At 34.5% G+C, this 72,089-nt stretch overlaps 4 protein-coding genes and 1 long non-coding RNA gene across 6 annotated transcripts; 4 read left to right on the forward strand and 1 right to left on the reverse strand.

The window, feature by feature from the left end:
• Positions 1-438: 438 nt before the first annotated feature.
• LOC130818407 (uncharacterized) lies at positions 439-5,467 on the forward strand. The gene is made up of 3 exons (XM_057684576.1): positions 439-744; positions 1,694-1,765; positions 3,634-5,467. The coding sequence occupies exon 3, from the start codon at positions 3,638-3,640 to the stop codon at positions 5,465-5,467; it is 1,830 nt and encodes a 609-aa protein (XP_057540559.1). The 5' UTR covers positions 439-744; positions 1,694-1,765; positions 3,634-3,637.
• A 3,521-nt stretch (positions 5,468-8,988) lies between these two features.
• On the forward strand, positions 8,989-11,006 carry LOC130818884 (uncharacterized). The gene is made up of 3 exons (XR_009044033.1): positions 8,989-9,294; positions 10,244-10,315; positions 10,997-11,006. It is a non-coding gene; the product is annotated as an uncharacterized LOC130818884 (long non-coding RNA).
• A 14,810-nt stretch (positions 11,007-25,816) lies between these two features.
• Positions 25,817-34,554, forward strand: LOC130818885 (GCN5-related N-acetyltransferase 8-like). The gene is made up of 2 exons (XM_057685135.1): positions 25,817-26,581; positions 34,120-34,554. Exons 1-2 carry the CDS (start codon positions 25,894-25,896, stop codon positions 34,128-34,130), a joined length of 699 nt encoding a protein of 232 aa, XP_057541118.1. The 5' UTR covers positions 25,817-25,893; the 3' UTR covers positions 34,131-34,554.
• Positions 34,555-49,031: 14,477 nt separating this feature from the next.
• Positions 49,032-54,706, forward strand: LOC130818886 (probable inactive receptor kinase At5g58300). Its single transcript, XM_057685136.1, has 3 exons — positions 49,032-49,470; positions 52,279-53,676; positions 53,790-54,706. Exons 2-3 carry the CDS (start codon positions 52,386-52,388, stop codon positions 54,425-54,427), a joined length of 1,929 nt encoding a protein of 642 aa, XP_057541119.1. The 5' UTR covers positions 49,032-49,470; positions 52,279-52,385; the 3' UTR covers positions 54,428-54,706.
• A 153-nt stretch (positions 54,707-54,859) lies between these two features.
• LOC130818887 (cysteine-rich receptor-like protein kinase 7) lies at positions 54,860-58,216 on the reverse strand. 2 transcript variants are annotated; one of them, XM_057685137.1, is made up of 7 exons: positions 57,268-58,214; positions 57,076-57,177; positions 56,473-56,696; positions 56,263-56,389; positions 56,129-56,188; positions 55,845-56,034; positions 54,860-55,760 (listed from the first exon to the last, which is right to left on the reverse strand). In XM_057685137.1, exons 1-7 carry the CDS (start codon positions 58,034-58,036, stop codon positions 55,352-55,354), a joined length of 1,881 nt encoding a protein of 626 aa, XP_057541120.1. In that variant the 5' UTR covers positions 58,037-58,214; the 3' UTR covers positions 54,860-55,351. The 2 variants fall into 2 exon arrangements, with proteins under 2 accessions (XP_057541120.1, XP_057541121.1); XM_057685138.1 differs by lacking the exon at positions 54,860-55,760 and having other exon boundaries at positions 55,841-56,034; positions 57,268-58,216.
• Positions 58,217-72,089: the final 13,873 nt, after the last annotated feature.

Here is a 72,089-nt window from a genome sequence, read left to right on the forward strand (position 1 = left end):
CATGAACATCAACTCCAATTCCATTTTAAGCAATCAATGGGAATGCAAATGATAAACATCAAAGGTAAACAGTAAGTAATTAGCACAGTTGTTTATGTAACACCCCGAGATTTTAATGAAGTAATTATTTAATATTTTAATAGTTTTTAAAGACTTTACAATTATTTATGAAATTATTTTAATAAATTTCTTTCGTATACGAATTTAAATGTTAACTTATATATATATATATTAAAAATATAATTACGATTCAAAAATAAAGAGGTTCGAATTAAAATGATTATTTTATTAAAACGTCTAAGCCCCCGAAGGTGAGTCTCTTAGTTAGGCCTCGCAAGAAAAAAATGAATCTAAATAAATAAATCAATAAACATGATAATAATAATAACAAGGATAAAAGGCATGAAACCCTTTTTTTTTTTTTTTTTTGCTTGAGCCGTCACTCCTCCCTCCCCTCCTTCTCTTCTCCCTTCCCTCTCTCAATTCCCTCTCCCTCACGGCCCACAGCAGCTGCCGGCACACCAGACCACCAGCAGACCACCGTGAGCAGCCCGCAGCAGCACAGCCGCGTTTTCCCTCCCCCACGCACTACAAGCAGCAGCCTCACCACGAACGACCACAGCAGCGGCTGTTTCGTGAGCCACCAGCAGGTACAGCAGCCGCAAGAGGTGGTTCCTCCACCATTTTCGTGCTCCACACCACTACAAAAACCACTTATACCCTCACCCATTTCTAGTTCCCCTTGTGAGCAATCTCTTACCCAAATTAAGTTTGTATGTGTTGATATTTGATTTCTTATTATTTAGAGTTCATATTTGTTAAATTGGAGTATGAATATCTTGATTTTGTTATGGGTTTGATTATTATGGTGATCTGAAATTAGATAAGTTAGGGTTTATATTATGATGAATTTAAAGGTAGTAATTTGGGTAAATTCATGAATCTTAGCTTGGATTAAGTTATATCTTAATAGGATTTAAAGTGGGTAAGCATTTGAAAGTGTGAATTGAACTTGAATAAGTTAGGGGTGGATGAATTAAAAGTAGTATATACTATTTTTGTGGCTTGGATGATGTTTTGTATTGGAAATCTTGTATAAGCTTGTGTATGTGACACTTTGGATGAATGGTGACTAGTATTGTTAATATCCATTGTTGTAGAGTAAACGATAATAATAATTACTGAGACGGATTAAGGTAGCGATTGTCATTAATGAAAGTATTATCGTGGTTATAGTCGTTGATGAGGTGGTTAGTTTTGAGCTCGGTTGCTATACTGATATGTTCAATTGTGTCGCTAAGTTGGGTGACTTTGACCCAAATTATACGAATCGTTATTGATTCGCCAAGCTACAAATCTAATTTATTCTTAATCGTTTCACTCTAAAAACCTTGGAAAAATAATAAACCACTACTATCATAGGTGATATGATTGTTATTAAGTGTAACGTCATGTATTACGTGTTCTTGAACATATCTTGATATAAACCTGACTAGAATCTAATGTTATGGTTTGATTGGAATTGATGGCGTAGTTCATGTATGAACATGGGTTGAATTTATTGCATGAGTATGCGTAGAATGCGTATTAGCTTGAATCGAAACTTAATTGGCTAATAGCGTAGCTTGTATGGAGTCGGTGCTTCGTAAATGATGTGAAGTAGGCTTATTAGTCTTACTTTAAACGTGTATAGGTGCCCGGTTCATAAGAGGGGCGTAAGAACCCCTTCGAAGCGATTTTTGTGGCTTGTCATCTTGCAGTGCAGGTAAGTACACGCAGTAACTGATTCTTGCATGCATCTTCAATATATTTTCCTTGCGTGATAATATTATACGAGCTAGGTTGAATATGATTTGCTATTTAAATACTGTTAAGTTTGTGTTACAAGTGAAAATCAGTTGTCAAGATGGTAGAGATTGAGTTCTGATATCGCGAGAGTAGAATGTTGGATTATATGAGATGGAATGGGAATGAGTCCCTTATTGATGAGATATTAAGTTGGATGTTACTGTGACTCCACTGGATTGGTACCCCAGTTGGTTTAGTTCCCGGAGGCATGGATCATCTATATATGGTCGCTGTACGGGGGTATGATCATACTTTGCCATTGGGCGCCGGCATGGCCGTCACCGCCCTTGGCTGAGGTGTTGCCATGTGGGTCTTGCAAACCCCAATATGGTGGCCTCTAGTCACAAAAGATGATACGTGGAATTAAGGAAGAAATAGAAAATGGTGAAGGCATTGAGAAGTGCACAGAAGTGAGGAATGGTTGGAGTAGATTTTTATACATTGGAGTGTCTTTCTTCCCTCGTTTTGTTGAATTGATTGTTGGTTGCATGTATAACTTGTTGCTAGATACTGACGTGTACTGCTTGTTTCCTTGTTGACGGCTTGTCTCTGATGGCCCTGCTATGACACGTTTGGTCTATGACTTTACGTTGAGCAGCAGGGGCGTCATAGATAGGTCTTGCAGGTTTTGGAGTTTCCTTGCATTGCATATGGGGGGGGGGGGGATCGAGTGAGAACCTTGACGCGTGCCCTGTTCGAACCATTTTTTTTTGACGCTACATGTGATTTCGAATTGAAAGTGTGTATGTTTTGGTTGAGGCATGAGTCCTCCTTTTGATGTAATTCGTTCCGCTGCAAAGATTTATATCGTTTTATATTTTGTTATAGTATCTTGAATGGCTTGTACAGTGGATTATCTTTTTGCTTGGAAAACCCAAGCGTTTACATGGGAACCACGATCCATGCTTAGCATGTCGACAGAGGTTTTGGCGATGACCTTTCCGCCGTGATTCTGTTACGAGGCCATTGATACCTCTTCATTATGATGATTTATCGTTTGTCTAAATCTTCGGCGCGTCAAATTTCAAGGCAGATGCTGCCGAAATTTCCGTAGGATTTTGTTTGGAAGTTTTCAAACGTCATCTCTTTCTTTTTCCTATTTAAATAATTATTTATTTCTACAAGTGACACCCTTGAAGGGTCTGAAATTCAGGGGTGTTACAGGTGGTATCAAAGCCAGTGGTTCCTATCTTTCCCAAACGCTTCGTGTTTTCTCTAGTACTTATTCCTGTTTTGTTTTCGAAGCTAAACTGCTTTGAGAGTATGGGTAGACATGGGTTAGGTGCATTTATATATGCCTGCATTTTGAGTATTATTGCACATGAATTTGCACGCTTAGGCTTACGATCCTTGCAATGATTGGAATGAATCTTTGTAATGAATTTGTGGTGACTTAACCGATGACGTTTTATTAATTGAAATTTTAAGCATGAATTATGTTTGTAGGAGCAAATGTTGCAAGTTATGGGTTGCGTAAGAGGCTACATTTTTTTTTATGTGCCTGTCCTAGTTAAGCTACGAGTTGCCGTACTTACCTTCAACCTTATATTAGTTGATTATGTGTTTATGTTTCATTGGTTAGTAGTTTATGTCAAAATTATTTAGATAAGCTTACTAGTTCATTTTCTTTAGTGAAGTTGATATATTTCAAAATAAGGATGAATTCCACGCAAAACAAGAATGTATGTCTGGCTGTAATTTGCATACAAAATGTGTTTTTGGCGATGAAGCATGTTATCTTAACGAATGGTGAACATCTCTCGTTTGTGAAACTCTTGTTTGCAGGGAAATGCCTCCGTTGTCTAGTCAACGTTTGAAGAGACGCTCGAACAAGGCCTTACGAGAACTGGTCATGGAGCTAGCCGAGGAAAGGAGATCTAGGTCTGCGCCCGAAGTTGAGACGGCAGCCTCCATGAGCAAGAGCATCTCACAGAACAAACCCCCTGTGTTTACAGGAACTGGAGAACCCGCAATCTTAGAGAATTGGTTACGGGAATTTGACAAGATTTTCAACGTGGTGCAATGCCCTGAGCACCTGAGAGTGGACCAAGCCGCTTTCTACCTACAAGAAGAAGCTGATTACTGGTGGTCCAATGCTAGAGACAACTTGATGAGTGATCCTCAGGAGCCGTTGCAATGGAAAGAGTTCAAAAGGGTGATTCGGGAAAAATACTACCCACCTCATATCAGGAAGCAAAAGTCCAATGAATTTTCGAAGCTCGAGATGGGGGATTTAACGGTTGACGAATACTATAAGAAGTTCATGGAGTATGTGAAATATTGCCCTGATGACGTCCCTACCGAGGAGCAGAAGATGCAGCGTTTTGAATTGGGGCTGAGCAATGAAATTCAAGTGCATGTTGATAGTGACCGGTACACCACTCTGGATGCGATGTACCAAAGAGCTGCTCAAGTGGGAAGTCTACTATACAAAGATAAGGGAAAGAAGCTTGAAACTAGCAGTGCAGGTGTCAACAGTGGGGATAAGAGAAAGGAGAGCTTCCAGCAGCAACACCATTCCCAGCAGAATAAGAAACACATGGGCTTTTCAAGCCTCGAAAGAAATGGGAAGTCGCACCATAGGGGGTTCAGCAATCAAAAGAAGAGTGGAGACAGTAATAGTAAGGAAAGAGTTTATTTCTGCCGCAGGTGTCCAAACAACCACCCAGGGAAGGATTGTAATGGGAATTTAGTAGAATGTAATGTTTGTGGCAAGTTGGGTCATCGTGGCTTCGAATGTTATGCCAAGCATGGGCGTCCGAATCAACAGAATGGGGGACAGCAGCATTTTTATCAGAGGAATTTTGGGAATCAGAGGAATGGGAGTGACTACCGTGGTCAAAACTTACATCAGTCGAAGAACGGGAACGGATATCGGCCTAGTCCAAGCAACTATAAACCCGGAGAGTCGAATGGTCGAAGTAATGGAAGTGCGGGAACCAGTGCGCTAACTACTCAATCAACACCTGGAAAATTAACCGCCATCAGCACAAGGGAAGCAGAGGAAGCAAAGGATGTGGTGACAGGTACGTTTCTTGTGAACTCCGTGCCTGTCAATGCGTTATTTGATACTGGAGCATCAAATTCTTTTGTATCTGCATCAATAATTGAAAGGTTAGGATTAAAGGATCCCGAACCTTCTTCGTACGCCGTAGCAGTTCCTTCAGGAGAGTTGTATCAATGCACTAGAGTTTATAAGAGTGTTCCTTTGACCATTGGGGGAACCCTTTTTCCTAGTGACCTATATGAGTTAAAGATGTGCGACTTAGACATTATTCTTGGGATGGACTGGTTGGGTCGGTTTAAAGCTATTGTTGAATGTGAGAGGCAAGAAGTCAGGCTTGTGGGGCCCAAGGGAAAGAAAGTTAAGTATTGCAAAGCTACTTCAGGTATGCAAACGAAGATAGTATCGTCCCTGAAGATGAAAACATTATTGAGGAAGGGACTGCCAAGCTACCTATGTCATGTACGTAAGATAGAAGACGAGGAGTTGACTCCTGAATCAGTGCCAATCGTAAATGAGTTCCTAGACGTCTTCCCAGAGGAGATACCGGGGATGCCACCTGTTAGGGCTGTTGAGTTCACCATAGACCTGGTACCAGGGGTGGGACCTATATAAAAGCACCATATAGGTTGGCACCAGCTGAAATGGAGGAACTTAAAAAGCAAGTCGAGGAGTTATTAGAGAAGGGATACATTCGACCGAGTGTTTCGCCTTGGGGAGCACCTGTCTTGTTTGTTCGTAAGAAGGATGGGAGTATGAGGTTATGTATTGATTATCGAGAACTGAACAAGATAACTGTGAAGAACAAATACCCTCTTCCGAGAATCGATGATTTGTTTGACCAACTTAAGGGAGCAGGGTTATTTTCCAAAATTGACTTGAGGTCTGGCTATCATCAGCTGAGGATTGCGGAGCGCGATATTCCGAAAACAGCCTTTAGGACTCGATATGGGCACTTCGAGTTCACAGTGATGCCTTTTGGGTTGACTAATGCACCTGCAGCTTTTATGTGCATGATGAACCAGGTGTTTAGTTCGTACCTCGACAATTTCGTGCTGGTCTTTATTGATGACATCTTGGTGTATTCGAGAGATAGGGTGGAACACGAACAACACTTGAGGAAGGTGTTGCAATTACTCCGAGACAATAAGCTGTACGCGAAGTTTTCAAAGTGTGAATTTTGGCTCGAGAAGGTTTCGTTCCTTGGGCATTTTGTGTCCAAAGAAGGAGTTGCCGTTGATCCTGCAAAAATTGAGGCGGTGAGAGATTGGCCTGCACCGAAGAATGTGACTGAAGTAAGGAGCTTTTTGGGTTTAGCTGGTTACTATAGGAGATTCGTGAAGGATTTCTCAAAGATCGCCCGCCCTATGACCAACTTGATGAAGAAAGACAAGAAATTCGAATGGTCTAAAGAGTGCGAGTTGGCCTTCCAAACCTTAAAGGAGAGGTTGACTACCGCACCCGTGCTTACTCTTCCAGATAGCACCCTTGAGTACCTTGTGTATAGTGATGCATCGAAGTATGGGTTGGGATGTGTATTGATGCAAAATAGGAAAGTGGTCGCGTATGCATCCAGACAACTAAAACCACATGAAGTCAATTACCCAACTCACGACCTGGAGCTAGCAGCCATTGTCTTTGCTTTGAAAATTTGGAGACATTACTTGTATGGAGTGAAGTGCAAGATCTACACTGATCATCAGAGTTTGCGATACTTGTATACGCAACAAAATTTGAACATGAGGCAGCGAAGATGGCTAGAGTTGATTAACGACTATGACGTGGAGTTTAATTACCATGAGGGTAGGGCGAACATGGTAGCCGATGCTCTAAGTAGAAAGACCAATCATTCCGTAGCTACCTTGACTATTCCTAGAGAGTTGCAAAGAGACATGGAAAAGTTGAACCTCGAGATTGTGCAGCACGGGGAGCTGAGGTCCAGATTAACAGCCTTATCAATTCGACCCTCAATTTTTGAAGAAATTTTAACACATCAAGTGAGTGACTCCTTATTGGAAAAAACGAGGGAGCAGGTTAAAGAAGGAAAAGCTGAAGGATTCACAATATTCGAGGATGGTAGCATTCGATACAAGGGTAGATGGTGTGTACCCTCTTCTTGTGCAGAGCTCAAGGATAAAATCTTATCAGAGGCTCATAGTTCGATGTATTCCGTCCACCCGGGGGGAGATAAAATGTATCGAGATCTGAAGCAAACATTCTGGTGGTCTGGGATGAAAAGAGATATTGCTGAGTTTGTTTCCAGGTGTCTGACATGTCAAAAGGTCAAAAGTGAACATAAGAGACCTGCAGGTTTACTCCAACCCTTGGATATTCCTGTATGGAAATGGGATGACATATCAATGGACTTTGTTTTGGGTTTACCGAGAACTAGGTCAGGAAATGACACGTTATGGGTGATCGTTGATAGACTCACCAAGAGTGCAAGATTCATTTCGATGAATAATCAATGGAGTATGGATCAGTTGGCTCGAGCTTACCTTAAAAATGTTGTGCGATACCATGGTGTCCCTAGATCTATAGTTTCTGACCGTGATACTAGGTATGTGTCAAAATTTTGGGAGGCTTTTCAAGCAGCTCTGGGAACAGAACTTCTAAGAAGCACATCTTTTCACCCTGCCACTGATGGACAGACCGAGCGCACTAATCGGACTCTTGAAGATATGTTGAGAGCCGTAGCCTTGGATAGGCAAGGATCTTGGGATGAGTGCCTAGATATGGTGGAATTTTCATACAACAATAGTTACCAGGCAAGCATCCAGATGGCACCTTTCGAAGCTTTATATGGTCGTCGTTGCCGAAATCCAGTATGTTGGGACGATTTCAGTGAGTCTGTCACTCTAAGGCCGGTTATGTTGGAGGAAATGACTGATCAAGTAAAAATGATTCGAGAAAGACTTAAAGCGGCCCAGGATCGACAAAAGTCCTATGCAGATCTTAAGAGGAGACCTGATGAGTTCGCCGTAGGGGATTATGTATTATTGAGAGTTTCACCGATGAAGGGAGTCATGAGGTTTGGCAAGAAGGGCAAGTTGAGTCCAAAGTTCATAGGACCTTATGAGGTCACAGAGAAGGTAGGAAACGTCGCTCACAGACTAGCATTACCCAATGAGTTGGGTAAGGTCCATGATGTGTTTCACATTTCGCAGTTGAAGAGATATGTCCCTGATAAATCTCACGTGCTAGATCCTGAGCCCTTAGACCTTGATGAGAATTTATCTTATGAAGAGAAGCCTATCAAGATCTTAGATTCTAAGGTGCGTAGTACGAGGAGAAAAGATATAAACATGGTGAAAGTTCTTTGGGATAACCAGCGCACACAGGAGGCAACGTGCGAAACTGAGCATTCCATGCGTGAGAAATACCCACACCTTTTTTCCGAGGTTAGTGAGTTACGGGGTCGTAACTAAGTTTTTAAGGGGGGTAGAATGCGATAAAATTTCGTACGTTCGCACGTATTTTCTCTTTTATGATACCGACCTATTACAAATTTGCATGCTTTTGATTGATCGTGTTAAGTCAAATGTGTGACAATTACATGTTTTGATTGGGTGTTGAGTTAATTTAGATGATTATGAATGCACGAAACGAAATATTTATGAATATTTGGACAGAGCGAGTATAATAGCATCAATAAGTCGCGATCTTTGAGTTAATTCCTTGGGCTTAAAACCGTTAAGACACCTTCTTGAGTTATTACAAATGTAAATTCTCACAATTAGTACCTTGGTTGCGCTAGTTTCGGGGACGAAACTCCTTTTAAGGGGGGTAGTCTGTAACACCCCGAGATTTTAATGAAGTAATTATTTAATATTTTAATAGTTTTTAAAGACTTTACAATTATTTATGAAATTATTTTAATAAATTTCTTTCGTATACGAATTTAAATGTTAACTTATATATATATATATTAAAAATATAATTACGATTCAAAAATAAAGAGGTTCGAATTAAAATGATTATTTTATTAAAACGTCTAAGCCCCCGAAGGTGAGTCTCTTAGTTAGGCCTCGCAAGAAAAAAATGAATCTAAATAAATAAATCAATAAACATGATAATAATAATAACAAGGATAAAAGGCATGAAACCCTTTTTTTTTTTTTTTTTTTGCTTGAGCCGTCACTCCTCCCTCCCCTCCTTCTCTTCTCCCTTCCCTCTCTCAATTCCCTCTCCCTCACGGCCCACAGCAGCTGCCGGCACACCAGACCACCAGCAGACCACCGTGAGCAGCCCGCAGCAGCACAGCCGCGTTTTCCCTCCCCCACGCACTACAAGCAGCAGCCTCACCACGAACGACCACAGCAGCGGCTGTTTCGTGAGCCACCAGCAGGTACAGCAGCCGCAAGAGGTGGTTCCTCCACCATTTTCGTGCTCCACACCACTACAAAAACCACTTATACCCTCACCCATTTCTAGTTCCCCTTGTGAGCAATCTCTTACCCAAATTAAGTTTGTATGTGTTGATATTTGATTTCTTATTATTTAGAGTTCATATTTGTTAAATTGGAGTATGAATATCTTGATTTTGTTATGGGTTTGATTATTATGGTGATCTGAAATTAGATAAGTTAGGGTTTATATTATGATGAATTTAAAGGTAGTAATTTGGGTAAATTCATGAATCTTAGCTTGGATTAAGTTATATCTTAATAGGATTTAAAGTGGGTAAGCATTTGAAAGTGTGAATTGAACTTGAATAAGTTAGGGGTGGATGAATTAAAAGTAGTATATACTATTTTTGTGGCTTGGATGATGTTTTGTATTGGAAATCTTGTATAAGCTTGTGTATGTGACACTTTGGATGAATGGTGACTAGTATTGTTAATATCCATTGTTGTAGAGTAAACGATAATAATAATTACTGAGACGGATTAAGGTAGCGATTGTCATTAATGAAAGTATTATCGTGGTTATAGTCGTTGATGAGGTGGTTAGTTTTGAGCTCGGTTGCTATACTGATATGTTCAATTGTGTCGCTAAGTTGGGTGACTTTGACCCAAATTATACGAATCGTTATTGATTCGCCAAGCTACAAATCTAATTTATTCTTAATCGTTTCACTCTAAAAACCTTGGAAAAATAATAAACCACTACTATCATAGGTGATATGATTGTTATTAAGTGTAACGTCATGTATTACGTGTTCTTGAACATATCTTGATATAAACCTGACTAGAATCTAATGTTATGGTTTGATTGGAATTGATGGCGTAGTTCATGTATGAACATGGGTTGAATTTATTGCATGAGTATGCGTAGAATGCGTATTAGCTTGAATCGAAACTTAATTGGCTAATAGCGTAGCTTGTATGGAGTCGGTGCTTCGTAAATGATGTGAAGTAGGCTTATTAGTCTTACTTTAAACGTGTATAGGTGCCCGGTTCATAAGAGGGGCGTAAGAACCCCTTCGAAGCGATTTTTGTGGCTTGTCATCTTGCAGTGCAGGTAAGTACACGCAGTAACTGATTCTTGCATGCATCTTCAATATATTTTCCTTGCGTGATAATATTATACGAGCTAGGTTGAATATGATTTGCTATTTAAATACTGTTAAGTTTGTGTTACAAGTGAAAATCAGTTGTCAAGATGGTAGAGATTGAGTTCTGATATCGCGAGAGTAGAATGTTGGATTATATGAGATGGAATGGGAATGAGTCCCTTATTGATGAGATATTAAGTTGGATGTTACTGTGACTCCACTGGATTGGTACCCCAGTTGGTTTAGTTCCCGGAGGCATGGATCATCTATATATGGTCGCTGTACGGGGGTATGATCATACTTTGCCATTGGGCGCCGGCATGGCCGTCACCGCCCTTGGCTGAGGTGTTGCCATGTGGGTCTTGCAAACCCCAATATGGTGGCCTCTAGTCACAAAAGATGATACGTGGAATTAAGGAAGAAATAGAAAATGGTGAAGGCATTGAGAAGTGCACAGAAGTGAGGAATGGTTGGAGTAGATTTTTATACATTGGAGTGTCTTTCTTCCCTCGTTTTGTTGAATTGATTGTTGGTTGCATGTATAACTTGTTGCTAGATACTGACGTGTACTGCTTGTTTCCTTGTTGACGGCTTGTCTCTGATGGCCCTGCTATGACACGTTTGGTCCATGACTTTACGTTGAGCAGCAGGGGCGTCATAGATAGGTCTTGCAGGTTTTGGAGTTTCCTTGCATTGCATATGGGGGGGGGGGGGGATCGAGTGAGAACCTTGACGCGTGCCCTGTTCGAACCATTTTTTTTGACGCTACATGTGATTTCGAATTGAAAGTGTGTATGTTTTGGTTGAGGCATGAGTCCTCCTTTTGATGTAATTCGTTCCGCTGCAAAGATTTATATCGTTTTATATTTTGTTATAGTATCTTGAATGGCTTGTACAGTGGATTATCTTTTTGCTTGGAAAACCCAAGCGTTTACATGGGAACCACGATCCATGCTTAGCATGTCTACAGAGGTTTTGGCGATGACCTTTCCGCCGTGATTCTGTTACGAGGCCATTGATGCCTCTTCATTATGATGATTTATCGTTTGTCTAAATCTTCGGCGCGTCAAATTTCAAGGCAGATGCTGCCGAAATTTCCGTAGGATTTTGTTTGGAAGTTTTCAAACGTCATCTCTTTCTTTTTCCTATTTAAATAATTATTTATTTCTACAAGTGACACCCTTGAAGGGTCTGAAATTCAGGGGTGTTACAGTTTATCTAAGGAAAGTTTAGTTATCCAGAAAGGAAAAAAATGTAAACAATAAACATAATGAATTTCCAAATATTTTGATACCTAGGTACAAAAACGACGTCTTTCTTGTGACACCATTGACAGTTAAAGACTTTATACTTGTCAGTGTCTGTTTTCTTCTTGCATGGTTCGCATCTTAAAAATTTGCGAATATCGTCATATTTGCAACTTGAGATAAATGCTTTGATACTATACCACTCATCTTGGATTTTGTTCTGATCCTACACAGTGTAAAAGCATTGTATCTTCTTAGAGTTTATTTATTTCACAGGTAAAACAATGTGCTTATAATTGCGATGTAAGTACTCTAATCGTGGTAAAAAACATTATTTCTAAAAGTTAAGGTAGCTATGATAAGTAATGAAAATTATGAGGCTATACCTTTTTGTTCTTAATATAATCAATTGTTGTGTAGCGGCGCTGTTGTGGTTGTGTTCGGGTTTGCCGGATTTGTGTCTTTCTTTCATCAAGTAAGTATGTGTTGAGGCCCTATATAAAAAGAAAGTATTGTTAAGATAAAGCATTGTAATTTTAGTAAAGGAATTGTTTGAGCCTAACAGCAATAGTGGTTTAAATAATAGTGTACATTAAGTGAAACCAAAGTAGCATGCAGTATTTTAAAAATGAATAAACAGACTAAATGTAAAACTAACCAATGGGCTGAGGTGTTCTTCGTTTTCCCTAGTTGGTGTCACTATGAAGGTGGAGGACATTGTTGTTGATAAGCCAAAGCCTATTATGATTAAAAGAAAGGTGGTCATGGTAACAAAAAGAGTAAATACACATTGTTGCACAAGATAGACATAGAATATAACCACAGTTGAGTGATGCTTAACCTTTGTGTGAAGTAACCTTTAGAGAAGTAAACCCAATAATAGGATATGATAATGGTTTTTCTTTAAAGAAATCAGCCATATCATTCCATGTAGAGAGTGTTAAGGGTTGATGAGAACTATTTTTTTTTTATTTTGAATAAACATGAAAATACAATGTATGTAATTAGTATTAATCCATGAAATGAAAAACCACTTTTGGTTTATAGAATACCTGTGATTTGTAATAAGAATCTCACAGACATTGTTTTGCTGGCCAAAAGCTCCATTTACTGTGCGCACATTGGTAAAAAAGAAGACAATGCCGAGTACATTTGAAAAATACAAAGTGTCATCTTTTCTATATACATTAACAGAGAAAACAGCATGCGAGCAAACACATTTTAAGAAGGGAGTAAAACTAAATATATAGGTGTTTTAAATCTATTTATATGTAAGGAAAAGCTATGTGTCTAGACCGTAACTGTCATACGGAGTCGTAGCACGAGAAATCGCCAATAATGTATGTTACGCTGGTCTAATGGAACAGGAAGAAGAACTAGTGGGTTGCACGATGGTTCGATTGTTGAATGTCATTTGAAACTCGCCATCCTTTGACTAGTATTTTTTAGCTACATCGCGGATTGTTGGATCGGAGATTTCTTGACTTTGCTAAATTAGATCCATGTCTGCTTCTATATCCTCTTCAAACAAGGTTTCCTTCATTGGATCACCCTAACATCAAACGTCATTCAGAAATGAATATCTGATGCTGTAAAAACTATGCATGCTGCTGAAAGCAATTATGTTAATAAAATTCTACCGGGCGATTAGAATGGCTTACATTTTTCGATGACCTTGCATTTGACCTTGTGATCCGATTGTTTGGTGTTAAGCTCATTAAATTTGACGTACTTTTGCTTCATGCTTGTCTAGCGGTGTCTAGATGTGTAAGCCATTAGCCCTAAGCTTGTATATTAGGTTGAGTGTACACGAAAAGCGTAAAACCAATATTGTTGTACAATTAGAATTTGTTATAGTGTATGGTTGGAAACTAAAATGTGTGCATCCGTGCAGTTAGAGATTGTACCAAAGATGGAATGTCTACAACTATTGAGCAAATAGTACTTCACACCAAACGTTTAAAGTAAATGTAAGTGAGTTACGTTGGAATCTGCATAAGTATGTTTTTGAATATACTTTCTTACCTCAATAAATGCAATCAACAAAGATCAGTGACACAAGCAAAAAAATAACAAAAAGAACAAGAATAAATGAAGCTCCAACAAACGCATATCTAAAAGATCAGTAACACAAGCAAAAAATAAGAAAAAGAACATAGAAGCCATGATAACTTTAAAAGTTTACACATAATTGGGAAAAACATCAAAAATGATTTTTTTAACCCTTACCTTGAAAATGAGTGAAGTTGAAGAACAAATACTTTATAAGACTAAACGATTAATCAAACAAAAGGCTGAAGAGCAACATAATTAAGGGTGCAAGCTTTTTAAATAACTAATGGAATCAGGATTGCTAAAAGAAAGAATATTTAAACAATATTCAATGAGGCATAAAAATCATTGATGTTAAAACATGTTGATCTGATTTAGCTCTTTGCAATGTAGTTGTTTGACTCATGGTATAGATTGCATGTTAATATCTATGCTCTTAATCAGTGTCACAAATGGTATAGATTGCATGTTAGAGATGTAAACTATAAAGGAGAAATAACACTTAGTAATGGAGCAGAGAACTGCTATTGACTAACCTTATATTGTCTTCCTTGTAGCTCGTTCGAAGTGGTATCCTTATCTCTTATAAAATATAAGTGTGTTTTCTATGAGTGATAAATAACTTTTATTTAATGATCTTTCAAAACATAAGGGTTTAGGAATAGGTAGAATTGAGAATTGCAAAGAAACATGGAGTAATCGTTGCATAAAGAAGGGGACAAGGTTTACTGTACTTGTATAAAAATCTATGCATGTCAAGAAGTACCCGTTTTGCATGCAAAAAACTCAGTGAAGTTGTAAAGCTAAAAACATATGTAAGCAAGCAATAGTTATCTAATCACACAAGTTAAGTAGCTGACACAGTAGCACTGTTGACCAATTATTAAGCAATGGGTTTTAACTACACTTATTTCTTTCATTATTATTTATTAAACTATTGCATTATATTATTAACCTTAAAGCTAACTTCCCATAAATTAACTACATATATAATCTAACATATTATTAAAGTCTTCAATTTCACCAATCGATAATAGATATTAAAGTTATCAAATTACATGTGATTAATGTTAGATAAATGACTATAACACATAACTTGACTTATGAAAAATGTCATAAATACACATTAACATCAATATCAAATTGAATAAGGTTTGGAACCTAAAAGAAAGATATGCAATTATAATTAACAAAGAAAATGTGTGATAATGTTGTAGTATTATTTGATTGGTGGCTGAGAATATGGTTTGAGATAGTGTATACCTCAAGACCGGCTAATCGACAAAGAAGATCTTGATAAAAACACAAGTAATTAATCGCGGTTGGATTAAATTTGTAATACTCAATCAATACAAAATGATTTCACATTGCAACTAAATATAAAAGTTGAAGTATTACAATGTGATATAAAACAGATATATTGCAAGCTGATGCTTCTTATGAGCAGACACGTTATGCTGCTGCTGCTTGAGTTCTCAACTGCTGTGTAGATTTTGCTGTAAATCAGCCGGGGTTTTTGTTAGCTGATACTCAAATTGCGTAGATAATATATGGTCGTCTATGTTGCTGCAACTGTGTGTGTCTGCAAAATACGATGCTATTGAAGTGTAAATCCTTGTGTAAATTAGTTCCTGTCATATGGTGTGTGCCACTGTCGCTGAATTTTAGTTCTATGGGTGGCTGTCTCGAAGGGTGGAAAAAGAAGATAGTGTGGTGCAGCAAGGGTGGGCTGACAGTGCGCATCAGATGATGCATGGATGATATTTCTGCAAGTCTGATACTTTTTTCCCTTATATACAACAATTGATATTTAGGATTACTAATTCATTTTACCTGCAAACTCTCATAAGCCAATTTCCTACTTGTTCTCCTTCTATCCCCAAAACAACAAAGAAAGAAAATAAGACGTAAATCGCACTACCTACATGAAAAGTAACTCCATGTCACATGACATCAAAATATTAGTGTTGCTTGAAATTCAAAAGTCTAGCAAAGGCTAAAAAAATCGCACATTATGTTTTTTTCTTAAGGTGCAAAGACCAGAACAACGCCTAGGCTCGTTCAAAGGATGCTAATTGTTTGATATACTTTTTGCTAAAAGAACTAGCAAAGTAGCACTAAATGTTCTTGTCTTTCAAGGAAAGTAATTCATGAAAGAAGTGATATTTGATAAGCATGACAAGAAAAAAGCCTTACCTGTTAAAACTTGCACATTGATGCATGGAAAAAGCTGCATAAAGATCTTTCGTACAAGAAGCAGTGATTTCGAACAATGATAAAATTGCAAAAGCATGGAAAGTGGATAAACTAAAGGATTTGATACAGAGTTCAAAATACCAAATACACCGACTAAACTATAACATTATTTCAAAAAGCTACAATCAAAGTGTTTGTTTAAACTGAACTGTTTGCAATAATTATGTGTCACTAATCTAAACCTTTTTAAGGGCAAATATATTGATCATCAGTTTTAGATTGCCTTAGAATGTGATTGATGTGATGTAGCATCTATTTTATAGGAATGCAGAATCGACCATATAAGAGGAGACTTACAAGTAGTTGTTGATCATGATGCTAACAAACCGCAATCCTTGATTTTGTTTAACATCAGTGCTTCTTATTCATCTTTAAGCATCACATGCATCAGCGCATGAAGATATGGTAATCTATATACATTTTTTTGATTGTTGAACTTTTAAGTAGGTGTTTTGTGTTTTTGAAGTATAGATGCATATCCATACATGTAAATAAATGATAGCTAAAAAGGATGCAGCAAAATCCACAAATGCACATGCATCGCACAAACACATTAGGCATACAACACAGTAAAAGAATTGCCACAGCTAAAGAAAAGATGAGAAACCTTAAAGCAGTAGCATAGAAGATTCAACGACAATAGAACCGAAGCGACAAACTTGCTAAGGCTTGAGGAGGACGGCACAGCATAAGTGCATAGAGCTGCAGCTTAATAGATATTAGTGTAACATTGCACCTATGTGTCATTTCAGTAAGGAAAGAATGCATAACAGTTATGACATATCACTTATAGCATATTGAGTGTTGAAAGTAGGGCAGCTATCATTTTTTTTGCTTTCCACATAATTGCTGCAATGATGAAACCACTCTTCAATAAATAATATGAATATGAAACTATCTTCTCATTAATGTGTTATAAAATTCCAGCTTTTGCTAATAAGTCATAGGAAACAACATTAGTAGTAGAGGGTGGTTTGTTGTAGTCTTGTTGATATCGAGTACCAAAATATTGCTTGATTTCCTTGCTCTTAAAAGTGTAACGTAAAGCAGGCCATGGGAAAAGCACGGTTGGCGAATATACACCCCAACTTGTAGTGTTTGTCCCTATGATTTATTGACTCTCATGGCAAAACACAGTTTAATTGGAAATTGCATTCTTTGGAATTGGAATGGATAGCCTGCTGCATCTGGTGCCCTAAGCGTAATTTGAGGTAATAAAACAAACTCACCCTAGGAAAACCCAGTAGAAATTTCACATTGAATGAGGTTTGGCATGAATTTCCTACAAATCAGTCTTGTTCCATTACATAAGCCACTTGATGGATCAAGGTTTCGCTATAAAATAACAGGACTTCATAGCTTTAACACCAATTCATGTGGGCTCATTCCTCTTGGGCAGAGTGTGTTTAAAAATTCTGTCAGATATATGTTGCAATGGTCATCAATCACTATGTCAAAGATTTTATAACAATAAGTATCACCGTAAAAGCTTTTAATGAGCTTTGAATTAATAGATCAACATCTTTATTCCTTGGTGTCAGTATAGCCCTTTCTGAAAAAAGTTCCGGCTTCATACATGCATTTGATATTTGAGGATAAATTCTTTCAAGCAAATCATCTAGCGTACCATTGACATCTCCATTCTCTAAGCTAATTCATTAGGAATGTTGATCAACTCACTTTCCATTGTTTGTAATGCACCGTTTCCAAGTGCAATCAAAAACCTTGAAAAATATGGATCCTCGCGTGCACGAATGTTTTCAGTCAAATGTAAGCGAGTAAACAGAGGCCATAAGGGTGAGCACACTAAGGAACAACAGGCACAATTTGACGGAAATCGCCACCTAATACAACGATCTTACCACCGAAAGGAACATTCGACAAGCGTAAATCTCATAAAATCATATCAAGCGCTTCAATGTTCTCTCTACGTGCCATAGAAGCCTCGTCCCAAATGATCAATGAAGCTTCTTGTATTAGAGATGTAAGGCTTGACTATTTTCCTACATTGCAAGATAAGCACTGGCCACAATAAGCTGGTATCTTGAACCTAGAATGCACAGTTTGACCAGTAGGCATATTAGACGCCGCAATACCAAAAGTCGCAGTTGGTAAGACAATTTGCTTAAGCACCCGCACTTTCGCATATAACGCATTGTATAAGAAAGTTTTTCCAGTTCCACCTGGCCCATCAATGAAAAAAAAGTCCAGGTTGGTTTAGCTTCACATGAGAAATGATACGCTTATACGCTGCTTTTTGTTCAATGGTCAACATTTTCCTTGCTGCAATGCATGACACAGGTATTGGAGCATCTAAAGTATCCTATAGATCGCGTGTTCTACGTATTAAGACATCTGGATGCCTATGGAGATGCTATAAGCCATAATCTGTAATAGATCTGCCCTTGTTTTCTAAGAACACTTCAGCAGATTGTATGGTACGCCCCAAAATCTTTTGCGGTTCATTGGGATGCTTCCGCGCGGAGTCCTCAGAAAGATGGTTGAAATAACGACTCCATAGCTGTAGTGGATCGACTGCTAGGGATGCAAACGGGGCGGGGCGGGGATTGGAATTCCCATCCCCATCCCCATCTGTTAATGTAATACCCATCCCCGTCCCCATCCCTGCGGCGGGTATAATTTTTTTCCCCGTCCCCTCCCCAATGGGTTTGTACCTAAAACCATCCCCGCCCCACCACCCATCTGGGTATCCATCCCCGTCTAATACCCATTTTTCCCGCCCCACCACCCGTCAAAATATACACTTCCTCCATGAAAAAACAGCAATCATAATAATACAGCTCTTTTGGTCTTAAAACAAGATGTCCTGACCTCTCAAAATATTCACCCTCTCCATCTAACCTCTCATCATATACCTCTCCTCTCCATCAAAAATCACATCATCACTAACTTAAGATACTTCAACATCAAAGAAAACTCAACCGTGAACCAAACATAACAGCAATACATCAAATGCAATCATATTGTGCTCAAACCCAATTCCTATCCAGTAACTTTCTAATTGACCTAATATCATTTCAAATCATTCAAATCAATTTATCATACCAACAATTAAATTCAAATTAAATAACGTCAATCATCAATAAATACACAAAACCGATAAAAATCATCCAAATTTAATACACCCAATCAAACCCTAAACTCAAAAATAAAAAAGAAAGTACCTCCACAGTAAAAGGAAGAAGAAGGCCAACCCCTACCAGACGAGCTTTATTAGAGAGGTTTCTAGAGCGGTAGGAGAGAGAATTTGTAAGAAGTTTGAAAACAGAGGTTGATGATGAGGATGAGGATGAGGAAGAGCAGGAGAGATTGGTTAGGGTTTGAGAGAATAATTGACGAGCCATTGATGAAATAATTTGGGGAAAATGAAGATGATTAGGGTTTTAATTGATTAGGTGAAAATTGGGAATCGAGAATCGAAAAATGAGGAATTAATGAGGATATGATATGAAGGGATATGGATTATGGAGTACAAATTTGTAGTGCAGAAAATGGCATAGCACATAAATTCAGGTTACACAAATTTTGAAAAAATTTTTTTTTTAAATAAATTTAGGGTTTCCTAAAATTTGTACATATTTTGAGGCGGGGCGAGGATGGGGCAAGTATCACCTAAAACCCATCCCCATCCCTGCAGTGGGTATGAATTTTATGCCCGTACCCGCCCCATGACCCATCAAACCAGGACGATGGGGCGGGGATGAGGCTGGGATGGGGCGGGTCTCCTATTAGACCCGCCCCGCTTGCATCCTTATCGACTACCTTAAGAAAAATAAGTACTGTAGCAAACAGTCGTCGCAAAGCATGTGGCATTTGCACTTCGGCAGCTTCGTCAAAACACTTTGTTACTAAATCATTAGGCTCAACCAACCCCCATTTTAGCGCGGCTTCATGAAATGTTGAACAAAGGTGATTATCAACAGTCAGTAAGGCATTAAAAGAGCATGGACCAACAACATGCACCAATAACAATCTTAAGTAGTACCGTTCACCCTCCGAAGGCGCAACAAATGTAAGCCTACCAATAATCCTGCTACGCTTCCTTTTAGTCTAAGTCTTACTTTGTGAATTCTAAACATGATGTTCACTAAACTCAGGAAAACAGTACTTTGGCTCCAATGGATGTGATGCATTGTATGCAAAAAACTCAGTTAAAGATGCTTTTGCCCTCAATTCACTATGTACAACATGCTCAAGCTTTTCATTATCTCTAAAGCAAACACTTTGCTTGTTCGGTAGATACACCTGTAAAGGCATAATAGCGGGTTGCATATCATATAGATCAAAAGCAAGAATTCTCCAAACAGCCTCCGAAGGAGAAACCAGCAACCAGACTGAAAGCATTCAATCTCATCAACAGCATGAACTTCACTATTAGGAACAACATTGACTGTTACCTTATCATGTCCTTTGTAAACATACTTATAAGGGTATTTAACAATCTTGATGGTTGAACATATCTCCACATTCATATGGCAGCCAGAAGACGCAAGGAGATATGGATTATACAGAATTACCCACCAATTATGTAAATCAGTGCCTCGAATGCAAACCGGCTCACCGATATCACGCCTCCTGTACAGCGGATAACCATCTTCTGACTGCTTTGTGAATGAGGTAAATTCCCTAGGATATCGGTTTCTACATACGCGTTTACCACTGTACTTCACCATACAAGGATTCTCTGGGTTAAACGAACCACAAGGGCCATGCATCATATGACGCAGAACAAGGCCACGAAGATATGGCTCGGACGGTGGTGGAATCTCTGCACAAACAAACTTATCAAATTGTTCTGGTTGCCTAATCTTTGACCCATGCTATAAAATAATTAAGAAATTAGCATGCGGTAAACCGCGTTTCTAGAATTCAATCGTGTGTATCATAGCCGCAAGCGCACCAAAGAACTTTCGCTCTCGGATTATTTTTTTCAATGCAAACAATTTAGCCCGGAAGATTCTTGACACTAAATCTAGCCTAGCTATCTTGGGCAAGTTCGCCATCTACTAGTTCTTGTTGTATCTCAACCCAATTAGTGTTGCACGTCATGGTTAGAAAAATATTGGGCTTCCCATATCGTTCAACAAGCGCCATTGCATTCAAGTAACAGTTTTTCATCTCTTGGACCACCAATGAACGAAGGTGGTAGAATAATGCGGCGAACTACATTCGCTACACTACACTCACCACTAATCATCGTGTCCATAATCCCTTGATATAACTCTGCTCGAAGTTGAGACTGGTTGTGCCACACAAAATCTAAACGGGTGTTTTCTATCTTTACGTACGTATCCACAACAAATTGTTGGAATAGATGGCCAGCTCTTAAAAGGTAATTAGTAACGTGTATCTAAAGCCAGTACGCATAGTATTCTCGACTAGAGACTCTGTGCTTCGATCCTTAAATCCATCCTCAACAACTATAGTATTAGGAAAAAACGCTTAATAACATCATATAGTACGAATGTTTATATTTATTGCTCTATTTTAAAACAATAGCCTAGAGACACTTACCACTTGCTTCATCTAACAATAATTGCTCCGCACTTTAAGCTATATATGGAATATGGTTAGATCATTTAGACGAGCGCTTCGATGACCATTGTGAATTTCTTTAAGCCCTGATGCCATCCACAATCCCCAAACGGAAATAACAATGGATACTACAATGGATATCATAGCATCCATAGTAATGATATATACAGTGCGACACAAATGATTGACCCCACACAACGATATAAGGACTCCTTGTCTCATTTGATTTGAGATCATCTATCCAGATTGCAGCCACTTCATCTGATATTGATGAATTGTACACGCGTTGATCTAACGTTGGATTCTTAATGAGCAAAACTTTGGTATTCTCCATAAGCAAACCTACAATAGAAGGATTTATTTCAGGGAAGATGCCACATCGGTTCTCTTTTTCATGTTGAAGATCAAAAAAATAAAGCTGTAGAAACTTGGGTTTAACAAGTCCATCAAGCAATAAGCTTGGAACATAGTGATAAAGTTGGCCATGTAGCTTAAAGACATAAATGCCTTTGTGGGTATGAGCATCAATTGAACCTCCAAGTGAAATGAATGCAAACATATTGTTGATTAGACGACAATACTTCCTAAAATGCATTCAAATCTCAGTTCCGTATGTGAAAAGGGCATTAAGCAGCAAAGAATACTCATTCATAGCAATTTTAATTTTGCCTTCACCACAACAAATGGACTTAGGTTCATACGCAAAGTGCTTAGCACTGCAATATGTACAAAATGTAGTATTAGTAAACTTAATGGAAGAAGGCGGACAACCATTAGCTACAATTCATTAACCGATATTTCTCAATTTTTTCTCTTCCTCAACTTTCACAATGTACATAAATTTAAAGAAATGATGTGCTTATAGATGTGGCTACCACATATTCTAACATAACACCATGTAAATCAAGATTAAATGGAAAAGCGAAACTTAAACATGAATAACAACTCATCGAAAGGATTTCCAACTATAAGTTGGTCTTTGTTAGAAAACCTCCTTATCAACGAAGAAACACAAGTGCTAATTAAAAATGAATACTCGTTAACACTGTTTAAGAAGGAATTCAAAGTCGAGTGAAAGAAACACCTTTTCGCTTGCGTTTCTTCAAGAGTGTTGTAGAAGTAGAAGGCTGTGAAGAAATGCAGTAAGCCCCAACAGTGTCATCTGTAGGCCCAATAAGTGAAGAACTGCAGCCTTCCGCCAATTCTTTAGGTGCAAGAGAAGAAGTGTGCACTATGTGGTTACTCTTGTATTCACGTTTGCTTGAAGAAGCTTTTGGTGTTTGTTGTTTTTTTAGCGGTGATAATCGCATTCTGCAATATGGATTCATCATCACATAGTCTTTTATGAATCTATCTTCAGCTCTCAGCAAAACACTGACTTCAACAGCTAACGCACAATCACTGTACTTTAATTCCAATCGTAGATCAACATAATCAGGAATTGAAATGCAGACGTGCATGACTGTAAAGAACCACGCAACTATGCAAATAAAACAATGTATCAAATAACCAAGAGCACACAGAATAAAAAGCATCCACAATACGCAGAAGTATTTGCTCGGTACTATAGCAATGCAATCACAAGCGTTAGGTAACACATTCTCCCAATGCTACACATATGCCCAATCAAAAGCCACTCATACTCAAAATTAACCATAACAACAGTTGGAAGCAACAAATCAAACATATTCTACGAATTCATAAAATACCAGCAACTATATAATGCAAGTAGCAATCACAGACAATATACTGAGCATATCCTAGCTCTACACAATTAATATGTGCCTCTTAAAGACTTACCCAAATGCTTTCCCCAGATTGTAAGTGAGCACTTTGTTAGCATCAAACTTACCCTTAAATTGTGAACTGGAAAATACAAATAGTAGATTACATAAAACTGGTTAATCCAAGGCCAGTGATAGCTGCAAACCATGAATACAAATTATAAGGTTAGCACTTTAAAAGTGTACAGATACCACCCAACAAGCTTAACAAACTAAGATATCACAATAAAACTAAACGACAAAAAGATACAACTGTCGGACATCATACTACTCACCATGGAATGCTCTACAACAAACTGCCAACAACTAAACAACGGAATTTATTGAAGCTGTACAACATTTAAGCCAATGCATAAGCAAGCCACGCATTGTAATCCCAAAAAAATCAAATTTTATTAAGCCTATAGAAATAAGCATAACAGTACCAGCTATAATAGGTCAACAATAATTACAAAAGAGTGTTGTCCTTATACATTTAACAACACACAGCCTCATACAAAAAGTAATTCCTACAAGATAACAAAATGAGGGCCTGAAGATATCAATCGAGCGCATACAAACTAAAGACAAATGGACTACACACTCATCCCTTGATTCAGCTGAAATGCCTATAATATCCCCTTTGTGTAACCGCATACTTGTGGACCCAAAACTCCTAGTTTCTCTACACCTCCCTTGAGTCCGTGAGTAAAAGAGTGAGCATGTTTCACATAAGTCAATCGTGCCCTTGTTAATATGTGCAACACAGAAGCCAAAATCCGCAACCATCGCATGGAAACAATGCACATCGGCCGATTCATCCGAGATAATTAGGTTCATAGATTCTCTACCAACTTTAAAATATGTAATTCCTCCTTCTTCCGCTACAATAATAACGCAGGTAACAACTGCATTACCATTAAGTGTCCCATAAAGTGAATCAAGTAAACCCAAAAGCCTACGAACATGATTTAGGAGTCTTTTGTAAGAAGTTGAAATTATTTTCTCACAGTCAGCCATGACCTGTCACTCAAAAGCATAAGTTCCCCTTTAAATTATATTCTAACTCACCCAAAAAAACCTTTAGTGCTTAAATAATAGCATGTAACTCACAATTAAAAACAAAGCCTTAATTATTGAAATAATAACATAGGCCTCATAGTCAATGGTAACAAAGTAACCTTTTTTAAACACTATAAACAAAGACAAACACAAAATAACAACAAAAAAGAACTCCGCTTTTCGCTACACATCAAGTCGTTTGTACATCTCTAATCAACGAATGATCATTTACATGATTAGGAAACAATAACAACAAGAATGAAAAGCACAATAGATGCAGACCCAAAAGATCAGTGATACAATCAGAAACAGAAAATAACAAATAGAACAAACAGATACCACTCAGTGCAAAAAAACATGTTTACTCTGATTTAGTTACCATGACACTGTTACATACACATTAAGAACTTCTTACATTTCTGATCAAAGCATGATCGTTCACATGATCTAAAAATAACAACAACAATGCAAATTACAATAAATGCAACCAACAAAGATCAGTCACACAAGCCAAAAATAACAAAAAGAACCCAAAAGTACATTGTTATTAAGATTTAGCTACCATAACACAGCCAACTAAGCCTAACAAAACCAGAACTAGACAAAATCAATTCCCAAAAATCGCATGCAATATTTGTAAGCAAAAGGATCAAAGCATGATCATTGACATAATCAGGGAATAAGACAACACCAATAAAAAGTACATTCAATACAAACCCAAAAGATCAGTAACACAAACAAAAAATAGCAAAAAGAACAAAGAAGACATGATTGCCAAAAGTTAATTACTATAACACTATCAACTCAACCAAACAAAACCAAAATATAACCACATTTTCACTTTAAAAAAACACATGCAATAAATACAAACAAAATCACAATTGAAACATGATCAAACAAAAGCACAATGCAAAACATGATCAAGTTTTAGAGCATACCAGTGAACTGAAGATTACAATTAAACATCTAATCCAAAACAAATGAAAACCAGTGTCTTGTATCCATTATAAATACATATATCTCATTGCATAAACCTTGTGTATTGCTAAAGCAAGCAACCAAGAAAACGTCAGCTATGGTTGCCTTTGAGAAGGGAATGAGTGATTTTATTTAATATAACTAACAACAATTATAATCTTAAAATTCAGATTTTGGCTATAATTGATGATATATAAGCAACCTACATGCATAAACTACATGCAAAAACACATGCAATCCACGACATGCGTAACCCCATATGCATATGACAAAGCCAAACAACTATCCTACATGCAGAATCACAATAAAAAACCCAACATATATACAATCAACCACATGTGTGCAACATCAAAAATGAAGTGGAAGATGACTAAGCAAAAATACTATTCATTTTCAAAATGTGAATAGTGTAGAAGCCTTAGACTCTTTTTATTTATAATGAATTATGGTTTTATGTCAACATACGGTGCGATATAGTCAAAAAAAAAAAAAAAGAAATTCCCTTGTGAAATCATCTCTCACGTTTCTAATTATTCTCTTTATTAACACTCTATATAACCTTCCCAAATCGCCGCACATCAATCACTCGCACTTCCTAGTTCCTTCTCAAACCTTCATTTCTCTTCATCAATGGCTGCAGCAGAACCACCACCACCACCAACGCCAACCCCTGAACCAAACATGACTCTCCAGCAAAGCCAACAAAATTCAAACCTTCTATACACCCGTATTCGTCTCGCAACAAAATCAGATGTCCCATTCATCCACAAACTCATCCATCAAATGGCAGTCTTTGAAAAACTCACCCATCTTTTCGAAGCAACAGAATCATCACTTTCATCAACCCTTTTCAATTCCCCACCTTTCCAATCCTTCACCGTCTTCCTTCTAGAAGTTTCCTCAACTCCTCTCTCTCTCCACCATCTTCCCACTATCTCCCTTTTTCAACCTATTCACAAAACGTTCCAGAACCTTCCTCAAGCCATTGAAGATCCTGAAAGCTCAGTTTTTCGTACTGATGAGGGTGCTACAATTGCTGGGTTTGTGTTGTTTTTCCCGAATTACTCGACTTTTTTGGCGAAACCTGGGTTTTATGTTGAAGACGTTTTTGTGAGAGAATGTTATAGGAGGAAAGGCTTTGGGGGATTGTTGATGAAAGCGGTTGCTAATCAAGCTGTGAGATTAGGGTATGGAAGAGTTGAATGGTGTGTTCTTGATTGGAATATTAATGCTATTAATTTTTATGAGAAGATTGGTGCTGATGTTATGCAAGAATGGCGTATTTGTCGTCTTACTGGTGATGCTCTTCTTTCTTATGGTCAGCCTAATTTCTAATCTCAAAAAGTTGATTACTTTTCTTTTGTAATTGCAAGTTTCAATTGGGATTTTCTTGATGTTTAATCCTAACTTATTCAAGTTGGAATAGTTGTAGTTATGTGAGATTGAATGGTTTTTAGTTATGATCTGAAGTTGTACTGATGTATTGATGAGGGTTGATCTCTTTTGCATTCAATCTCTTATGGGAAGCATACACTTGTTGCCAAATTACTTGATGTCTAAATGGTTGTTTGATGTTTCTCATGACTGCTTTCATGGTTTAATTTATTTTCTTATTCAACATACTCACTTTAGTCTGACTGGATTTCGTTATAGTCTTGTACTCTTGTGTTCTTCCAAGTCTATACTTAGGATTGAGATTAAATATTTAAAACAAGACTAATAGATTATAAAATTAAGAGGATATAATTGTTATGATGGATAAAAAATGATTGTAAAGTGAATTAGAATTTAATTGTTGTAGAGAAGAAATGGAGAAGGATAGATGGAAGAACTAGTCTCAAGTTGGGTAAATATTTACGGTGGTGGGATGGAAGAGTTTAGTTATTTTTCTTAATATATCCTTTCAAATCATAGTGCAAAAACAAAGTCGGACGCATTGTAAATGTTTTAAACTATTGGATCGATGATATCTGTGCTGTCAAGGTGTAAAGACCGTGTTTTAGGATGATTCAGGGATATCTTATAATTTCCGCCTGTGTTTGGTGGTATGACGATGGACAATCACATAAATTGTTGCTAACACAACCGTGACCTTTGTCGCATTGATGCACTATGTTTCAATTCATCTCTCCTTACCTCATTTCAAAGGCTTACTTGTTTTACCCTTAAATATTTATCCACTATACAAGCATGCCTTAAGTGTAATTGCGGTGATGTGATGATATACATAGCATTTGGTGGAGAGTGCTGTGTAGAGAATCTATGCATGCTCGAGGAGAAGTTGGTCCTTAGATATGTTAGCTAGTACATTAAAGTAGGTATATTTCTATTATGAGTTTTTTGAAAGATTGGAAGTTTGAGTGTTGCAAAAACAAAGAACTACATTTTATCGTGGTTGATGTAATTAGTTAAAATGCTTTTCTATGGTTTCTTCAATCGAGTGGGAAAACTTTGTGGAATAATTTTCCCTTAGCTAATAAACCATTCTAGAATTTGTTGTGAAGAGCCATCAAGTAGGTGAACTCTTTCTCCTCCTTTGTCATCATTTGATGTCTGATGAGGCGGAAGGCATGCTCTGTTGGGCTCTGCTTCTTGAAAAGTTGAGCGATTAATAGGCTTGGGGCAGTGAAGCCTTGACTCTTTATGTAAGGGGGGTTTCTAACGAATACAAACAACCAACCTCAGGGGTTTTTTCGGATTGGATAATATCAGGGATAAGTAGTGAACAAAAAATTGTTGAAATGCATTATTGGCTCATTTATCTTTATGATTTTAGCTGGTTAGTGATGTTATGAACAAAAATTGCTTCAATAATGACTGATTTTAAGATGTGCAACTATGTTGAAACAAGATTTAGCTGGTTTCTTTGGAAGTATTAACAGTAGTAAGTCATGGATGAGGGGCACTGTTATTTTATATCCAAATGTGAGACTTGATTGAGTTAAAGAAAATTTGGATTTATGGTCTAAAATGAAGTATTCAGAGATCAGTGTCGTGGTGTTCTTGTTCCTTTATGATTATGACATTCTGTACAAACCATTAAATAATGTTGAATGACATTCTGTACTGGATACGAAATAAGTCAATGGCACGTGATTTGCTAATCTCCACATGAATCGGAATTGAAAAAAGCGAATTGTGGTTAGTTTTGGGCTATTCTTGGGCAAATTTGAGTGAATTACAAATTCAAAAAGCGAATGAACTAGCAAATTATGTTACACTGTGTGAAGTATATGGATGAGTGAAATGTTTATACTTGCAAGTTGCAATTTGAAAGAACTGCAGCTCTTCAGTTAGCTGTAGCGTCAATGTTAGATTTCTTTTTGTTTGTTTACTTCCTCTTGGGTAGAAAAAGAGGGGAACTATCTGGGTTTTGAATTTTGTGTTGTTTGGGTTTTGAAGGGTTGGCTGCAAGCCTGCTTGGCAGGTAATTTTAAGTTGAAGATCAAGCAAGGTTAAAATGAACATTAGTATTATATGTTACTCTCTCTGGGTTAGCACCATTTGATTAAAAAAACTCACATTTTTAGCGATACTATTTCATAGGGACAGATGGAGTATATTAACGCTATCTTCAACCAGATGGCTTGCTTTTGCTTTGTGATTAGTATTCTCAAGATAGTGGTGGAGACATATCTATAAAAGGAGCCTTGGATGAGAGTTGAAGAATGCTCATTCGAGCAAATGCCCTTGCTTGAAATCCTTCCCGTTGTGTCGAAGATTCAGACCCGAGCAAAAGCCACTCAAACTCTCTGCCTCAGCTAGTGTCTTGGTCTACAACAGAAAACTAGTCCAAACAAGCGCAGCTAGCTTGGATGTTCTGTACCCAAAGCAAAAAACAAATCACTCTTTCCCAATTCCCATGGTTCACTTCCATCTTCTATGCATTGAATACTTCCCATATAACTACTCCAATCAAACCATTTAGTTGGCTAATGGCATCAAACTATGCATTGAATACTTCCCATATAACTACTCCAATCAAACCATATAGTTGGCTAATGGCGTCAAATGTCAGCAAGTAGAATTTGCCACTCAGCTTTTATTTGAGAATCTGCAGTAAAGAAAACTAGGCCAGAATAGTTAATCAAGTTGGGCAAAAGGTTTATGAAGGATTCTGTACTAGTTCATAGCTAATCTTCTTATCAAGCATTAGCCTTAGTAGTTAGTAGACAGAATATATTAGGGTTACTTTTTTAGCGGTGATGTCATGATTTTCTTATTGGAAGGTGACTTTGAGATAACTCCGATGAACACCTACAAGTTACAACAACTGCTCTCCCCAATTCCTTCAGCTTGTACCACTCAAACAGTATCGCTAACACACCACTACAATATAGAAAGATAAGTGACACTAGCGTTATGCTCTGCTTCATCCTTCTCTGTCTACTTCCTCACCAATTTCATTGATTTCTCGTATCTTTATCTTCTTCGTACATCACTCTTCTCTAGCAAGGAGCCTAAAAAACTAATGATTCACATCTTTAGTGTCGAGGTGCTCCTGGCAATTTGATGGTAGAAAGTCCTCGTCATCCTCATCATCGCCCGAGTCATTGCTTGATTCAAACTTTCAATCCTCCATTTCACCGTTATCATCCCCAGACTCTAATTCAGTTGGTAGTTCCTCATCAGGAATCTCTTCGGGATCTTATTCGGGATCTTACTCTTTGGATCAACCTCTAGCGAACTCGTTCCTGTACTCATACATGTCGTGAACAAACTCCTCAAACTCATCTTCCTCTTCTTCATCGGAGATTTCTATGGCCTAGGTGGCTCTGGTTTCGCCTCCCACATTTCTATGTCGCTTTCGAATTTTGAAATCCAGTCCCAGACACCCCTCGAGCTATAGTTCATAGGTGCAAGTTCTTCTCTCTACCTTTTCTTCGAAAAATTCTTGTTCAGGGTCAGTTGGGTCTCCTATTGGGGCTTAGGTATCATTTCCTCTAATGGCTCTGGGGCTAGCTCGAGCTCCTCAGGTACAATAAGTTCCTCTTCCCTTAAAGATTCTTCAATGTTATGATCGGTTGGAGGTACTTCATGATTTAGGGTCTCTTCTATTTGACCTGCTCTATTAGGCTCTCCCTTTATTAGTTTATCTGCCCCCTACTCTGTGGAAAACGGTTAAAGTTGTTTAAGTCGGATTTTAGGTCATAACATGCCTTATCTATCTTGTTTTGTATCATTTCATCCTTTCTTTAAACGCTAAGAGGTTCTCATTCTCTCATATTCTCCAAAGATCCAAGCTTGTAATTTCCCTCCATATGGTTATAGGGTCAAAGTTTATTTTCTCATTCACTTCTTCTGATTTTTGGCCTATATCTGTAAATTTTGATACTTTAGTGGATGTAATTCGCAAAAATTAATCATTGAGGCTATAATTCGAAAAGGTGCTAAACTTTAATACTGTAATTCACAAATTATTATAATATTTACAAAGAAAAATAAAGGTCTTTGCTAGATTAGGAAGTTGTTTGTTGTTACTAACAACAGACGATTTCTGGACTGACTTTTTAATTTGGTTTAAGTAATTGTCCGCCGTTACTAACAGCGGGCCACATACGAAACAATCGCCCACTGTTAGTAACAACAGACTATTATACATGCAAAAAATCAACAATAGTAAAAAAAAGTCAAAAAAGTCAACGCAATCACCCCTATTAGTATGAGCAGACGATTGTTTGGCTGACTTTTTTAACTTAATTTTAGTAATTGACCATTATTACTAACAACGAACAAACTACATACCTTAGAATTGGGTTAGAGATACTTATTTTAGGAAATATGTTTTTCCTATAGAATATTTTTGGAAGAAATTTTCTTGCTTAAGCCTAGGAAACACGGACACGCCTTTGGATCTGCGTGTCGCGTGTCGGACACGGACACGCGAAAATCCGTGTCCGACACGCCAAATGAAGTGTCCAATATTTTAATATTTTTTCGGACACGTGGACACGGCAAGGACACGAAAGGGACACGGCAAGGGACACGACAAGGACACGTTTTTTTTAAAAAAAAATAAAAATAAAAATTGAAAACAGAACATGAGAACCAGACGCCTCCACTGTCAAGGACACGGCAAGGACACTCTTCCTCCACCTTTACTGTCGCTGCCGCACTCGCGCATCACGCCACCGCCGGCTGCTGCTCCATCACAGACGCCTTCCACCGCTGCTGCCTGGTGCTTTGAGCCTTTGACATTTTCGGTGCTGCACTACTGCTGTGGGTTGTTCGAAATCAATGGCAAGAACCTTTTTTCCTCCTTCTAGAATCAGAGAAAAAGGATGAGGATTTGGAAGAGTAATTTGAAAGGATAATGAATAGTAAAATAGAGATGACCAAATTCTGATTTTTCATTGTTTTTGTTGTTTTGTCATTTTCCCTTTTTTTTTGCCATATAATGAGATAAATAAAAGATAATAGAAGGTAGTAGTAAATAAAATGAGAAAAGGGAGGAAGAACCAAACAAAAGAGAGATATATTAACCATATACTTGGTTTGTATGATTATTTTTAAATACTCATGTTGTTTATTTGGTACTTATTTGCATTTTATGTGAGTTTTATGTTTTTAAAATGTTTATTTACATATATCAAATGAAAGATTGTAAAATTATCTTTAATTTGATATATTTATTATATTACCATTTTCGTGTCCCCGTGTCTGTCATTTTTAAGTTGGCGTTTTTTCGTACCCGTGTCGTGTCCGTGTCCGTTTTAGTGCAACCTAGACTTAAGCTTGTCAGTCTCTGGAATCGACATGGCTCGTATATCAAAGTCTTTGGGCATACGGCCTTTTAAGTCAAGTTTTGGGTTTCACTATTTATTTTATCTTGAAGGAACGTGGAACTTTGAAATTAATAACCTTTTTATAACATAAAAATAAAATTAAAAAAAAAAATTTTGCAACTATTTTTAAAATAAATGTCTTATTTTAGTCTCTAATCAGGTTTGTTTAATGTTAGTGACAACGAATAAGGAAAAAAAAAATATTGAACAAGTCATCATCTTTATTTTTATTAAAAATATTGATTTGAAAATGTAAAAATTAAAAAATTATTTATGCACTTCTTCATTGTTAATAACAATGAAAAAGTGAATATATGATTTATTATTTCATTTTTTATCAACTAACTAATTTTTCATATCAAAGTTATTGAATAAGTAATTTTTTTGACCTAAGCGAATAAAATAACAATAAAGTTAAATATATAATAAAAGGGAACTGATAATTCCTTTATACTTCTCAGTTGTTGGATTTTTTACATGCAACCCTAGCAATAAAATATAAATCACATTAAAACTAACTAACTAATTCCATATTATATGTCCCAGTTGTTGAATAAATAATTTTAATTAATTTCATTTTATATTCCTTATTTGTTGAATAAATAATTTTTCTTTTATCTTTTGACCTTTCTTAATTGAATAAAGTAATAAAAAATTAACTAACTATTGTCATTAATACGGCTATTTTTGAATAAATGATTTTTATTTTTTATTTTTTGATATTATTTTATTCTCTTTAGGTGTAAAAGAATTATAGTCTTTTCTTAAAGAAAAAATTATTAATTTGTTTGATGTTGCTAACAACGATTGAATGAACGAATAGTTTTTTAACTTTTTAAATTATGAATTGTTTATAAAAAGATTAGGGAAATTATCAATGGTATCCTTGAGTTTTAGCACTTTATCAATAATATTTCTAAGATTTTTTATTATCAATGGTACTCTCGTATTATTGAGCGTCTTATAATCGTAACATTTTCTAGCTTTTTCCATCCAAAACTGTTAACTTTCTTTTATGTTTTAAATTGAAAATAAAAGAAAAAGAAAAAAATTAACGGTTTCAGGTGATTTTGGACGGAAAAAGTTAAAAAGGTTACAGTTGTAAGACACTCAATAATACGAGGGTACCATTGATAATAAAAAAACTTACGAGTACCATTGATAAAGTTCCAAAACTCAGGGGTACGATTGATAATTTTCATGATAATGACTTGCTTGTTGTAAATACGAATAAAATTTTACTTGACTTTTTAATTAATTTTGTTCTTGTTCATTGTTATTAACAATAGACAATACCTAACCATAGTCCCGAAAAAGAAAACGCTTATTTTATAAATACAAATTGTATAAGGAGGTCTAATCGTGAGATGCACTTCATATATGAGTATAATAGTCCGACCAATATAAATTATGAGAATATAAATTTTTTTATTTTGAGATTGTTTCACTGAAAAACGATATCTCACAACCGGTTATATTTTAATAAAACACACTTTTTAAAAATTTATTATAAATAAAAAAGGCTCATTTATTTCATTGTGAGATACTGAGATGAGTTTGATACATGTATTAGATAATTCAATTCAAATTTAAAAATTTGAGTTTCTTATTTTGATATTATTGAGATACGACCTTCCACAAAAGTAATGTAAATTGTTAGAATTACTTTTGTAGGGGACTATCTTTAAAAGAGATAACCTCAAAATATCGAACTATATTTTTATAATTTTTTTTAATTATTAATCAATTTAACTATGGATAAGTTTTGTCTTAGATCTCACATTCATACTCCCTCGTTTGACATTTTTGTGTAATTCGTATTTGATGAAGCAATGATGATCATTGTAGTGAGACCGCAATTTTTTTGAAAAAATCCATCATAATGTCTTCTTTTGTTAATCCCTTTTCATAAAGGTATAATCATAATCCTCCCATGTGCTCAATAGTCAAACTTGTGAGCTTTTCATTAGAGAATTCAAATATGTGATTTGTTAAAGTAAGTGTCAATAATCTTAATGATAACGTTAACTTTAAACATATAATCGAATATGTTTTGTCTTGTATTTTGAAGAGGGTCGATAAAGATGTGTCCTGTGGAAATGGATTAAAGTTTGGAACGATTGATGAGGATTGCTTGATCGAAGCAACAAGGAGTAGAAGTATGAAGCTCACTCAGCCAAATGTGGGTTACTCGACCGGTCGAGCGGGAATGAGTAGGTCGAGCGAATGGTGCAGAATGAGACAGTAGCTTCACTGGAAGCTCGCTCGATCCACCAAGCGAGGCAGTGGCTCGATCGAGCAGCAGTCGAGCAGACTACTTAGGATTCTGTTTTGAGCATATTACTTAGGGAATTCTAAGAGTGATGAATACCTTGCCTATATATAGGATTCATCACTCATAGAAACATTCACCACAAATACACATATTGTTGAGAGAGCTATTGCATTATTAGAAACTTAAAAGTGTTCTTGCTTTGCTTCAGTATTTGTGATCTTGAGATATTGTTCTCAAGAGAAAGAGAAGTTTATTATAATTGTATTGTTGAATCATTTATAATGCAAAGAGGTTTAACAATAAAAAACAAATGAAAAATATAATGCAAAATATGAACACAAGTGTATATGAGGTATCTTGGATACGTCCTCCTCAAATATAGTTTATTATATTAAATTCAACAATTACAAGTATAATAAACCTCCCCTTCTCTTAAAAACAATCCCTCAAGATCACAAATACTAAAGCAAAGTAAGAATACTCTCAAGTTTCTAACAATGCAATAGCCCTCACAATATGTGTGTTTGTGGGGAATGTTACTATGAGTGATAAATTCTATATATAGACAAGGTATTCATCACTCTTAGTATTCCCTCATAAATCACTATAAACTTACATGTAACATCCTAATTAATTCCCTAATTAACTATGACTGTAACACCTCGAGATTTTCAGATGTCATTAATTAATATTTTAATGACTTTTGGGTATTTTATAATTATATTAAATTAATTTTGAAGAAGTTTTAATAGATTCTTTTCATATACGAATTTAAATATTAACATATATTTATATTAAAAATACAATCACGATTTCTAAATAAAGAGGTTCGAATCAAAATAATTATTTTTATTTAAATGTGTGAGCATACGGAGGTGAGTTCTTAATTGGGCCTCGCAAGAAGATGAATCTAGATAAATAAATAAATAAATAATATAAAAGGGTGGGTTAGGGTTGTGAGTTCAAACCCTAAGTCATGAACATGTTTAATTCATCAAACACTCTTACTCACAAAAAGATTCAATGAAAATAATACAAGTTCAACATTTTTCATTCATATTTCAAAAACCTAATTCATAAGTACATTCAAGTCATCAATCCAATTCTCACTCATTACAAGATTCAATAACAATCATACAAAGTTCAACCCTTTTCTCATAAACTTTATAAATTTTAATTGGAAATAAGATGAAATCAAATAAGAGAAAGGAGATGGCTCACAAAATAAAACTCTCAAGAGGGTGAAGCAATGAGAGGAGGTCGCGGAGGTGGTTGTTGTGGTGGTGTGGAGCAGGAAAATGGTGGAGGAAGGTTGCGGCTGTTGACGTCACAACAGCCTGCTGCTGTCGTTGGGGAGCAAAAGCGGCAGTTGGTACTGCTTGGAGGAGACGGTGGTGCTGCCGGTTCTGGGGAGAAAAGAGCAGCCGGCTGTGGTTGTTGTTGTGCACCGTGAGTGTGCAGTGTGTCTTCACAGGGAGAAGAGAAAGAATGGGAAGAAGAGAGGGAAGATGCAGGGAGTGACGGCTTGATTCTTTGTGAGTGAGGGAGGGAGTACTCACAACCCTAACCCACCCTTTTATATTATTTATCTATTTATTTATTTATTTATCTAGATTCATCTTCTTGCGAGGCCCAATTAAGAACTCACCTCCGTATGCTCACACATTTTAATAAAAATAATTATTTTGATTCGAACCTCTTTATTTAGAAATTTTGATTGTATTTTTAATATAAATATATGTTAATATTTAAATTCATATATGAAAAGAATTTATTACAACTACTTCAAAATTAATTTAGTATAATTATAAAATACCCAAAAGTCATTAAAATATTAATTAATGACATCAGAAAATCTCGGGGTGTTACGAACTACCCCCCTTAAAAGAAGTTTCGTCCCCGAAACTAGAGTAATAAGAGTACAATTCATGAAAATTGTATTTCTAATAACTCATGAAGGTGTTTTAACGATTTTAAGCTCCATAATTAACTCAAGGATCATGACTTTATTGACACTATTAACAAAAGGATGCTCAATCTATTAGAATATTCATACATATCTCATTTCGAGTATTTATAATCGACTAAATTGGCTCAAACAACTAATCAAAAGCATGTAAATATCACACCAATTGATTTAAACAATCAATCAAAAGCATGTAGATATCACACAAATAGGTTAAAACAATCAATCAAAAGCATATAAGTTTGTAATAGATTGTTATCATAGAGGCGAATATGCGTGAAAACGCAGGAAAAAATGCGCGTAATCGCGCGAAATTCTATCGCATTCTACCCCCTTAAAACTTAGTTACGACCCCGTAACTCACTAACCTCGAAACATATGCAAGGATAGTATGGTTAGACCATGGAACTCTAATTATTTAATATCTTTGATCTCAGTAATACACACCCTAGTATCTAGGTCTCAATATGTTCTCTTAGTAAGACAACTCTCCTCAATGTTTATGAAAGTAACAGATCTAGCAGATGTGGCTTTTAAAAAGTGTATCACTTGAGCTCGTAACAACACGAAATGTCCTGTTATCTAATGTTATTCTTCAAACAACCTTTCCAATTCTACGTGACCACCTAAGGTCGTACTTTTTGATATTCTTGAAATGTACGGAAGGTTTAACTATTATAATTTGAACCATGAATGGGGGTAAAATATCAAAACAACAATGTCCTAAAAGTAAAGTGCACGAAGTTGCTCAACACTTAACTCGTATTATAATTAGACACCCTAGACCTGAGGATACTTAAATCTTACTAAACTGGTTGGTTATCAACTCCCAAATCAATTCACCGCTAACTTTACTTATCATAACAAATCCTAACCTTTTACTTAACATGAAATGCTCATTTCATTAATCACATATGATCAAATCATTTTATAACATATTAAATCATACATCATGACTTGATTAATAGATTAACAACTCAAATTAATAACTCAAAACATAATACATGTTTCAAGTATATAATCAAATTATATATATAACACATTTTAGCAAGTTACTATAGTTAATAATTATACGTTCATAGCCATGATACTAATACACATGTCGTAATTATTCAATAATAACATCCTTTATCCATCATAATATCAAATTTTAGTTACGACAATATGAGGATGATCTAGAATCTTGAAGGGTAATGTCAAAGGTCACCAACACTTTTCAGCTATTCATTTACCCTACGATTAGATATGTTGAAAGTATATAATTTACATCAATTAAGATCACGAGCTAATATATGACTAAAGTAATGCATCATGTACATATATAATGACGGTACTAATGGTACGAATAGAGTAATAATAACAGTAATGATCAACAAAGATGACATTTTATGTATACATAAAAATATGCACGATGAAAAATAACTGATGAACACACCTACATCACCGCAATTTCCAATATCAATAACAAAGCAGTCATGTATCATACAGTTTGATAAAGTTGTTATACCAACACTAATTTCACAATACCCAACCTACATCATAACATTTCCATCACAATACTGCCTCTAACTATAAGACCGTTATCGCAACCATATGACTGCTACATTAACAATCCTAACACTATACTAAAGTACAACAACACAAAGCTAACAAAATAACGCAACACTTGAGATTATGCATTACAATTATTCCTTCGCAACCAAGTGGGAATCAATCACCGTACGACTTAAAATGCGAAACTTAGAACTAACAACTATAACATAATCGTTTGTATTAAAACACGTCAAAATTTCAAAACTCTTTCATCAAATGCTTATTACGCTCCAATGATTTAGTAACATCAAATTAAAACTCTTCTTAACACAAGTGCTAATATTATTTAACTCTATTTATCGCATAATAATGGTTGTGTATAATAATTGTTTAAGACGTAATCCATTATCTCGATTCATTTCTCAAATTATGATTATTCACATACTCATTGTTGTTTCTTCAATGTTTAGGTTTAAAACACCTCATGACTTTTATTAGGACCACATTATCTTTAGTAACTCTCCAACTTAATTTACCACGTATCACATCAATCATTATTAAAACAATAACTTGCGTAAAGTCAGCTTCATTTAGAATCTCATCTAAGTCTTATCATTTCAATACACTAGCAAGACTATTAAATTGGTGATCAATGAGATACTCTAAAATGCTTAAAACATTTAAGTGTATCTTATGTGCACAAAGACGCTCATTCCACCTCATCATCAGATTATTTTATCCTTATGTCTTGTAACTGTCCAGAAGGCCATGAGAAAACAAATTATAATATCACTGATTCCTTTTTAATTTCAAATATCATTCTATCTAGCTAACGCTTTAAAGCCGTCACGATTCTTCTTCGCATTATCATCCAATTAAAACATTCATCACTCTATATAAGCATTTAATGAGACAAAATGTCTTACCTCAATAGTGCTCCCTCGAATCAATCCTTAGGCCCTTAACATGCAAATTTGTTTACGATGATTATTCTTTAACTATCCACTTTAATACAAAGTTATCGACTTATGTATGAATGATATATCATGTCTCAACAAAATACAAAACTCAAAGGACTTGCGAATGATAATTTTCTCCTCTGATACTCAAACTCAAAATCACCCATATTTTATCCAAAGAGCAACTTCAACTAGTTTTTTTTTTTCGACAAGCAAATAGTGATTTAAAGGTCGTTATCACTCGGCAAACATGAAATACTATATTCATTATGATGAGAGTTGGATGCTTAAAAAAATCAAAATCAATGATAGGGGACCCTTATAGTATATAATTGATCAAATATATATAAAGTGATTACTAAGGCTAATAGGTTGACTATCGTTTCACTCTCAACTGATTCTCAAGGTCTCACTACAAGCATAAGATGTTGGGTTTAGAACTAACAATTATGTATTAAATTAACCAATTTAAAGCATCAGTCTCAGTAACACCGTATGAGATTGAACACGTTTATTGGTAGACACGATTATGCCCCACTAAAACTCAACACCAATGTTACTATAGCTAATTACAAAGGTCAAGAGCCTCAACCTAGTAAGAATTATAACTTCAAACGGAAATATTAAGGCAATTCTAGTTTGAACAACAATACTAATGTGATAATTTAGTTCAACTGATATAGCATTATCTTTAAACACTTAGAGACGTTGAAAACATCTCTTAACTTCAACTCATCACTATATGAAGAATATATCAATAATACTCTTATAGATCATGGTTCGAAGTTGGGGGTTGAATTCTCAAACTATAAACTCTTAACGTGCTCTCGAACTTCTCCTTAATATTTAGGTTTTAACGCATCTATACTTTAACTATGACCGCATTGTTATCATCAACTGGTGATTAAAACTTTATTTACAAGATATCGCATACAAGACCTCTTTATTTCCTTTACAATATATCGAACGCTTATTACACTTTAGCTTTTCTCCGTATTCGGGTTCAAACTACTTACGATCATACTTGCACAATCATTAAACATATTCAAGAGAATTATGATCACCACCTTTTATGTTATGATGAATGAATGCACTTGACAAAGGGAATGCTCAAGCAAATTAATAAACAGTGGGTTCATGTATAGGATTAATATCAAAACTCGTAAGCTTTATGAAAAAAATTAACATGAACAAATATTCAGACACATAAGATTAAATTTCATATAATCATCACAAGCAAGAGAAAGTTCCCGATGCAACCAACTTCTCTAGAATTTCATCATTCATACTTCATATCTCCATAATGACTAGTTATAATACAACTCGAGTTGAACCAAATACTCAAAAATTTCATTATTTCTTGATAATGCATAATTCAATTCTATTGATTTGTTAAATCATGTCATCATTCAAACCACCATCATAATTTTTTATTTATAATAATAACACACATGAGAATGAGTCTCATAACAAGCTAAACAAACTATATATTTATCTATGCACGTGCAATGATGATCATTATGCATGAATATGTAATATCCACCTATCCCATATCTACCTAAACTCTCAAGAATAACTTCTAATTTTAAGCAATTTCTCAACAATTTTGAGGACACAAAGCGTCGAAAATAGGGATCACTGGCTCTGGTAACCACTTGTAACACCCCAGAATTTCTGACCCCTTAACGAAACCAAAACCGTAAAGGATGGAAGGAAATTCGGGTGTTACAATGACAATAAACATTATAATAAACAATAGAGTAATGCACCACATTATTGCATAGTCACTACAAATTCTGACCAAAAACAGGATCCAATGTAGTCTGCTGGACTACCACTCGACCGAGCCACTACCTTGCTCGGTCGAGTGAGCTTCCAGTGAAGCTACTGATTTGTTCTGGACATCCTGCTCGACCGAGCCAACACCGCTCGACCGGTCGAGCTAGGCTCTACTCGATCGAGCGGCTAGTCGAGCCACTCATAGTCTGCTTCTTTCTTTGTTGCTTTGATCAAACAACTATCATCAACCGTTCCAAACCTTAAACCACCCATATCCGATACATCTTTATCGACCCTCTCCAAAGTACAAGACAAAGCATGTTCGATTATATGTTTAAAGTTAACATCATCATTAAGATTATTGGAACTTGCTTTAACAATCTTCCCCTCAAGTCCAATACTCTTATTATCCTCAAAAGTAACTCTCTTTGCCCTAAACACACTACCATCAACACCTTTGTGGCCTAGGCTACACAATCAACTTGTAACTCATACAAGTTTCTCTTACTCCTTTCTGCCTTCATGACCACTATGCTCCCTCTAATGACTTTCAAAACCCCTCCACTTGCTTTGAAAGTGCATCCTTTACTCTCAAGTCTACCCAATGATATAAGGTTCCTCTCAAACCTAGGTACATACCTTACATCACCAAGTCTTCTTTTGACACCTCTATGTGTCTCAATCATAACCTCACCAATACCTTCTACTTTCACCTTTTCATCATTTGGTAAAGTAACAAGGCCATTATCACCATAACTAAGCTTAGTAAATTTTTCTTTTTCACAACAAATATGGAATGAGCAACCGGAGTCTATTACCCATCCCTTACTATGAACCACTCCCCCATCAACTAATAGAGCCCCATTATAGTCATCATCTTCAACAAAGCCTAGAGCGGCACTCCTGCTACTCTCATTCTCATTTCTCCCACTATCCTAAAGTTTTTCATTCTCTTAAAGTCTTCCTTAAATTCCTTGCACATCATTTGTATGTGCCCTTTTTTCTTACAATATTAACACTCTTTGTCACTAAGGTCACCCCTCCCATGAGACTTACCCCTTCCTTTGTATTCCTTTTCCTTGGTTCTCCCCTTATTAGAACCCTCACTGAACAAGCCATCCCCAACGCTCTTTTTTTCTTCCCCCTCTCTTCTTACCATAAACCTATCATTCTCTCTCAACGCCGCCAATGCTTGTTCAAGAGTAATAGAAACCTTGCCTATGAGCAATATTTGGACTATGTTTCTATAGTCCTTGGGAAGTGAAGCCAAAAGTAGTAAAGCTTATTCTTCATCGGTCAACTTTTCATCGCCATTTAAATGTGTTAATGTGGTCTTGCATTGTTGTATCCTCATCCTTTATGAGTTGATACAACTCCCACCTCAAGAAAATTTTATTAGTTAGGGATTTGGAAGCATACACCAGTTGTAATTTTTCCAACAACTCATCGAGATCGGTCTCTTTCATGTAGTGATACTTGATTTCGGGTGCAATGGAAAGTCGGACTGTGCTTACTGCCTTCTTTCTCATTTGTGTCCATTTTTCTTCTTCTATATTATTTGGCCTCTCCTTCAAAAGCCCATCATCGATGCATAGTTGCACCAAATAATCTTCCACCGAGCTCTTCCATATGGCAAAATATATTTTTCCATCAAATAATGGAATAGTGAAACTTTTTCCTTCATTCATTGTGTATTTCTTGCTCTTATAACCTCACTTTCACACCCCATATAGCCTAAGAAGCCTTCCCGCTCTGATACCACTTGAAAAATGAAAGCCTCAAAGAGGTTTAACAATGAAAAACAAATGAAAAATATAATGCAAAATATGAACACAAGTGTATATGAGGTATCTTGGATACCTCCCCCTCAAATGTAGTTTATTATATTAAATTGGGATAATGGTACCCTTGTACTATAGCAAAATAACAATGGTACCCCAGTGTATTTCAATGGTACCCACCAAGTATATGCTAATTACAACCGTGACACTATTAATGATTTTTCTGTTAAATTTTGAATTTAACCTAACCATGGCTAGTTTTTTCTTCTTCCTTTTTCCCTTTCCTCTTCCCGCTCTCCTTCCATGGCTGCTTCATCTCAAGCCCGACAATGATCCTGCATTTAGTTGATTTTCACAATTTGGTGGGTGGGTGAAGTACTACTGGTCCTACTGTATTCCAATTTGTTTGTTTTTTGAAGTGATAGCAAAGATAACAACTCAAATTGTGTTGATTTCCATTCAGGGTATTCCTTTATATGCAAGTAATTCTCTGGTTTGAATGGTGTTATATGTTGGAGTAATTGAACAAATAATAAAGGGATATTTTGCCAGAGTTTTAATACAAAGTATATGGTTGGTGGGTAAAATTTTAAGGTATGTATTTTATTGAAAAAAAATTTCTTTTAAGTGTGTCTCAGAAGAATCTGGGTTTGGTTACATATTCCCCAATTAGCTTCTGACATTGCAGTACTGAGATTGGAGAAATTGGATTTGGATTTTACTGAACTTTGAGCGAAATTGCTTAAATATTACCTTTAAAAAGAGGGAAAAGTATATCTGAGGTTGAGGGTTTTTGTATTCTATTTGGTTGATGGAGACCCAAATTCACGGTTTTGCAAAATTAAAGAACAACAGAAGGCAATAAAATTAGTCAAACTTGATAGAAGAAATTCTTCAAATTAAAAAAACCAAAATAAATTGAACAAGAAATTCTTCAAATTAAAAAAAACCCAAATAAATTGAAGAATAAATTCTTCAAACCTGACAAACGAAATGCATCACGGTTTTTTAAAAGTAAACAACAACAAAAGGTAATAAAATTAGTCAAACTTGATAGAAGAATTTCTTCAAATTAGAAAAACCCAAAGCCATTACACAAGAGTGTATATTACACAAGTTCCTAACACAATTTACAATCTAAATAAGCCATAATCGAGTCGATTTCTACTCACAAGATCTTCGGTTACATCGTGAGTGGGTCAGTGGTTTTTGTGGGTCCTACCTTTGGAACATCATTGTGTTTCTCCTTCTCCTGGTTCAGCCTTTTTTAAGCTTTTATTTCTGTCTAAATTCAATTCATGCCATCAACAATGTTTTCTCCGGCGATGGAAAATCAATTCGCTCTTTTCTGCATATTCGGGTTGATCATTGTCGGACTTGAGATGAAGCAGCCATGGAAAGAGAGCAGGAAGAGGAAAGAGAAAAGGGAAGAAGAAGAAACTAACCATGGTTAGGTTAAATTCAAAATTTAACGGACATTTAACGGAAAAATCATTAATAGTGTCACGGTTGTAATTAGCATATACTTGGGGAGTACCATTGAAATACACTGGGGTACCATTGTTATTTTGCTATAGTTAGGGGTATCATTGATAATATCCCTATTAAATTCAATAATTACAAGTATAATAAACCTACCCTTCTCTTGAGAACAATCTCTCAAGATCATAAATACTAAAGCAAAGTAAGAACACTCTCAAGTTTCTAACAATGAAATAGCCCTCACAATATGTGTGTTTGTGGTGAATGTTACTATGAGTGATGAATCCAATATATAGGCAAGGTATTCATCACTCTTAGTATTCCCTCATAAATCACCATAAACTCACATGTAACATCCTAATTAACTCCCTAATTAACTATCACAATAAACAATAGAGTAATGCACCACATTATTGCGTAGTCACTACAAATTCTGACCAAAAAAGGATCCAATGTAGTATGCTGGACTACCGCTCGACCGAGCCACTACCTTGCTCAGTCGAGCGAGCTTCCAGTGAAGCTACTGACTTGTTATGGACATCCTGCTCGATCGAGCCAACATCGCTCGACCGGTCGAGCTAGGCTCTACTCGATCGAGCAGCTGGTCGAGCCACTCACAGTCTGCTTCTTTCTTTTTTGCTTTGATCAAGCAACTCTCATCAACACCGTTCCAAACCTTAAACCATCCATATCCGACACATCTTTATGGACCCTCTCCAAAGTACAAGACAAAGCATGTTCGATTATATGTTTAAACTTAATGTCATCATTAAGATTATTGGCACTTGCTTTAACAATCTTCGCCTCAAGTCTAATACTCTTATTATCCTCGAAAAAGGTTTTCAAAGAGAGAGAAACATGCAACTTACAAATAGAATAAATAGAATACGTACAAATAACTAAAAATAAAGATAAAAGTAAAGAAGGAAGCAAAGAGCGATAATTAAAGGCAATGAACAATAACAAACGCTGGGTAAAAGGGACGGGTTTAGTAATCTAAGACGTAGATAAGGCGCCGCCAACTACCTCTATCCCTGGTTAGGTCCATGGAGAGGTGAAGTTCATGCATGTCATTTTTAATCAGTTCCTCCCATGTTCTCCTAGGTCTTCCTCGACTTCTCTTGCACTATGATGCATTTGATCCTTCTTACAGAGGCGTCATGTGTCTTCTCTGCATATGCCCAAACCATCTTAACATGTTCACCCGCATCATTGCGGAGAGAGGTGCGACCCCTAGCTTCTCCCTGAACTCTGGGTTTCGTATCCTATTCATCATAGTATTAGCACACATCTACCTCAGCATACGCATTTCTGTTACTTCCATCCTTTGTTCGAAAACCTTCTTTACCGGCCAACATTTTTCCCCATACAATAACGCTGGCCTAATTGCAACGCGGTAAACGTTACCTTTTAATCTCCTCAGAAACTTTTTATCACAAAGCGCCCCGGTTACTACTCGCCACTTAAGTCAACTCGCTTGTCTATGATTAGTAACGTCACCATCAATCTCCCCATTACTCTGAATCACCGATCCCAAATATTTGAACATGGACGTACATGTAACAAATTCTCCTCCTATGGTCACCTCTGGCTCCCTTATCGATTCTGTCCCACTGAAATTGCATCACAAGTATTCTGTCTTCGTACGGCTTATGCGCAACCCCTTACCTTCCAAGGCTTCCCTCCACTTTTCCAATTTACTATTAGCCTCCTCCTTAGTTTTTGCAACCAAAACTATATCATCGGCGAAAAGCATTCACCACAGTACGGTTTCCAAGGCTTACCTATGATCAGGATCGACCCTGAAAGAGTGATAACTTTTAAAAATATTGTACTTCAGGACTTTACAATAAGTGAAGAGCTACTGTCCTTTTAATTTATAGATTGATAATAATTTGTCTCAAATTGATAAATGAAGAGAGGCAAACTCTATCATAGATTTATAAAAGCAAAACACGTTTTGACTTGACTATCCATCAGTTTATAAGTCGTAATGTATATATTCATCTTAAACTTTACTATCATGTCTTAAGATTTATAATTTTATTAAAAAATTCTATGTAGGTCTCTAAATAAAAGTGAAGAACAATTACTTTATTTGAACAATTACTTTTTAAAAAAATCTAAAGACTTATCACACATTGATAAATGTAGAATGATAACCTATTTCATAGATATATATAAATAAACTCTTTTTTCACTTAATTTTCCATCAAGTTTATAGGTCATAATTTATATATTAGGTTTAAATTTTGATGTTATGTCTTATAATTAACAAATTTATCCAAAAATTTCATTGTGGAACTCTAATAGAATAGTGAAGAGCTATTAATATTTTTATTGTTTGATAACTTGTCCTACATTGATAAATGAAGAGTGGTAAAGTCTTTCAAAAGGAAATAAAAGCAAACTCATTTGTCACTTAATTGTGTGTTATGTATATATGTCATAATAATTTACATTAGAGCATAAACTTTATTGGTATGTCTAATATTTAAAAATTTATTTAAAAAAAATTAAAATGTAGCTTTACAAGTAATGAAGAAGTAAAAAATTTCTATTTATACATTCATGGTTAGGTTTGATAAACTGAAATTAGTTAAAAATTTTCTAAAGGTTGAACTTATTCCTTAATTTGTAGTATTTGATTAGTTTGCATGGATCAAAAAGTACACAAACGAGAAAATTTGGATCAAATTATGGCCTATGGGGATGCAATATTACGAGTATAATAAAACTTGAAATGCGTGGATCCCTGAAAAAAATAGTCAAAGCGACAACAATCGATGGCGTATGGCGTTACCTCTACGGCAAATGGTTATTTTTTTAGCTGCCCTTTCTTAAGGTTTTGTACCTCCCAGAGATATAATAAGAAATTTTTTTTGGCTGCCATTTCACTTCTCTTTTTTTTCAATTTCCTTGTGCTCCATTTTTTAATATGGCTGTGAAGTGTATGAATAAGGCGTGTAACAAGACGAGTAGCAAATCTATCATATCTTCTATGATTTGGACTGAGACTCTCTACTAAGTGTGTTTGTGGAATGCCAAGGTGTTTGAGGGGAACACTATGTCTCCTAGTCAAGTCGCTCATACTATCATTTTTCATGTTGCAACTAGGCTAGATAATGCTAGTAGAAACAACCTTACTTTGTAGTTGGCTTTCTTTTGTTGGTTTTGCCTGTTTGTTTTGGCTAGTTTTATTGTTTGTTTGGCTTTGTAGTTTGGTGCTGCTTTCCTTTTGTATTTAGAGAAGTACTCCTTTTTATAGCGTAGGTTGTAAAAGGGTTTTTTTAGAGTTAATATATTCCTTTTGATTGCCAAAAAAAATTCTCTTAAAGTTGTTCCATGTTGCCTTTTTGCAATTTGAATTGAAGAATTGATGATATAGAATATCATATGTTTAAGATCATCAAAATTGATAATTAGGGTTTACTCCAACTTTGTCCCATCTTTCAATGGTGCAAGTATATATTATAATTAGTTATTGGTAGCAAGTTCACGTTTTTCCAATAGAATATAATGATCCATATAATAAGATTATAACTTGATAATAGACCATTGGATATGAAGAATGATGTAAATATACCTATTTATTTTGAATTAGAAAATAAACATTTAGAGGTTATATAAAGTAAAAATACTAATTTCTTAGAAATTCCAAAAATATATTAGAAAACATCAAGTTATGAAGTAAATAAAATTTGTTCAAGATTCAGCTTTCCACTTGTTTATATTTCAACTCCTCAACAAATTTTTGCTAGTGGTATTGTAGAAGAACATCAACTAAATATCAAAATATACTTAATCAGATTTTAAAATATAATTACAGTAAGAAAATGAGAAAAAGGTAAATCATTCTCTACGATGTGTTCTAATTACAATGCAATTAGGATACTATCGATTACTTTTGTCTATTACATGTAGTGGTATTATTGTGTTAGTGAAAAAGAATGAGAAATGTGAATCTTTTAGCATGAGACTTTGATGTTAAAAAAAATCTTATTTTTTGTTTGTAATGTTAGATTTTTAGCTTAAAATTTTGCTAAAACTTCAATCTTAATTACCAACCCCTAAAGACATACTTCTATTTCTTGTTGGAGCTTAAAAAAATCAGATCATTTCGTTATTTTTCTTTTATATAGACAGATAACAACGTAGACTTACTTTATATATTTTCATTTCTTTGCTTTAAGTCCTTCTTAACAAACATTGTTGTAGTAAATTTTTAATACTTAATGTTAACTCTAAAACAAAAATTTTTAAATGTGTTTTCAATTTGTATTAATTTTATCTCATACTAGAGTCACTAATCAATTCCGGAATTTCTCCCAATTTTCTCAGCAAATCCTTTGTCCATCCCAATATTTTGCACTTGGCTTATTTACAACTTTTTATGTGTTTTCAATTTGTATTAATTTTCATTTTAGTTTATAATTCGATTAATTGTACACTATTTTCTTGTGACGATAGTGTCACTTTTCTTTTTTCAATTTCATTTATAAACGTATACTGTTTACATTCTACCCACTTATTTTTATCATCGAATTTTTTTTTATCTTGTTTTCCAATCTGATTCGTCTTTTAATTCATTCTAGCATTCTCCTTGAGAAAAACTCTTAGATTAACAAAGTAATTTAAACTATAGTGCATCTACGATTTGTACCCTGTACTATACATCTATAGCACTAGGGCAATTGCCTATTCCCTCCTAATTTAAAGTTGTTCCTCTCGTAAAAATATTTAGGGGCGAATTAAAAGAAAGAAACTACTATTGAATGGTTTCTTCCTCCAAAGTTCTTATTAGTACATTGGAACGAAAGTTAAGAAACTATAATTGACACTTAAAAAAAGACTAAATGAGATTTAAATTGAGACTATGAAAATAAATATTTCATGTTCTTATTTTAGAAATAATAAAAATAAATTGATTATAATTTTACTAATTTTCATCCCTCTCAAACAAACAAAAAGCTTTTTATAGTCCTACCCAAAATTTAAATCCCCAATCTCAATTCCTTATTCATTATTGCCAAATTACACACCAGTAAGTTAGGAACTAGAAACCACCTCTTTTTTTTTTTTTTTTTTTTAATAAAAAAAAAATAAATAAAATTTGAAAGGCCGAGTGGAAAGCAGCGGAGTGCTAAAATATCCACTTTACGGAATAAATGCAAATCCCAACTTACCCATTTCCTTATTAATCTGTGTTCTTTTTCCCATTCAAAGTTGATACCTTTTTTTCTGGGCCCTGTCTTTCTTCTCTCTCAGACAACTACTTCATTCTCTATGAATTATACTCCTATTATTTCTTTTTTTTTTTTTTTTTGGAAATTGAGTGAAATTGAAGTGTTTTTGTAAGTGGGGGCGCTACACAGACAAAATTCTCATTAATGCTCAAATTCCTCTTCATAATAATAAGAATAATTATAATTAAACTTCTTTATGCAAGGTTTGGTTTGCCGACGCTTTCTTCTCGTTTTACGTCATTGTCGTTCATTCAATGAAATTGCAATATTAATTTTGAGTTTCAGCGCTATTTTCTGAATTACTCAACTGGGTTTTGCTCCTTCTACATTTCTGGATTTCCACTTTCCCAACATACTTCTGCTGACTACTACTTAGCTTGCTTTTCTTCTGTTTCTGTAAGGTTTGTGCTCTCTCTCTCTCTCTCTCTATTTCTCCTTCCCTTTTCTTCCTTTTTTTATAATAATATTAAAATACTAATTATACCATTTTTATGCTTTTTTGATTTTGATTGTTCAATTACTAATTTATACTAATAGAATTCATACTACTATTTTTCTTTTTTTTAAAAAAAAAAAAATAATTATACTCTTTTCATCTTCCTAACAAAAAGTATGAAATGAGTATATTATAAATTCTTTCAAGACTTCGGATTTTTTCTAATCTCTCCTTTTACTAGTTTTATCCCATTTGTTTCTTTATATGATTAATTAATAATCCCTTCAATTTGTGTTTCATTGTTCATGTATATGTTAAAAATAGTAGATTGAAACCTTGTATGATTAGTTTTAATTGAATACTAAATGTATTTTCATTTGTTGTTCTCATTTATATTTTGGGCGGATTCTAAAGTTGATACTTAAAAAATGTATATCGAGAAGAATTTATCAAGATGCCACGTTAATATGTTTTTTCATATAAATTGACGATAAATCATACTTAAAGTTTGATACTAAAATTTATAAATTTTATGTGGAAAGAACATGTGAAAACATAGAGATTACATTTTAGACATTTTACTTAAACACATGATTGTCATGTCGATTAGCAAGGGCAAAGTGGGCTATGGCCCATTATCACAAATTTTTTATGTATTAGGTTGAGCCGAGAGACTCTTTGGCTGTGACCTTCTTTATGGATATGGGATGTCATCTTTATTCGTTCCCAGACCTTGCTCATAGTTTCTATTAGCGAATTCTATTAGCGAATTCTATTGGGTATAATGATAATAATGATTAACTTAAATATATAATTTAGGTATTTTATAACATAGTTAAAAGATATCAAGTAAATCAACAATACAAAACAAAAAAAATATTATATTATTATTACGTCTAAAGTTTTTTTTTACAAAACATTTTAAGTTAACGGCCTATTTATTTTTCACATTTGAGTCCAAAAATAAATAAGACGGTCTTTTAAATAAGAAGTATATCTATGAAGCGTTCAAAAAATTAAATATTAGGAGTAGTTAATACGAGGCACTAATATAAATATTTAGCATCTGAAAACCTTGGGGTATTAATCCCTTTTGTAGTAAATATTTTCTGATTAGTAAAACCCCTCCAAACGGCTATTTTCTAAAGATTAAGATTTCATTTAATGAAGGTGAGTACTTTCCCTACTTTGTGAATTGTTATGGCCTTCTCGATCTTTCGGTTTTCTTGATGGGAATTTGCCTGATTTAGTGTTATGATATTTTTATTTATCATTTTATACGGTTTTATTTGTTGGTCACTTAAAAAGTCTTTTTACTAATAGAATAAATTTTGGATAATACAATTAACATTGTCTATTATAATTATAATATTTAATTAATTTTTCCGTCAACTTGATTTTACCATATATTGTTAAAAGTTTTTACATGTTTTTCACTGATTTTATTTAAATGTTTTTAAAAGAATTATAAATCCTTATAATTTTACACTAACTTTATTTTGAGAGTATGTCTTATATAGACTTAGTTCATATTATTTTAATATGCATCAATCTAAAGGTATTAAAATAATAATATTTTTATTTTATGAAGTACAATCAAGTACAATTGTTCGAAAATACTTGTTATTATTAATTTGTTGCAGACTAAAATAGTGTAGATTAATTCTATAAAAGACTTTTACTTATTATAATTACTTTTTAATGCTTATGATCTCTACTTTTTCTCCGTTAATTTAATTATTCAATAAAATAATATATTTACCATTTAAAAGATTTAATTTTTTTTAGTTTCTATAAACATTCCTCATAGAAACATTAGAAGGAAACGAAAATAGTATTAATTTACGAGGAATTAGACAGAATCATTTGATAAAAAACATAGGAGTAGACAAAGGTCTAATTGAGAATTGAATTTAGAATCTTATTTGAAAAAGTGATATGTGTTCTTCTACCGAGAAGAGGCAATTTTTTAAAAAAATGGAAATACTTTCAAAGTGATTTTGAGGGAAATTAACTCCAAAGTTGTTTGTCAAAGATTTTAGGTGCCTTGGCCTTGGATGATGAAACAAACTGAGAAGTGAGTATGCAATTAGGGGGTAATATGGTTGAATAGGCTTACAATTCGGTTTTCCATGCCATTCTTATGGGAACAGTAGAACTTTTATAACTCAGCCGATGCGATCAAATTTTACCTTGCTTTATATAATTCAAATATTTTCGATAATTGTTAATAAGCTGTGAAAAACAAGTCCTTAGTATTTTGTGTGATTTGTTTGTTCACTATAATAATGTAAAAATGATGTAACATAAATTATATGTACTTCATTAAGTAATACTCCTAGTAAGTTTTTAAAAAAGTGTTTTAAGAAGATATGTCTCTTTGAGTAAAAGCATTTCATGCTTTATTTTTTTGGCATGACAAAGTATTGTTATGCTTTTGCTTTTTCTCTTATAATGAGCATAAGATTCTTTTTGATTATTTGCTCTTCTTTATGGAATTGAATACAAATAAACTTTACAGCATTGAACAAAATTAGTAGCATTCAACAACTATAATAGTATAAGTGTAAATCCTTAAAGCACTCTATTGTTTGACTTAAATTTTTTTAAATACATATTAGCTCCCCCAACATTATCCGAAATCTTTCGCCTTTTTGTTGTAGAGAATATGGTGCAAAGGTTGGATACTGTTAAGTTGAGCTGAACTTATTGTCAATGTCAGCATTCCCAACACATACTCCCTAACAATTGAATTTGCTTTTGATTGGTACAGCGTTCCAGTAGTTTTAAAGAGCAACTTTGATCCAGAGTATTTCATCACTACTTCATGGTTTTCGCCTTTGCATTACCTTTGATTAACGTTTAGCAGAATTTTTGACCATGAAGCTTCAAATCTCCTTACCAAGTTCAATTATCTTTCTGCTCCTAATTTTCTCAGTTCCCTTAAGTTTAGCTGACCTCAAGTCAGACAGACAAGCTCTTCTTGACTTTGTTGCCAATGTTCCACATGGTCGAAAGCTAAACTGGAATGTTACTTCTTCCGTTTGCACCTCTTGGGCTGGTGTCTCTTGCAATAGAGAAGGAACCCATGTTGTTTCTCTCCGTCTCCCAGGAATTGGGCTTGTTGGCCCTATACCACGGGGCACCATTGGAAAGTTAGATGCACTTGAAGTCTTAAGTCTACGATCAAACAGCCTCAATGGAAACATTCCAACTGATATTACTTCTTTACCATCCCTCCGTTCCCTGTTCCTACAATCAAATAACTTTTCAGGAAGTATTCCCGATGTTCTTTCTCCTTCACTTATGGTGTTGGATTTAAGCTTCAACTCCTTTAATGGAAGTATTCCGTCAACTATCACCAATTTGACAAGGCTCATTGTTTTAGATCTCCAAGATAATATGCTTTCCGGGTCTATTCCAAATCTTAAATCCTCTAAACTAAAACTTCTAAACATGAGTTACAATAAGTTAAGTGGTGAAATCCCAAGATCATTTCGAAAGTTCCCTTCTTCATCATTTTTTGGGAATCCTTTATGTGGACCTCCTTTGGAAAATTGCTCTTCGAGTAGCCCATCGCCTGCTCCGGTTGCCTTGATCTATTCACCAACACTGCCTACTATAAGCAAAGGTGTACATAGCAAAAAATTGAGTATAGGAGCCATCGTTGCTATCGTAATAGGTGGCACTGCTGTGATGGTTCTTGCTATGATGATAATTTTATTATGCCGTGTGAAGAGAAGAGAAATCGGAGATAGTGATGCTGATAAAGCGAAAGAATCTAGTTTTAAGAAGGGCAAAAATCCAATGCCTAAGGAAGACTTTGGGAGCAGTGTGCAAACAGCTGAAAAGAACAAATTGGTGTTCTTTGGAGGTTGCTCTTACAACTTTGATCTTGAGGACTTGCTTAGGGCTTCTGCGGAAGTTCTTGGAAAAGGTAGCTATGGTACAGCTTATAAAGCGATTTTAGACGAGGGAACAGTTGTGGTTGTTAAACGGCTGAAGGAGGTGGGGATTGGAAAACGGGAATTTGAGCAGCAAATGGAAATGGTTAGCAAGGTTGGTCAACATCCAAATCTTGTTCCCATTCGGGCATACTACTTCTCAAAGGATGAAAAACTTCTGGTTTACGATTTCATTTCTGGCGGTAGCTTAAGTGCAGTCTTGCATGGTATGCTTACACATTGTTAATGCTATATATGTTCAATAACAAAGGAATTATAAAGACTCTCCTAGATTGTTCTTGTATATTATTTTAAATGCATCTTTCTGCTGAACTTTCAGGCTATGGATATAACGGAAAGACTCCCCTAGATTGGAGCGCTAGAGTTAAAATTGCACTTGGAGCTGCACGTGGAATACTCCACATCCACTCTGAGGGTGGTGGAAAATTCATTCATGGAAACATCAAGTCCTCTAATGTTCTTCTTTCACGTGATCACGAAGGTTGTATCTCTGATTTCGGCTTGCCTTTATTGATGAACTTCCAAGGCATCACTTCTAGGAGTATAGGGTACCATGCACCAGAAGTGATTGAAACAAAAAAAGCCAGCCAAAAGTCCGATGTTTACAGCTTTGGAGTACTTCTTCTAGAGATGTTAACAGGAAAAGCTCCTCTAAAGACTACTCATGGACACAATGATGTGGTTGATCTCCCTAGATGGGTGCAGTCTGTGGTGCGAGAAGAATGGACTTCTGAAGTGTTTGATGCTGAGTTGCTTAGGAAGCCAAATGCAGAAGAGGAAATGGTGCACATGTTGCAGGTAGCACTGGCCTGTGTTGCTAGAATGCCTGATATGAGGCCAAGAATGGATGAAGTTGTTCGAATGATCAAAGAAATAAGGCCGTCTGAGTTAGAAGAGAGGCCATCTTCTGATGAGAACAAGTCTAAAGACTCCAATGCGGGTACGCCTACCCCCTGATTTTTCCCAATGCCTTGCTAACTCCTCAGATAGCCGGAGAGAAGGATACGTGATTGTTTTTCTGATGGTACGATTATATAATTTATGTGAATTCTCTTGGCTTTGTGCAACTGTGTGTTGAGCAGATAAAGCTTCAAGTCTGGAATGGTGTCAAATTACATTATGTATAAAATGTTTGTTCGACAAAAAGCAATGCATGAAGTGTGCTTTTGCTTTGGTACATCCACCTTTGCTGCTACTTCTTTTGTTGCCCTTAAATAGATTTAGTGTGTTGTTTAATGTATAAGTCTTCTTTTGTCAGGGCCGTTCTTGGGGTAGGCAAGGAGTGTCGTCGCCTAGGCCCGATCATACATAGGGGACCTAATTTCAGTGTAATCCGTGAGTATACAATAGACATTTTTTGGAAGAAGCCTTGTTTGAGAGAGGAGGAAGAAGATTAATCTTAAAAAATAATTTTTTTCAATATATATTATTTTTTGAAGGACTTATTAAAGATTAGAATCAATCTTCTATTGTGAGGGTCAAATCTATTATTTTGCCCAGGGCCTATAAAATGTCAAGAACGGCACTGTTGTTAATTATTACTCCCTCTTATTCTAATCAAATGTCCCATTTTTCTTACCGTAATCCATTTTTCTCGCATTAGGCGTAAGTTGGGTAATTTAGAAGTTCCCATATCGTTTTTGCTACTAATTAAGTCCAATTTTCATTAACATGGCTAAGAAATTAGCCTTGGGTGCATTATAATCTCTTGAATGTATTGGCCGGTCTTAAAAAAATTGAAGTGATAAAGCTTCAAATCAAACCATTCAATAACATAGCAACTGCAGGAAATGTAATTTATGCTATATTGATAATCAATGATTAAATAAATTTGATTCAAACACCAAGCAATCCTACTGTGTTGTGATTAAAGTGCATTGATTAGCGTGGTGAAGGTGACATTACCGAACTGCTACTATATACAGCTCCACTCATCCTTTCTGTCGAATTTGTTGCTGAACTAGAAATCTGCGTGTTCATCATATTCCAGCACTCTTTGAGTTCAGTAACAATTTGAGCCATTTTTGGTCTGTCTGCGCCTTCTATCTCAATGCATCTCACGGCCAACTCTACTGTTTTCCACACAGTAGCATAGTCGTCATCTACATCTTGTCTTAGTCTCACGTCCAGTATGCTGACAATATCCCCTCTTTCGAGCATGCTCTTTACCCATACACCTAAATGTGGGCTGCCAAGCGCTATTGCTGGTTTGCCTGTGATTAGCTCCAGTAAGACAACCCCATAGCTGTAAACGTCTCCTTTTTCATTCAATTGTCCGCTTAAATTATACCTGTAACAGTTTTGTCATAAAAGAATGTCAGCATATGTTGAGCAATGGATTAATTAATAGCTTAAAAAGTAGTAAGAAGCTTACTCAGGATCAAGATAACCAGGCGTTCCTACAACCCTTGTTTGTAAATTTGAAACGTATTCAGTTGGGAAGATTTTCGAAAACCCAAAATCAGCTACCTTTGCTCGAAGTTTATTGTTCAGCAATATATTAGCAGGTTTCACATCTCTATGAACTATAGCCGGACAACAACCATTATGCAAGTAATCCAGTCCTAAAATACAGAGTTATACGCGGACAGTTAGTAATTAGTCTAGACTACTGATCACAAAAAGTTGCAAGTGTGACATCTATAATCGCACGCTTACCTTGAGCAACATCAATTGCTATGTCAAGCCTCTTTCTCCAGCTTAAAGCTTCTGATTGTTCTGTTTGAAAAAAACCCAAGAATTTGTTTATGTTGATTGAGAAGAAACTTATGATCGAAATACAAAAATCCTACCGAAAAGAAGAGATTTCAGGTCTCCTCTGGCCATGAACTCGTAAACAAGTGCTAATATAGTTTCCTCTTCACAATATCCAATCAATGAAACTAAATTCTTGTGAGAAATTCCTCCAAGCACATTAATCTGTGCCAAACACACATTTTAATTACTTCAGTTATTAGTCACACACACCGCTATAATGATTATCCAAGGAATAATTTACGAACCTCGGTATTAAACTGCTTTGGAGCCTCCTTCTTAGTAAAAACCTTAACTGCGACTTCCGTGCTACCATCTGACAAAACACCATAGTACACAGTTGCGAAGCCACCTTCTCCTAGTTTCTTGTTGAATCCGCTTGTCATCTCCTCCAACTGATAATAGCTATACTGTACCAATCCAAGCTGCCTTTCGCTCTCAATTAGTTCTACATTGTCTTGAATTAAAGAATCTGTAATCAACATATTCTGTTAACTATTAATGGTTGCAATATTGTTTTAGAATGTCCTATAAATGATGTAACGGCTCATTTGGTAAGTAAGTCGGTAAATTTTAATTGAAATATCTCTTGACAAGTTTAATGGTCATATTTATTCTATTTCAACTATCTCATTTTATTCATCAAATTCATTCCAGTATAATGCATTACCAATAGAAAATATGGTATTAGGTGGTAATGAAAAATTGTGAACAAATTTTTTTATAATCAAACTTTCATTACCATGGGAATGACTTGATACATATCATAGAAATTTACACTACAAATCATTTTAATTCCAAGCATTTGACACCGATCATCAAACAGGCCATTAATGTTTTTCAAGTAATACCTCGTACAGAAGGGTGCTTATGCATCCAGAACCAAAAGCCACAACCAAGGACTAATAAAATTCCAACAGAACATAGCACAGCAATTAGGACCTTGGAACGCACTACAGCAAAATCAAACAAGAGAAGGAAAATTAGAATTTGTACTCGAAATTTTCACTCCAAAAAAAGCAGCTATGTCTTAATATTGTTACCTGATAGAGTAGACGAGGACGATGGAGGAAGCAGAGGAGGACGAGATCCATATAACTCAAATCCAACATAACAAGCTGGTAGAAACATCATGGTGTTGGTCCAATCTTGAATCATTTTCACATACGCCGCATTAAGGCATTCTTTACAAGATTCACCACTAATGATTGGACCGCACTGCACAATCCCTCGTAAGCTTTGAGATGACGACAGATTAACCGTCTTCGTAGCAAAACTGAGGCTAACATTGTTAGCAGCCTGATCAATTAGGTGTGTGATTGTGCTGTTATAGACGTTCCTATACTGTTCGAGATAATCTCCCAAAACAGGGGTGTGATTATATTTTGGGTAATTTACATCCTCGTAACTAACTGTGACGAATACACTGCTATTCTCACCGTAACATAATGAACATTCGTCGAACCAAACTATGCCTTGTTTGTGTAATTTGCATTGCGCAAATACTTTAGTTGCTGCATTCGCCACACAACTGTGACATACTTGTGCACCTAAATCAGGCCTGCAGTAGTAAAAAGCAAAGACATGATCAATGCCTTCGCCTGCTTCAAAGGTCGAGGATGGGGCATGTAAAGACGCATTAGCAACAAGCTGGGTGAAGAGGGTGTAATTCAGATTTCGTTGAAAGGTGCTGTTAGCAGCGTACGATGAGCTTTCCGGTAGACAATTGTATGATTCATAGTGTACATCAATTGTAGAACTTAAAGCTAAGTGTAATACTAAAAGTATTATGGCACTTAGGATCATCATCATGGATCATGTGTTAATGTGATAGAGAAATGAGAAGATGTAATGATGTATGGTATCAAAACTATGCACGTAAGCTCCATAGTTGACAACATTTATTGACGTTTCAATGATATTTTTTTTTGAATTGAATAATAATTGACAGTTGATCATAACGAAAAAATCTTGTTAGATTAATCATATCTTTAATTATATATAGCCATTTGTCAGTCTGTATTATATGAAGTTTCTGCGACTTTGTCAAAACTCAGGTTTGTGGTGCAAATTGTTGCATGATGGACCAGCGGACTCAGTCAACTTTGGTTGGCTCCCCTCATTACTCAATTAAGATCGTGCCGACAAAGTTGACTCGGGCCAAGTTGTAGAACTGCAGAAGGTTCCCAGTTGTACCACCAGAGATGGCTCGTTAGTCTCAGTCTGAGTCTCCTAATCTTTCTTTATAATTTGTCTTACTTTAGCAATGACTATGGTGAATTGCGGTCACGATTTCCGTTACGAAACTGTGATAGAACCAATTTTTCACTTTAAGGGAACGTGTGTAGGAAAATTGAGTCCATAATAAAATAAATATATTCAGAATATTATTTTTTAGAAATTTAAAATCTTTTTTAATATTTAGTATATTAAGGTTATTTTATTTTCTATATTATTTAGATTTAGGGTAATATTTTGTTTTCTTATGATTTTCCGCATTATAATTTTTTACAACGTGTAAATAGCAACGACAAAATTGCGATGGCAAACTGTCCGTTGTGCGTTTTTGATAATTGCGACAAACATTGCGATGACAAATCATTCGCGAATTTAAAAACTTTACAACACAAAAAATTTCAATACGTTATTTTTGAAAATTGTTATAACGAAGTCCGACGTGATACGAAGTTGTTTTTACTATTGATGGTGAATCTAGTCTAAACAATCAAACATTCAAATAATAAGGGGTTCTTACTTCTTATTAATTAACTACTACATCAAGCCTCTACATGTATTTATAATTAAATTTCTAAATGATTTACCTTGGAAAATAAAATAATTTTCAATTGGGGGTTCACTAAAATTTATTTCCTAAACTAGTGTTCATTAAGAAAAAAATTAATTAACTCTATTTGATTGTGTTTTGGAACGGCAAAACTAAACATCAGTAAGACTGACGACGGAGTACTTGAAGAGACTGATGACAACCACCATCCACGCTAACCGCAGGCTTTCCACCACAGCCGCCACCTATACCAATCACCGCAGTCTAAATCCATCGTTCTAATTGAGATTATTTTTCCAATGTGCAATGGAGGTAATTTTTAGATTTTCATCTCTATTTTTGATTGATTTTCATCACAAGGATGATGCTAACAACAGATCACAAGGGTACGCTATCTTCAATAAACATCTTTATTGATTTTGACTTTTGGACTTGATTGAGATTTTTGGTTGTATGTAGAAGTACTTTTTAGGATATTTTACTCTTTCTGTAAAATATGTGGGATTTTTTTTATTTGTTTACGCATATATTTGCTTGACAAAACAGTTTTATTCTCTTGCAGGTTTGGAATTACCAAATCAAAAAAATGTAGCTTAGTAAAACTATTTTATTATATGAACACCATTTTAAGAATTAAGTTTTAAAGAATACCAAAAATTTAAATGTTTTTTATTTTTCAACTGCAATTAGACAAATCACTCCAAATTTCTTTTAAACTTCAAATAGGTTGAACGTACCCCAGAAATAATAATAAATAAATAAAATTTAGCCAAGTTAATTTTGTTTCTTGCAATTTTTATAAAAGTCAATTAAATTAATCAACTTAGAAAAATAGTGAATAAGTATTCATAATTTTATTAGGTGGTTCAATTTCTTTATTTTAGTTTAATATAATATATATGTAGTTTGTTTTTCTTTGTTATTTAAACTTGTTTTCTGTATTCTCATTACAATAAAATCAATAACAAGATATAATATTTTTTTGGAAAAATTACCTGAAACAATTCAATCTATTTATGATTTTCCTACAATAATTCCACCTATTGATTAACCATAAATAATCCCAACTTTGGGGTTATTTGCCTAGAGTAAACTTGGATAACCCGTTGACCGGCTATAGTAAGTAATTTTTAATTGATGACAAGATTTCCTTTATTTAAAGCAAAATAGTTAAAATGCAAATCAATTAGTAATCATTATTACTTTGTTACTTTTACTTGTTTGACCGGAAATTAAAATTAAAAAGTTCTATCAATATTCATCTAATTCGATTAAAAGTAGTTAAATAAACATTGACTATTGATTATTAACTCTAAATATAGGAAACCATGTATTTATAAAATTTAATTTATTAAAAATCTAACACTTTATTAGATTAACAAATAAGATGATTGAATATGAGTCTTTTATACTTCTATGTTAAAAATTGGTTCAGGTTAACAGCAGTTCGATCTAAAATTCGTTCGGGTTAGTCGGTTTTAGCCGGATAGAATTCGATTTCGAGCATGATTCGGGTCGGATATGACTCGGGTCGGTCATTATTAGGTTTGGGTAATCTCGGTTAACGGTTATGTGTTGGTTACAAAAATCGGTTACAGCTCGGATTCAGCTTCACAATTTTCGGTTGTCAACCGGTTCGGGTACAATTTCGGTTCGGATACTGTCGGTTCGATAAACAAAAAAAGGAACACATTTTCGGATCGGTTTGCTTGGTTCTTGTTCCAGAATATTTCAGTTTGTGTGGATTAAAGAAGGGTGAGATATCCATAAAATAAGTGGAAATCACTTGACATGACATTTGCCCTAACAGCGACAAGTTGCTTGATGGGATTATGAATTAAATATTGTTTAACTTAAAGCCAAGTCACTGGTGACAAGGCTTGTGATGAGATCACATGGGGATTCTCTTGTCCTTTTCCTTTTATTTAACAGAATGAGCGTTAAATTTACACTTTATTCAAAGTGTCATTGTTACGTGAGTTTAAGTAAAAAAAGGTTGCTAGAAATCAATTGAGATGGGAAGGTCTATTGATTCATTGATATAAGACAACAATTTTGGTTAGTTGATGTCTCGTCCGTTTGTTATGTGCCTAGACAATGTACTAATCTTTAATACTCCCTCTTATTCATAAAGAATTAGATATTTTCTTATTGGACCAATTCACTGAAAATGTCTCTTTTTTATTTTTGTCATTTTTTTTACCCTTTTACTCTTACTACAATAACACAATAACACATTAATATCAATGCTCTTTATAAGAAAAGAGAGTTTCACACCCACTTTTAAGTGGTTCTCCACCCCTCCTTGGTTTTGGTGCAAAACTCAAATGTTTCATTCTCTATGAATAGGAGGGAATATTTATATTATATTGTAAATGACGAAAAAAATAAAAATTACGGCAGTCTTTTCGATTGCTTATATTAGAAGCTTTTAACAATATGAGTTTATATATCTAATCTATCACAAAGCTTTAGTTTTCAATTACTTATTTTTATTTTAAGTACACGTATAATACACAAATATGCTAGTTTTAATAAAGCAAAAGTATTAACTGATAAATGATTCTAAATGTTTATTAACTAAACACATAATAAATTATGCATTTGAGCTTTCCATATAAATTCAATTTGATGAAAATTATTTCAATTTAATATTCATTCATCTAAAAAATTTTGTATTAAAATAATATATGTCGTAGATGCCTAATTAGGTTCCAACGGCATCTTAGTTTTATATATCTCAACTATGATTATAAACCAATGATGATATAAGATACTAATCTAATTTTCTTATTTTGTACTAATTGATATTGAAATTAGACAAATAATTTAGATATCAAAATCATAATTTTAACGGATATTTCAAGATATACTACTGAGTTTCTCCGAAATTCACTGTATACCACACAAAATGTTTTAATTTACCATATATCATTGAGTTTTCATCCGTTAGCACAGAATACCATTAATGACAATTGTCGTCAGTGTGTCGTTTGTAGTAAATTATTAATTCATCATATACCATTACTTTTTTTTTGCGTCAAATACTATTTTTTTAAAATATACCCACCACCACCGTCGACTCTCACACTAAAAATATCCTCATAATCATCCGGTGGAAGCTTGATTTACCGACAAACAACTTGTTTTTCTACACTTAAAGGATTATCCCAAACTATTAACGCAACATTAAAATCAAACTAAATAAATTTGTCATCAAATACAAATACTTCACCCCCATTCATCAAGAGTACTCCCCAAACAAATGATTTACACATTTCAATCTCCATTCCATTGTTTCGGAATAATAACATATAAACCAAGAGAATTCAGAGTGAATATTTAATTGACAACCCACAATCATGAACATGTCTAATACCCCTTTAGTTTTGTTAATCTGGGTGATGAATCCAACACTCAGTCGACCGCTAAAAGCCAGGAGAGGTTTTGTAACTTGAACCCATTCATTAGTTATAGCATTAATCACATATAAATTGAGCCTTTCATATGTGGTAATAGGCTATTGTCATCGGAATTTATGACGACAACAAGTAAAAATCCATTACTAGAGGCTAGCGACTTTGGGTGAAAGAAATTGGGTAAATCAATTTCGAAATTAATAAAAAGGGTACTTACTTCAGGGGGTTCTTGGATGTTTAATTGGGTTGAAACTACTCTGTTTGAGGGGAGTTTTGAGTTCGAGGTTAAATTTCGTTCGACAATGAACCATGGTGACAATGGATTGCGAGATATGTAGGATTTCTTGAAAGATGGGTCTGAGATGATTGAATCCCAGATTTCATGTGTTTAGGGAAATCAACCCTAACAATGGCGTCAGTTGAATGCATAAGGGCATACTGGTAATTTACCACAAACGGCACACTTACGGCAGTTGTCATCAATGGTATTATGTGCTAACGGACGAAAACTCAATGGTATATAGAGAATTAAAATATTTTGTGTGGTATATGGTAAATTTCGGAGAAACTCAGTGGTATATCATGAAATATCCGTATTTTAATTATCTACTTATTGATATTAAGTTAGTCAATATCATAAGTATTGTTCATATTTTTAACTTTATTATTAATTAACTTTTAAAAATAAAATACATATCTCAACTTCTTTAATTACTATATAATATCAATTATAAATTGGAACATGAATTAATTTATTTGTGATTGATTTTTGTAGTTTTTGAATTGATGATTGATTTTCTTACAGGAATTCAGATTGTCATATTGATTACTAAATTAACTATTTCTGTATTACATTATAATCAAACAATATGAATATATGATAATCTTTATATTATTGTATTCTCCCAAAAAGTTGAGCCAATAATTCAAAATATTTCTGTATATAATCTTTTTATCTTATTTCCTATCCTAACACATAAGATTATGTCAAAAATTTTACTCTATTTATTTCCTTAATTATTGTTATACTAGAACTATACCCGTGCTATGCACAGATTTCGTTCAAAATGTTTGTTTGAATACTTACTATTAAGCATTATTTACTAATTGATTATTAAAATGCATATATATACATATATGTGTGTGTGGGTGTGTCTAATGTTAATTTTAAAGTTATATTAATATTATTGCGTTCTAATAAAAAATTAGAGGTGTGAAATTGGAAGTTTAATATTTATTAAATTTTAACATTATCATATAGGAGATCCAAACATTTTCATTTCTTAAATCACATACCAAGATGACCATGTGTACATTCCTTGTGAAATCAAATTACAATCGATATAAGAAACAAAAATATTAGTGGAGAATAACTATATTGAGACATGTATTTGGACTTAAAAGACATAAACACCATATTATAATGTTAATTAGTGAGAGTAAACCTTATAAATTGGTTAATAAATTATATAATTCATTTTGTTAAATAACTGTAACACCCCAGAATTTTCAACCCCTTAATCTAAACCAAAATCGTAAAGGACGAGAGAAAATTCAGGTGTTACATAAAAAGAAAAGGAAATGAATTTAAATAAACGTTAAAGATTGACTTTAAAGAGGTGAGTGGAAATTTCGGCAGCATCTCTGCAAAAAACTGAGGATGTAAAAAAATATATGCAGATAAATAACAAAACTAAACTAATCTGAGGCCTTCAATGACTTTCAAAAATATATCACGACAGAATGAATCATGTCAGCTCCTCAAATCATTAACTCTAACACGAATCGTGGTTCCAGTGTCAACGCATAGGTTTTGACGACTACAAAAGGAATATTCTTACGGTTATGCATTCAAAAACTACACAGCGGAACTATAATCATACAAGGAGTCTCGTGGCTGCCTACAAAAGAATTGTACAACCCATGTAACACCCCGGGATTTTCTGACGTCATTAATTAATGTTTTAATAACTTTGGGGGATATTATAATTATGTTAAATTAATTTAGAAGTAGTTTTAATAAATTCCTTCATATACGAATTTAAATATTAACATATATTTATATTAAAAATACAATTACAATTTCTAAATAAATAAGTTCGAATCACAATAATTATTTTATTAAAATGTGTGAGCACATGAAGTTGAGTTTCTTGGTTGGGCCTCGCAAGAAAATGAACCTAGGTAAATAAATAAATAAATAAGTAAATAAATAAAATAAAAGGATGGGTTAGGGTTGTGAGTACTCCTTCCCTCACTCACAAAGAAAATCACGCCACTCATCTTCCTCCTTCTCTATTTCCCTCTCTTCTCCCTTTCCTCCATGTTTGTCGCCAGCTGCTACCTCAAGAGGCTGCCCACGGAGCCCCAGCAGCTACCACCATTTCATCCCCTTCTCCCACGACCAACCACTAGCAGCCCAGCCCACCTGCCGGTCGTGAGTCGCACCCACAGTCACGTAGCAGCAGTGTGCCGCCAGCAACCGGCTGTTGGGCAGCCGTGTCTCCTCTCCACCACCACACTACAACCTTATTTTCACCCTTTTATCTTGTTCACCCATTGTGAGTCATCTTCTCTTTTCTCTAATTAATTTTCTATTTTTTAATTGGAGTTTTATTAAGTGTATTAAGTTTGTTGTTTTCGTGTTATTCTCATTGAATCTTTTGTGGGTAAGATTTTGATTGATGAATTGAACGTATTTATGATTTAGGGTTTGAAGTCTGATTAGAAATTATGGGTTGTGTGTTGATTGTGTATTAGTTTAGTTTAATCTTATCATAGATAATAGACATAGTGTTATCTTTGAACATGAAATAATTAGATTTTGACTTAGAAATGAAATTACTAGTAGTGTGTGTGTTGTATGCTACTTTGGTGGTGTGGTGATTAATTGAATAATCTTTTAAGTTGTTTTAAGACTTGATTGATTATGGTTGTGATAATTAGTAATGATTTTGATTGTAGTTGACTATAGTTAAGGTTTAGGTTATTAATTGGGAGTAATAGTTGCTAATTGTTGTGACTTGATTGTTGTGAATTGCAAGTACTCTTATTAGGTCATCATTGAAGTTATACATGCATAATTTTAGTAAAGCCAAGAGCATAATGTCAACTTATCGTTGAGGGTTTCCAAAGTTACTCGTCATGTTGTTTTGATTATAGTTCTCTCTAGCTTGGAGAATGTAACAAATGATATCGCGATTCGATAACTCTAAGATTTGCCTTATCTTTATATTAGTGTTATATTAAAAGTTGTAAGACTTAGTTGTTATTAGTGATAATTTACAGTTTTCCTTTAAGAGATAATTGGTTATTGGTTATTGTTTATTGTGATAATATGCATTGTATCGAATCTATGAGGTACTAGTGAATACACTTTATACGAAGAGTTATCGACTATGAAATCCTTGCACTTAGAATAGTTTAGAGAATGAGAGTGTTAGTAGAAGGCGGGGACCACCTCCTTATTTATTTAAGAATTGGATTATGCCTTAATTGGAGTTAGAATGACTTCTTATAGGTGAATTTCATATTTTGTTGAGTGACTCAGTGGGTTTTGGTGTTCTGCTATCCCAGGGCGCTCATTAATAGTCGAAAGCAGGAGTTATTCATTTGATAAAGTATTAGATTATAATTAGCTGGCGTGACTCAAATGGATTATGTCTGGTTGATTTAATAGTCCCCTAAGTAAGATCCGACGGGATCACCGTATGGGTGGTATGAGCATACTTTTGTCATTGGGCGCCGGGTGGCTAATACCGCCCCTTCACCGAAGTGTTACCATATGGGCCTTACAAACCCCGATATGGTGGCCTCTTCACTGGATTAGTATCCCAGTGTGTTAGTTTTTCCCGAAAGTAGGACCCGAGAGGGTTAGCTGGATGGGGTATAAGCTTATACTTTGCCATGGGCGCCGGGTGCCTGATAACACCCTTGGCCGTGTCATTATGCCATGAAGTAGAGAAAAGATCCACCGATAGAAAGTTATTCAATGATAGAAAGTTTATTCATTGATCGAAAGTTATTTAATGATAGAAGGTTCATTCATTGATAGAAAGCTTACACATTGATAGAACATTAGTTTTTCCCGAAAGTAGGACCCGAGAGGGTTAGCTGGATGGGGTATAAGCTTATACTTTGCCATGGGCGCCGGGTGCCTGATAACGCCCTTGGCCGTGTCATTATGCCATGAAGTAGAGAAAAGATCCACCGATAGAAAGTTATTCAATGATAGAAAGTTTATTCATTGATCGAAAGTTATTTAATGATAGAAGGTTCATTCATTGATAGAAAGCTTACACATTAATAGAACGTTTACTCATTGATAGAAAATTTACTCATTAATAGAATAGTTTATGATAGTGAGAAGTGTGCCTAAGTTAAGTTACCTCAAGGCTATTACCAATCCCAAAAGATAGACTATGATCACAGTTACTTTAACATAGACAAGCTCTATAAGGTCATGTGTTAGTTAGTCTTTTAATGCCTTGGTTGAGTTGATACTACGTGTGTTTTATAAGAGTTTATGTTTAGAGAAGAGGAGTGTGAAGACCTATATTCTACCCAGGAACACATGGTTTGGGTTGGAAAGGACGTAATGAGATTAAGAAGTATAGGTGGACAATAAACGGATACTATCTGTGCTTGTGTCTTATGTAATCATCTTATGTTGTTGTATAAAATAATGTCACCTAGTAGTTGGCCTTATTATATTTGATGCTAGTTACTGACGTGTACGTGTTTGTGTTTATGTTTGATTGTTTGATGACTTTCTATGATTGTCCTGCTGTGACAGATTGGCCTTTGGTCTGATTTCGAGCAAGAGGAGGATCATAGACAGGCGTGGCAGGAATTGGAGCTTCTTTTACATTGCATTGCATTAGGGGAGAGTAATGAGGGCGAAGCATAACCCGTGTCATACCATTGTCTTTCGATTTTGTAGCTCTTGTTTATCTTTTGTAAACTTTGGTTGTATACGTTTTGTTATGAGGCCTTTTGTACTCCTTTGTATATTTGTCTTTCTGCTGCGTAGTTTATAACTTTGTATGTTTTAGTTTAAAAGTTTTGTCATTTGAAGCTCAAGCGTTTACATTAGAACCACGATTCATGCTTTACATGAGAAGCTGGCGATGAATCATTCCGTCGTGATATAGTTTTGATAGGCTGTTGATGCCTTTACTTTATTAGATTCTAAATAACTTTTTTTTCTACAAAAGCCACGGTTTTAGGGCAGATGCTTCCAAAATTTCCACTGACATTTTAACAGTTTATTATTATTTTATTTATTTTATTTTAATGTAACACCCAAATTTCCTCCCGTCCTTTACGATTTTGGTTTTGTACAAGAGGTCGGAAATTCAGCGGTGTTACAACCCAAAAAATTTACAAGCAACATAAGAGCTACAAAACATCAGGCTACTTCTATACTAATTGCTACAATCGTACTCCACTCTTTCCCCAATGTAATGCAAAAGAAGCTCCTATACCTGTTATGTCAAACTATGATCCTCCTACTATTCAACATAATGACCATAACCAAATGTATGATAGCAGGAACATCATAGAGAGTCATGAACCACAACAACAAACACATACATTTCAGTAATCAATGAACTTATAACAATTAGAATCATAGAACAAGGGGATAGACGACGACATAGCACAACAAAATACAAATCTAGTCATTTGTCTAAACACTTCTATTTAATCATGATTTCTCTTTCAAACTACTAATCCCTCGAAGTGTATTCAAAAGTAGTGGATCTTTTCTCTATTCATGGCATAGTGACATCAAGGGCGTTATCAGCCACCTAGCGTCCATGGTAAAGTATGAGCTCATACCTCCTCAAGCTGACCCTCTCGAGTCCTACCTTCGGGAAAACTAACACACTGGGATACCAATCCAATGAAGAGGCCACCATATTGGGGTTTGTAAGGCCCGCATGGTAACACCTCGATCAAGGGGCGATATCGACCACCCGACGCCAAATGACAAAAGTATGCTTATACCCCCTTATGGTGATCCCGTCGGATCTTACCTAGGGGACTACTAAATCAACCGGACATAAACTAGTTGAGTCACGCCAACTAAACATAATCAAGGCTCAATAACTAGGGAATCACTTCGATACCACACACAACCATAGTGCGTTCTCTACTATTTAGGAATTTGTTCTCAAAGTTTCCTAATGCTTTTATTCTACTTGCATATACCATTATTAAGACTATTTGATAGCATATTTTACTTTCTTGCGCTCTATAATTCTAATATGATGCATATAATCATGAAATATTGATAACACCTTGAAACGATGAATATGATAATTAATTATTATGTGTAGTACCTGTACGCGTCACTGCACGACTAAAAGTCACAAAAATCATCCAATTAATGTTCTACCTCCTCTTATGAAATGGGCACCTATAAAGTTAAGAATAGAACTAATAAGTCCCTATAACTACTTTTTCATACTAAATAAATACCAAAGTAACCACTATCACCCATTCAACATGAGTTTTCGATTACTCTAGCAAGCACACAACTCATTCAATGAAAGTCAAAATCAATAACTCAACACAACATAAGTATTTCCATCAATTTAAAAATAAAGGTATATGTGAATCGTTTTGTTACATTAACTAATTTTGAGTATATCGGCTCGCGTTACCCAAAAATACTAATCATAACTAAGTCTTACAATTTTAATATAACACCAATATAACGATAAGGCTAATCTTAGAGTTATCGAATCGCGATATCTATTATTTGTTACATTCTCAAAAGCTAGAAAGGGCTATAATCAAAACAACACGACAAGTAACTTAACAACCTTCTACAATAAGTTGATATTATTCTCATGGTCTTACTAAAATTATGCATTATGACTTTAATAACAACCTAATAAGAGTACTTTTAATTCACAACAATCAAACCACAACAATTAGCAACTATTATTCCCAATTACCTACTAAAACCATAACTATAGTCAACTACAATCAAAATCATTACTAATTATCACAACAATAATCAATTGACTAAGTCTTAAAACAACTTTTAAGGTTTATTAATCAATCATCACACTACCAAAATATAGCATAAACACACATCATTAGTAATTTCATCGCTAAACCCAAACCCTAGTCATTTCATGTTCAAAGATAACAACATTTCTATTACCCATGATAAGATTAAACCAAATTAACACAAAATCAACACACAACCCATAATTTCTAATCACACTTCAAACCCTAAATCATAAATATGTTCAATTCATCAATCAAATTAACCACAAAAAGATTCAATGAAAATAACACAAAAATCAACATCACACTCATAAACTTTATAAAACTTTTAATTCAAACTAGCAAAAATGGTGAAGAGGAGGGGCCAAAATTGGTTGTCCCAGCCTCTGATGCTGGCGGCTGGTGTGACTGTGCAGCCTTGCTATTGGCGGTTGCACGTAGGAAGAGGAGGTGTTGCTAGCTTGCTGTGGTTTTTGTTGTGGGGGAAGGAGATGCGGTTGTTGTTGGTGGTGGAACTCACGGCTGGGCTTGGTTGTGCCGCCAGCTGCTGGTAAGAGGAATGAGACGTGAGGAAGAGAAGGAAAAGAGGGAAGGAGGACGAACATTGTCGTGTGTTTTTTGAATGTGAGGGCAAGTGTCTCACTTAAAACCCTAACCCATTCTTTTTATTTTATCTATTTACTTATTTATTTATTTTTCTAGACTCATTTTCTTGTAAGGCCAACTAAGAAAACTCACCTACATGCTCACCAATTTTAATGAAATAATAATTTTATTTTGAACCTTTTTATTTTAGTAATTGAAAGTCTATTTTTTTAATATAATTATGTTAATATTTAAATTCGTATATGAAAAGAATTGATTAAAACTCAGTCAAAAGCAATTTGATATAATTATAAATCTCTGAAAGTAATTAAAATATTAAATAATGTCGTCTTAAAATCTCGGGGTATTACAATAACAAAATAAGTTACCCCATCATCCATCGTGATCAAGTGTAACGCAGTTCCTTAACCTTGTCCCTTACTCATATCTTCCATTGATCAACATGTATATATGACTTTAGCCTTAATTTCAAACAAACCATTTGATTCTTTAATCTCAGAAAATTTTTTAAATGGTAAACTCATTTTTGCATCAACAAATAAATATTGCTTTATAATTTAAGCAATATTTTAAGTGGTATCTAATATTATCAAGTAATGAGTGTATATTTATAGTGGTATAACCATTCAATGTTGTACCTCATAATAGTACTAAATGTTAGTATCAATAATCCTAAATATTGGTATGAATAAGAATTATATTGCCACAATAATAATAATCATAAATGTAGTAATATTTCATTGGGAAGAAGAAAAATATTAAAATTTAATATAAGGAAGTGGGAGGAGTACTTCAAAGGGTGTTCTAATATTATTAATGTGAACACTAAATGCTGAAATGATGTACATTAAGTAGGTGAAGAAGCATAGAAGTTTTACAACAATAATAATAATAATAATAATAAAAGAAGAAGAAGAAGAAAATGCAAGAATACATAGGGTTGTATATTAAATAGGTGAGGGATTGTTGTTGTTTGATTAAATGGAGGAGTTGAATAGTTTTAATTTGAATTAGAGAAATGGTATAGCTTATATATATATATATATATATATATATATATATATATATATATGTGTGTGTGTGTGTAATGAACTCATTTGTTTTCGTGAGTGGAAAATTCTAGATTATATAAGTGAATTTAAACAAATTTATAAAATAAGATAAATAGTTTTAATTTGAGGATAAAAGAAGAGAATAAATACATTCCTCGTTAAATGAAGGATTATTTGCAAAGAAACACCTTTTAAAACCTCTTTTTTGTAAAGAAACACCTTTTATAATTTTTTTTGTAAACAAACACCTTTTAAGAGACTTTTTTTAAAAAAAACACCTTAAATTAATTTCCGGTGACTTTTGTCAACTTTCCGGCGTTGACTATGCCATTTGTCAACTTTTCGGCGTTGACTTTTATTTTTATTTTTATTTTTATTATTCATATTATTTTTTTAAAAAAAATTTTATTTTTATAATTATTCAAAAAAATTAAAAAAAAAATAATAATAAAAATAAATATAAAAACAAAAATAAAAAAAATAATAAAATTTTTTTTAAATTAAAAAAAAAAATTTTATTATTTTTTTTATTATTATTTTATTGTTTTTCCTTTTGTTTTTATTTTTATTTTAGTTTTAATTTTTATTATTATTATTTTTTAATTTTTGTTTTTATTATTATTATTATTATTATTATTATTATTATTATTATTATTATTATTATTATTATTATTATTATTATTAATTTTTTTTTTAATTTTTTTTAAAAATAATAATAAAAATTAAAATTTTAAAAAAAATTAATATTAATTATAAAAATAAAAATAAAAATAAAAATAAAAAAAAATTTTTAAATTTAAAAAAAATTAATAATAATAATAAAAATAAAAAGTGTAAAAAATATAAAATAACAATAATAATAATAATAATAATAATAATAATAATAATAATAAATAAATAAAAATAATAATAATAATAATAATAATAATAATAATAATAATAATAATAATAATAATAATAATAATAATAATAATACTAAT

This window comes from Amaranthus tricolor, chromosome 7 (genome assembly GCF_026212465.1).
Source record: "Amaranthus tricolor cultivar Red isolate AtriRed21 chromosome 7, ASM2621246v1, whole genome shotgun sequence".
NCBI classification, from domain to species: domain Eukaryota; kingdom Viridiplantae; phylum Streptophyta; class Magnoliopsida; order Caryophyllales; family Amaranthaceae; genus Amaranthus; species Amaranthus tricolor.

Excerpts from the sequence above, each read along its gene's own strand:
- LOC130818407 (XM_057684576.1), top strand. The coding sequence starts at position 3,638 with ATGCCTCCGTTGTCTAGTCAACGTTTGAAGAGACGCTCGAACAAGGCC.
- LOC130818885 (XM_057685135.1), top strand. The coding sequence starts at position 25,894 with ATGGCTGCAGCAGAACCACCACCACCACCAACGCCAACCCCTGAACCA.
- LOC130818886 (XM_057685136.1), top strand. The coding sequence starts at position 52,386 with ATGAAGCTTCAAATCTCCTTACCAAGTTCAATTATCTTTCTGCTCCTA. Across the intron at positions 53,677-53,789 it reads CTTAAGTGCAGTCTTGCATG|GCTATGGATATAACGGAAAG; the intron begins GTATGCTTACAC and ends CTGAACTTTCAG.
- LOC130818887 (XM_057685137.1), bottom strand. The coding sequence starts at position 58,036 with ATGATGATGATCCTAAGTGCCATAATACTTTTAGTATTACACTTAGCT. Across the intron at positions 56,697-57,075 it reads TAAGCACCCTTCTGTACGAG|ATTCTTTAATTCAAGACAAT; the intron begins GTATTACTTGAA and ends TGTTGATTACAG. Across the intron at positions 56,189-56,262 it reads CCTGAAATCTCTTCTTTTCG|AACAATCAGAAGCTTTAAGC; the intron begins GTAGGATTTTTG and ends TTTTTCAAACAG.